A 72,089-nucleotide genomic window follows, 5' to 3' on the forward strand; every position below is an offset into this window, starting at 1 on the left:
GAAATATTTATTATTAGGTACACAAACTTTATCTAAATACGATGGATATTCATAGTGCTAATCTTAACACCAAGAAGATCAGATGGAGCAACAGAGGTAGATTATTAGCTCTTCCAGTCTGCTCCGTTTATTCAATGTAGCCATTGTTGATTCTCAACTGCATTATCTTGCCATTTTCCATTCCAATACTGATCGAAACGTCTGTCAATTTCAAATACCTTTCATCACAAGGTACATTACAAATTGAATTTCAACCTCTGTCTTCTCTTCTCCCTCTCCTCGGCTCCTGTAATGTGAACGCTTCATACCATGTTCAAAAATATTTCACCATATTCTTCCAATAATCTCCGATTTGTAAACCATATTTGAATGCCCGTACACTCCCGGTTGTATCCCACGTCACTTGTTGCGTATTTCCTTCATCGACTACGCGATTCTTGTCGAGATTAACTTCAACTTTGAAATGTTATTGATGGTGCTTAATCACCTTCAATGCTGCCCCATTATTGTTTTTCTATGGAAATTTCGCCAACTTCTTCTCGAAGATCACAAATCTGCATTCCTTGGATTTCAGACTATTGCATCTTTGATATCTTAGAACTGGTGACAGATGTGTCTGAAAATTTTGGCTTCACCCTCGAATTAATATTATCTGCGAGACTGTGATCTTATTTCCAAATAGTCCTGAAGGATTTAAAGACATTCCTTGCAATTATAAGTGGGTGAGCGAAACGTAATGAATGGAACAAAATGGAAATTCTTAATTTATGAATAAAATAAACTGTTCTTGAACTGGGCAAAGAAAAGTTACTTGAGAGTTCAGAAGCAGATTCTGTGTTGTTAAAATAGATTATCGAGGAGACACTACATTGTTGGCTGTATCCAAAACCAAGCAATTACCTTGGAGGAAAGAATGGAGCAAATTTGTTTTAACTTACAAAAGTAAGGCTCAGAAGTATATGGTTCCTATTCTTTCCATACTTTCTTTCTCGCGAGCTCTCTCTCTCTCTCCTTCTCGCCCACACTGTGTCTTTTGCACACCAGCGCCGTTTGTCATTCCGACGTCCAGTTTTCACTATTTCCCTCTGCCTCTCTCCACCTTTTTCTCATTGCTTGCCATCCTTTAAACCATACCTCGAGTTTTCACCCACCCACTCAGTACCCATCCACGATCAATCTCCTCTCGCTCTATCTCTCAGTCTATCGCTTTCTGCCTCATGCCCTTTCTGTATTAAACAATCACACTTTTTTGGAGGTGACAGTACATTCCGTCCAAATATCCATGTGTAGTATGTATTGCAATGTGGCAGCGGGAAGTGTTCGTGAATAGAATGTTTTTTCAGCTAATACAGGATTGCACACGCACACCAGCTCGCCACTTCTTTTAATTTGGAAGAAACACATTAAATGCAAAAGAGCTTACAGGCCTCCTCCGGAATATTCAGGACCCCCTCCCACCCCGCCCCACCATTGCCAAAAAAATTGTAAAGAATGAGGGCTCTTGTTGTGGAGGGCCAGTGTTCATGCCTTTGAATCGGGAGGCTCACAGGCCAAGTCCAATTTGCTCAAGGGGCATGTCATAATATCTGTGTACAGTTCAATGAGGAAATGCCGAAAACAATGTGAAGAGGTATCTCGAAACCAGCAGATCCTAGTTGAAGTTCAACCCGCTCCAGAGCAGCAGATTAGCATCTTTGAATAGCTTGAGTGAATAAGTTGAAAGGAATGTGTGAAGTGTCCTGCGGAACAAAAGCTGTGGGTTCAAATAGATTCAATACCTCGTTTCAAATTCTACCTGCTGGTGTTTAATCATATCTCTGTAGATTTAAATTAACGTAGGTACCTCTGAACCAGAAGGCTCGGGTGCAAAAAATAATTCTTTTGGATGTGGGCAATAGCATAACTGAACAGGTTGATTCGAAAACATAGAAAAAAGATAATCAGAGCCCTTGCAGTACAGTGATAGTGGGAGAAAGTGAGGACGGCAGATGCTGGAGATAAGAGCCGAAAAAGGTGTTGCTGGAAAAGCGCAGCAGTTCAGACAACATCCAAGGAACAGGAGAATCGACATTTCGGGCATAAGCCCGACAACGTTTTGGAAATGACCCCAGGATTCCTGAAGAAGGGCTTATGCCCGAAACGTCGATTATCCTTCTCCAAGGATGCTGCCTGACCTGATGCACTTTTCCAGCAACACATATTTTTGATACAATAACAGTGTCCCTATCTCTGGACTGTTGAGGTCTGAGTTCAGCCCTGTCTGCTCCAGAGTTGTGTGATATCATCTCTGAAACTAAGCAGATAAAACAATGCAAAGCGGGATTGCTCGTGGGGGGAAAAACTGTTCAGTTGTCTCAAAGAGCACTTTCAGTTGGGAATGGTACTGTTTGTGATGACTCTGCGGGCTGCAGTGTTCATTGACCGGCCTTAAGCATTGTCAATGACCTTTTTATTTACGTCAGTCTGTTTGAGGATCCTAGATTCATGCTGGGATCTTTACTGTTCGATATGCGTTAATGATTGAATGTGAACATAGAAGCACTAATTGGCATGTTTTTGGATGACTCGACAATTGGTGATGTCGTTGGTGGTGAGCAGAACTGTCTCGGAGCAGAGTCTAATATTGATAATCTGGGAAATTGGGTAGAACAGTGACAGATGAAATTTAATTCAGTGTAATGGGATGTGATGCATTTTGGGAGATTGCAAAATTAAAAAAAAATCACAAATCATGCAACCCGAGGTAACACTGAGGAACACAGGGAGCTTAGTATATACGTCTATAGATCACTGAAGTTGCATGGACATTTGCAGTGGTAAACAAGGCATATGGGACGCTTGCCTTCAAAGGCCAAGGCGTAGAACAATAGGAGAAAGTAAGTCTTGTTCCAGCTTTAGAAGAGAAATTAGTTAGATCAGAAATAGAAGATTGTGTTCAGTTCTGGTTGTCACATTGCAAAAAGGATCTCAAAACAGTTGACAGGAGGTAGACGAGATTAGCCAGGATGTTAGTTGGCAGGAAAGTCATGAGGAGAGACTGGACAGGCACGGCTTGTCTGCGGGAGAGCAATTTGATGGCACTGTGAGGCAGAAGTGCTAACCACTGAGCCACCGTGCCGCCCCAACATGTGAAATTGTGAGATTTTATTTTCTCGATGGTTCGCATACTTAACACCAAATTGCATTAATGCAAAATGACGAGTAAGCGCCTTGAAGTTGTTCTGAGATAATGTTTTTCTACCCAGACGGTATAGGAGTATGTAATATTTGCCTGAGAGAGAGGTGGATGCAGTCTCATAACATTTAAGAAGCATCTTGATGAGTAATTATTATTCCAGGGCATAGAAGACTGTGCAACAAGTGCAGTTCAAAGAGATTAGTGCAGTTTGGTGTTTGTCTAGTCTCAGCACTAATCATTTTATTATTTTAAAGGTAAATATAACGCGTTGCATTCCAGAGGCAATTCGGTAGGTAGACCTTCCAAAATTAAAATACAACACAAACTTTATTCATTCACTGTCGTTGAAATGCAACAAAATAAAGACGGAATTGCTTTATAACAGAACAATAGCAAACTTAACAAAATAATAAATACAGTAAGCATTGCCAATTGATTTTTCCATTTTACTAACATCTTTGGTGATTACACAGGAACATGACAAGCGATTAACTATGCATTGTTTTCTGAATGGCAATGCATCAGCCAATCACGGCTGAATTGCCAAGCAATCAGCACACCTTTCACACCAATACATGAGCAGTCTATGGCTGTTGGGATCAGACACTACATAAAAGATATTTATTGTGTCGGCATATTTAACTAACCTATCTTCTTGTTGGATAGTACAAGAATAAGCTAGCAGTAGTTTTAACTATACATCGGCCATTCTGGAGTGAAATTGGAAACAATTATGACACACTCTGTGCTATTAATTCTCGAAAGCTGATGGTTACTGGCAAGTTAAGCTTTCCACATGCGATAGATGGATATGTGTTAACAACGGTGTCAAGGTTTTTAAACTTTTCTGCCAGGCATTATTTGCGATCTAAATGTACAGAATTACTGTCAATGCAATCTGATATGCCTCCTCCTGTTCCTCAGACATGCAATAGCTCGCGTTATTTTGGATTAGTGGTTCTGGAACAGCACAGCAGTTCAGGCAGCATCCGAGAAGATTTAGCTGCTCCTCGGATGCTGCCTGAACTGCTGTGCTCTTCCAGCACCACTAATCCAAAATCTGGTTTCTAAAACCTGCAGTCATTGTTTTTACTTGATATCTAGCGTTAGTCTCTAGGTGGAGTGAAATGCAGTGACATAAACCCATTCTCCTTTACAGAAGTGCACCACGACAACAAAGTACAAACTGGCTTCTGATCATGTTGCACAGTGTAACTTTCTGTCAAAATTCCATTAAATGCGGCTAACTTTCGAAGTAAGGAAAGGTCGTGGCTTTGGGTTATCTCCTGAGATTAAAAAAAACTGAACAATTTCAATTGAGTTGCGCTTTTGTATTACTGAATTGAAATCGCTCGTTTGACTGTGATAAGTGGGGGAAGAAATCGTACATGGCAAATTTGCTGACAGATTTTCGTCTGTCATCTATAATTAATGAAGTGCAGTTTGGTGAAACTGGGCAAAGATTCTCGTAAACTAAGCATCACACCAATCAGGGATATAGTATGGAAGATTCAACGTCATTGTTTCTTGAATTTATTTGCATTGTTTTAAGGCTATTGAAATTAATCTTACCCATTTGGTTGTTTTGCACATGTGTTATTGGGCTCTGTAAGGTGTTAACATCACTTCCCTGTAGCCCAATGTTATGTCACTTATGCCAATTTTCCGCTGAAATATGGTAGGCAGTGAAGCCAATTCATGTGTAATGTTGACGATTTTATTTGCATGAAATATAATGGACGCTCACTTTGACCTATTCCAATAAAGTTGATGATGCTTGAAGGAATGCATCACCAATAACTATCGAAATATCGTCTCGGGAGCATTGCTATCACAGTCAGGCCAAACTTATTGATCAGAATCTTCAGCTTTGGGAAGGCAGGAATTACCCACTGCCGAATATAAAATCTTTGTGTTCTCCAATTGATAAACACAATTGCATCCCTACAATGTAAAATACATCATTAAACACGGTGCGTAATATTCAGTCGAGCGTGTGGTGTTGGAAAATGACTGTAGGTCAGGCAGCAGCTGAGAAGCAGGAGGATCAAGGTTTCGGGCAAACGCTCTTCAACAGTATTTGGGCTGTGAGTCGATGGGGTGGAGAGATAGATGGGAGGGAGGTGGGCTGGGCGAACTGTAGCTGAGAGTGTGATAGATAGACGAACATGGGGGTAATGGTGATAGGTCAGACTGGAGGGCAGACAGATCAGATCTGTTATGAGCGTACTGCTGATTTGGAAGTTTGCAACAGGGATAAGGTGGGGGAGGGGAAATGAGCAAACTGGTAAAATCGACATTGATGCCGTGTGGTTGTAGGGTCCCAAGACAGAAGATTAAGCGTTCTTCCTCCATGCATCGGGTGGTTAAGGAGTGGCGATGGACGAGGCCTTGGTGGAGTGGGAGGGGATTTGATGTGTTCGGCCGTGGGGTGGTGGTGTTGGTTGCTTTCAGTGTCCTGGAGATGTTATCTGAAGTGCTCTGCAAGTAGGCCTCCTGACTTTCCAATGTTGAGGAGACAAAATAGAACCCAACGGACAGAGTAAACAACATGTGTAGAAATGCAGGTAAAACTCTGATGAATGTGGAAGGCTCCATTGGAACGTTGGACGGAGGTGAGTTGGTAGGTGTGGGTGCAGGTTTTCAAATTCCTGCGTTGGCACGGGAAGGTGCTGGGAGAGGAAGGTGCGTTGAAGGGGGCATGGAATTGACAAGGGAGTTGCAGAGGGAATGGCCTTTCTGGACAGTGGATGGGGTGGGGAGAGATATTTATCTTTGTTGGTGGGGTTCATTTGTTCGTGATGGAAATGCAGGAGAATGATGAGATGTATACAGAGGTTGGTGGGGTTGTACGTGAGGACCGGGGGGTATCTGTCTTTGTTGCAGTTGGAGGGGTGGGGTAGTCGGGAGTTCCGAGAAATGGATAAGATGCGTTGGAGGGCATCCTCAACCACATGGAAGGGAAAGTTGTTGTCTTCAAAAACGGAGGCCATCTGGTTTGTTCTGTGGTGGAACTGGTTCTCCTGGGAGCAGATGCAGCAGAGGCGGAGCAAGTGGGAATAAGTGTTAGGGATTTTACAGCAGGCAAAGTGGGAGGTGGTTTAGTCCAGGGAGCAGTGGGACTCAATGGGTTTGTAGGGGATGTCAGTGTTGAGTCAGTCACCGTGAATGGAGATGCAGATATCCTGCAAGTGGGGTGGGGCGTCTGAGATGATCCAGGTGAAATTCAGGTCAGGGTGAAATGTGTCCGTGGAGTTGACAAACTGTTCAACCTTGTCGTGGGAGCTGGGGGTGGTGCTGATACACTCATCAATGTAGCGGAGGAAAAGTTGGCAAATGGAACCAGTGAAAGTGTAGAACATAACCGACAAAGAGACAAGCATTGCTGTGGCCCATGCGGGTGCCCCTTTGTCTGGAGAAAGTTGGAGGATTCAAAGAAGAAATTATTCATGGTGAGAGTCAGTTCAGCCAAATGAATGAGAGTGTTCGTGGAAGGCTACTAGTGGAGATACCTGTACAGGAAGAAACTGAGGGCTTGGAGGCCTTCATCATGGCAGATGGAGTTCTATTGTTCCTATCGACGACCATGGTGAAAATGAGGCTTCGGGGACCAGGGAAGTGAAAGTCTTGGAAGAGTTGGAGGGCATGGATGGTGTCCGAATGTATGTGGGGAGTTCCTGGACCAGAGGAACAGGACAGTAATTAGGTATGTGGAGATGAGTTCAGTTGGACAGGAGCAAACTGAGATGATCGGGCAGCCAGGGTAGTCATGTTTATGGATCTTGGGTAGTAATTTCCAGTGCCAAGGTATCAAGATCTGCTGATTAGTCTTCAATAATTGATTCATTCATTACTGAATAGCGTTTTTGAGTCATTACAGGTAGATGTAATTCTGACTGTCTTTCTGGAAGAATTTAGAACTGAAAACTAGATTCCGTTGATGACTAATATCTGTGGCAGTAATTCAATGACGTTTTATCCCTCATCTTTGTTGCATGATAATTATCAAACCTCGTTGCTCTACTCTGCATACATGCAAGGACATACATTGCAAGGGATCAAACAGTGCCTGCCAATACCCCTTCAATTCAGCTAACATCCTGACATACTCTGCAGTCGCCTATGTAACAGAGATTGTAGCAGATAAAAACGTCTGATCTCGCAAGAAGAGTTTGTAGATGGGCAATAAGGTTTGAGAGTGTCAATGCTTCCTACTTTACAGGACTGAGTTTCAATTCAATCTGACGATTGTTACGGCCAGCAAACTGAAAGTAAATGAATAAAGCTCTGCACAGCGGTTGCTAAATTAAAAACTGATTTTATTTGCAAAAGGAAAATCATTTATGAGGCGAAAATCTGTGAATACTGACGTAATCAGTGGAACGAACTGAATAACATTACATTTTGAAAACATGTTAGATTGAAGGTCAGGATTTCAACAACATAGAAATGATTGGCAATATGGAGTAGATAATAGCAAGTACATTTCACACCACTGCCTTGACAGAATAGGAAGGCAATAACTAAATTATATTACAACAGTGGAAAGGCAATAACTAAATTATATTACAACAGTGATATCTATTGTTGGCAGCATGACATTTCTGCACTTTGCATAAATGAGTGCAAGTTTCATCTGTTTCTGACACTTCATTTATTTTGAAAATTATAAGAATTGTAGGCTTGTTAATAAAAGTAACTCAAAGGCTTGAAAACACATGTGGGAATAGAGTGAAGGTACTGAGAAAGCAAAAGAGCTTACAAGGCTTTGAATGGCTCATTAATTTCAAGAATGAATCTCTGATCCACTCAAAACAAAATGTATTCTCTTACATTTAATCACTCTTCCATTGCAACTTGGAAGGTTTGCAGCAAAATAAACAGCACAGAAATCAGTTAATGTTTAACTGTGATGTTACACAGTATCTGGTGCCAATTAGACTTCTTTTGTTTTGTTAGCAGAGAGAGACAATGAATCATTTGAACTCTGTTTGAAAATAGCCCTTCATAAAATTGCTTTAGTGCACCTTTTGTCTCATAACAACAATGTTTCTGGGAATTCGTAACCATTGATTGAAATAGGCAATTATATTTGAACGCATTTCCACATATGTGGTATGACGGATAGTTATGGCAGTGTACAGCGTCCATTGACTTTCTACGAGAATGTGAAATCCTGCGACTTTTTCAAGGTCTAATCAAATTGTATGCTACACTCAAAAATTTTTATTAAGTGTTCGCTGGGCTCTGTATCTCGAAATATCCTGAAGATATTCTCAATCGTTCCAGCTTCTGATTTTAGCAAACGAAGCAATTGCTCAAACTCAGCATTGATAGCCTTATCACTTCGCAAATAAAAATGCTGAACAGAGGAAATCTCGGCTGTCACTGTCAGATAATTAATAACAACAGTGGGGAGAAAAATACTCATACTTTTAGATGCGTTTCCAATTCTTGGAAAATGCATTTTCTATGCCTTCTGTAGTAAGGACTCGACATTCTGTCAAATTAATAGGCTTTTATCTATCTCATGCTTTTGGGTAAGAATTCTATACATGATCGCGTGCCTGCTTGGAAGGTTTCTCTGGTTACCTTTCTCAAAGATGTACTGAACACATCTCTAGCAGGTGAGTAACATAGGATACACTTCATTTTTTTCAAATGTTGCCGACAATTGGCAACTTTCAACGATTCGTCTTCAGCTTATTTAAATGGGGAAGAGTGATTTCCTCAGCTTGTGGCAGTTTCATTAAATTTCTTTAACACCAACACTTCAAAAAGAAAGGGTGAAGGTAAACGTTATGGACCAAAAATATGCAAATAGTTCTCATTCCTTAGTTGAGATCACATTAGAATACACGTTGAAGTGAAACCGTGGAAGGGCCATTATGAGTGAGAGCAAAAATCAATTCAATGCCATTTCTAATCAGCATCTGATGGAGCTTCATACACAAGCTTTCAATGAAGTCAGAAGTAATTGTTTTCATCAGTGATGGTCAGTTCACCTGCAGAGAGCAAAAGTCCAATAATTACGAGAAGAAAATCGATAAAAACGTTTAATATTCTGAAGCATACACAAGAGGCAAATCGCAGACTATCATTATGAAATAGAGTGGTTTGTTTTCTGATCTGGAAAGGATTGACAAAACTCCATGAGCAGGTAACCTCAACTCTGGTTAGACGTTTCTTCATGTATGCAACGTACTAAGAGAAATTTGGACTTGGAAGAAAAATAAATGAAGCATAGAGTCATGTTTTGTAGAGGAGATTAAGTTCAGTAACATAGCGAATACAAGGAAATAAACGCAGATCACGGCCCGCGTGGGAAAACGTAAGAAAAAAGCAAGTTACTACGGATGCTGGAATCTGAAACCAAAAAAGAGAAAATGCTGGAAAATCCCAGCAAGTCTGGCAGCATCTGTAAGGTGAGAAAAGAGCTGACGTTTCGAGTCTAACTGTCCCCTTCTCAAAGCAAACAAAAGGGAGAAATAGAAAGGTATTCATACAATTTACACTGTCATTATCACCTATTTGTTGCTACCTTTGCTTCTGGAGCCATATCTGTACGCAATCAGGTCCCGGACCTTCCCGTGGCTTGCCATTTCAACACACAATCCTGCTCCCATACCCACATGTCTGTCCTTGGCCTGCTGCAATGTTCCAGTGAAGCTCAACGCAAACTGGAGGAACAAGCAGTGGTTAGCACTGCTGCCTCACAGCGCCAGAGACTCGGATTCAATTCCTGCCTCGGGCAACTGACTGTGTGGAGTTTGCACATTCTCCCCGTGTCTGCGTGGGTTTCCTCCGGGTGCTCCGGTTTCCTCCCACAGTCCAAATATGTGCAGGTTAGGTGAATTGGCCATGCTAAATTGCCCGTAGTGTTAGGTAAGGGGTAGATGTAGGGGTATGGGTGGGTTGCGCTCCGGCGGGGCGGTGTGGACTTGTTGGGCCGAAGGGCCTGTTTCCATACTGTAAGTAATCTAATCTAATCTAATCTAAACAGCTCATCTTCCAACTAGGCATGTTACAGCCTGCCGGTCTCAACATTGAATTCAACAACATTCAACATCTCGACCCCTCTGTTTTCATTTTGCTCCATAATTTCATTTCATTTATTTTATTTCCCTTTTTTCTATTTTTACACTGTTCTGAACCTCTTATTGCTTGATTGCCTCTTTTTCTCTCGCTCCCCACTCTCTCATCACCTTTTTCCTCTCCTCTTCCCCCTTTGCTACCCTTCCGCGCTGTTTTCCATTTTGCCTCTGCTTCTCCGATTCCCCCCCACGCCCCCTCCCCCCCCCTCCCCACCCCATCCCTCACATATTTTGCCACATAGCTCTGGCTTCAGCCTTGGTCATTCACAGCTCCTAATCTCCCTATAATCTCTCTCTGTACTGTCATTATCACCTCTTTATTGCTACCTTTGCTTCTGGAGCCATGACTCACCTTCTCTCAGAATAGTATAAATACCTCCCTATTTCTTCCCTTTTTTTAGCTTTGACAAAGGGTCATTTGGACCCGAAACGTCTGCTCTTTTCTCTCCTTACAGATGCTGCCAAATTTGCTGAGTTTTTCCAGCATTTTCTCTCTTTTGGGCAAATGTAAGGTTGTTTACAGTTGGCGAAGACAGTTCAAATTTGATTACAAAACATCAGCAAATTCTGAGTTCCTGTTTATAAATTAATTGAATTGATTTTCAATCGACGCCATCATCCTGCTTGCAACTTGGAATGGCATCACTGAAAACCGAGCTTGCAGTTGACAAAGCGATCGCTAGTGCAGTAATGCTGGGGCAATTATGTGTTTCAGAGGCCAGTTAAGGACAAAATGTAGAAGTGCACTCTGCAGCATATATCGGCAAACTGCTGAGAATCAAGTTCCTCAAGTTAGAGTGGGAAATTCCAGTATTCAATGCTCTCGCAAAGCTGAAAGAATGAACTGACGACACCATATGTCTGTGTGTATTATTTATTCACAACAGATTAAAACATAAAATTATAACCGGCCCTTGACTACTCCTTGAAAATCCCAAAACAAAATCTATGAATCTTCTTCTCTATTTCAATCGGGTGCCCCGTGAAATGAGGCTTTCACCTGTTTGCAAAGCAACCAATTGTCATGCAGGAATTTTTTTCTCTCAGACAAAGCATTTTCATTAATCAAACAGCTAAAGTTCTGTGGATACTGGAAATCCAAAACCAATTTTGAAATTGATGGAAAACCTCCGGCAGCATCTGTACAGTGAAACCAGATTTAATGCTGCAGGTCAGTGAACTTTCTTCAGAGCTTCTGTATTTCATTAATAGATTACAGATTAATAATTCAAGGCTAGTGTGGGACGCAATGAGCGGGACATCCTGTTATAGTTACACCGAATTCTTGAGTTTGTGTTTGGCTGCAGAGGGCACAAGGCAAGAAAGATATATTGGTGGTAGATTCTGCATAATGCAGAGTCACTTAAACGATGCCGTGCCTTTAAACATCAAATGGATTTTGGATGGTTGCAGTGATCATAGTGAATTTCTATTAAGGTGGATTATACAAGGTGGTTAAAATTAGTTCTGAGCGAAATGCAGTGAAACAGGATAACTCTTGAGCTCCATCAAATCTATGTATTGAACTGGTAACTCAATCATCATTATCTAATGGTGATATTGATGATGATGGTCACAGAGTACAGAAGTATGCTTGGTAACAGTACTAATTAGTGCTAACATAATAGGGAGAGATGTGATGAACCATTTCCTCTTATAAAAGATGCTGGAGATGTTGGAGTCGCCCACTCAAAATTGTGTGGATGACGAGTACCTTTTTTTAAAGAAGACATTCTGGACCCTTGCCTTTATCAGTGCGTATTTTAGAGATGTGAGATCAGGGCGGTTATGTTGGAGTTTTACAAAACTTTGGTTAGTCCACAGCTGGATTACTGTGTGTAGTTCTGTTTACAACACGACACCAAGGATCTTTTTTTTGAAGTGGAGGGAGTTTGTAGAAGATTAAGCAGCGCTGGAGAGCTCCAAATAGTAACAGATGCTTTGTTCATCCTGGTTGTTTTCTTTACAACAGAGAAAATAGATGGGGGAACGTGATTTAGATGTACATGACTACAAGTGGCATGGCCAGGGTAGATGGGAAACTATTGCTTCCTTTAAATAGGTGTTCAGTAAGGAAGGAACATAAAGGAAAATGATGGGTCGGTGTATCAGAATGAATTTTATGGAGTATTTGTTCAGCCAGACGGTACTGGGCATCTGCAAGGCAATGCCTCGGAGGGTAGTAGAAGTGAGAAAAAGAACTTCTTAATATTTAAATGTTTGCGTGAATGAGCACTTCAAGAATTCTAACATACAACTCAAATGCTGGAATGTGCGATTAGAATAGTTAGATCTGCACAACTCTGCAGAAATTGTGTTTGTGTGTTCTGTGACTGTATTAATCCACCACCAAGTCAAACAATCTTTCTGCATGATGTCGAGGATTTGGTATTGGACTGGGGTGGATAAAGCTAAAAATCACACTTCACAGGAGCAGTGCTCTGAAAACTCGTGGTTCCAAATGCAACTGGTGGACTAGAATCTAGTTTTATAATATATATTTTTAAAAATATTTCTGCATCTATCCTGTAAAGATCTGGAAGAATCCTGCATGTTACAAATAAAGTCAGCTCTCATGCTTTTCCTATAAATTAACTTTGATCTGTCACTAGTTAATCTGATTCATTAACTAATCGGAACTAAACTAATCTAAACTAAACTAATTAGTTAATCTGATTCATTAACTAATATTTTCCTCATTCATTCATGGAGATGCAGAATTATTTGAAACAATTTGTGCTGAACTTCTTTCGATCTTTTTGTTTACCTTTATGCTCTCGGGTCTCAATATATTTCACCGTGTCTAGCTTATTACCACCAAGTATGAACTGCCTTTTTTAAAAAAAAAACGTTTTCTACCCTTTTATGAACTGACACTACGAGTGAAGCATTATTTCAATGACTGACATATTTTGGTTCCTAAATCCCGCATTTTTTTAAAATGTGTACTTGCATTCCTCTGTGCTATCATCCCATGAGGACGTTTATTCAAGACGCCAGTTAATCACTCAAGATCAATTTGAAGAGGATTAATGATTTTTTTTAGTAATAGCTCTGCATTATTATGTGCAGATTAGCATGATTTCATCTTCGATAGCCGAATGTAACACAGCTATAAAAGTGTGTTGTTACCTTAAGCACAGTTACAAATGTGCTGTACAGCATACTGAGAATAAACAGGATGACAAACGTCACAATGGATAATGAACTGTTGGCATCTCCATTGAAATTTTCTTGTTCATTTTCTTCGATGTCATAGTCCACCGGGTCCTCTTTTATTTCAGGGATACCTGCAATTAGTGGAAAAGATTTTTTTGAAAAATTAGTCACGTCGACAAAAAAAATCCCGGTAAATTTTCTCTAATATCAAGGCACTGGCAATTGTGTGATATTTGATACATTCTTTGTAAGACTGAGTAAACTTCAGTAAAGGAATTAATGTTCTATCCCGGAACGTCCATGACATAGTAGACTATACAGTTGTGAGAACAGGCAATAGAGGGCAGAGAATAGTAAACATGACTTTCTCAGAGGGATGTCATGCCTAACAAATTTGTTAGCAATTTTTGAGAATGCAATAAAATGTGTGGACAACAGGAGATCAGATGATGTAGTTTATATATTGATTGCATCAAAGCTTTTGAAAGACCTCTTACTGTACATTATTAGAGACAGTTCAAGCACATGGACCTGAGCAAAAGCTTTCACGCCAGATCAGAAACTGGCTCTGTAATAGAACCCAAAGGCTGTTTGGATCACTGGAGCCTTGTGTGAAATGGTACACCACTCCGAGCAGTTTAATGACCCTTATTGTTCGTTAGATACACAAAAAATTCAGATAAAAATGTGGGGGGAGTAGGAATATGAAACAAACTTGCAGAAGATACCACATTTGGAAGTGTGGTAAATAGTGAAAATCCTATTGGGTGACTGGAGACCTAAGACAGATGATAATTATCCCTGATAAGTGCGAGATAATATGCTTTGGAAGAAGAAACAAGATGAGGTAGTGTTAGGGCACACCTGTTTTCATCTGTCGTGCCATGGGGCATAAAGAAGTAATTTTGGACTTGTACAAAGCGTCAGTCAGGTTAGGTTTGGAGTACGATGACCAGTTCTGGTCTTGTCATGGCAGGAAGGATGTGATAGGATCAGAGGGGAGAGAGGGAAGGTTCACCAGGATGTTGCCTGGGACGGAGAAATTGAGCTATGCTATGAGCCTAGATAGGTTTGGATCATTTTCTTCAAAACAGAGTAGACAGAAGGGGTAATGATTTCTGTGTATACGATTACGAGAGGTATGGAAAGTTTTAATAGAGAACACCTGCTCCCCTTGGTTGAGGAGTCAATCACGACAGGGTCATGAGGTTCAGAGTGTCATTCAACACGTCGAGAGAATTTGGAATGCACAGATTGGCGAGGTAACATAGAACATAGAACATCGAACATAGAACGTTAAAGCGCAGTGCAGACCCTTCGGGTTTCAATGCTTTATCGACCTGCGAAAATGCTCTGATGCCCTTCAAACCTACACCATTCCATTATTATCTATACGTATTTCCAATGCCCATTTAAATGCTCTTAACTTGGGCGAGTCTACTACTCCAGGCAGGCTATTTCACGCCCCTAGCAATCTCTGAGTGAAGAAAATACCCCGAATATCTGTTCTAAATCTGACAGCCCTCGGTTTAAGCTCAGTCCCCTCATGTTAGCGATCACCATCCGAGGAAAAAGGCTCTCACTGCTATCTAACCATGTTATGATCTGATATATTTTGAATAAGACACCTCTCAACTTTCTTCTCTCTCACGGAAACAGCCTCAGTTCCCTCAGCCTTTCTTTAAAAGACCTTATTTCCATACCAGGCAACATTCTAGTAAATGTCCTCTGAACCCTTTCCACAGCTTCAACGTCCTTCTGATAGTGCGGTGACCAGAACTGCATGCAATATTCCAGGTGTGGCCTTACCAGTATCTTGGACAACTGAAGCACGATCTTGTGGCATTGAAACTCAATTTCCCTACCAATAAATGCGAATACACCATATGCCTTCTTAACAACCCTATCAAACTGGGTGGCATTTTTCAGGGATTTATGCACCTGGACACCGAGATGGGTCTGTCCATCTACACTGCCAAACATTTTACCTCAAGCCCAGTACTCTGCGTACCCGTTACTTCTTTGAAGTGAACCACCTCACACTTTTTCCACATTAATCTCCGTTTCCCACTTCTCAGCCCAGCTCTGCATCTTAACTGTGTCCCTCTGTAGCCCACAGCATCCTTTGGCACTAACCCCAACTCTGCCTTCCTTAGTGTCATCCACAAATTTACTAACTCATCCTTTAACGCCCACATCCAGATCATTCATAAAAATGACAAACAGCAGTGCCCCCAGACCAGACCCTTGCGGCATGCCACTGATAACCAAGAACCAGGATGAACATTTCCCATCGAACACCATCCTCTATTTTCTTTAAGCTACCGATTTCTGATCCAAAACGTTAAATCACCTTCAATCCCGAAACTCCATATTTTGTACAGTAGACTACCACGTGGAATCCTATCAAATACCTTACTGAAGTCCAAATACGTCACGTCAACCTCTTGACCTTCATCCACCTGCTTTGTCACCTTCTCAAAAAACTCAATAAGGTTAGTGAGATACGACCGACACTTCGCAAAAACGTGTTGACTATCCCTAATCAAATCATTCCTTTCCAGATGATCATAAAGCTCTTATAACCCACTGTAAGGCTCACTGGCCTATACTTATCAGGGTTGTCCCGACTCTCCTTCTTAAACAAGGGAACAACATTTGTTATCATCCAGTTTTCTGGCACTACTCTTGTCAGGAATGGTGACATAATGATCGAGGCAAAGGGCTCTGCAACCTGTTCACTGGCTTCCCCGTGCATTCAAGGATAAACCCCACCTGGCCAAGGGGTCTTAACTATTTTCAGATCTTCCAAAATTGCTAAAACCTCCACTTTGTCAAGCGTAATCCCATCAATTCTTATAGTCTGCATCTCTGCATTCACACAAATATTTCCCTTTTCCAAAGTGAAAACTGACGAAAAGTATTCATTAAGCGCTTCACTTATGTCCTCAGATTCCACACACAACTTTCCAAAGCCATCTTTGATTGGCCTAATCTTACTCCAGTCATTCTTGCATTCCAGATGTACCTGTAGAAGATCTTCAACTTTCCCTTGTTCCTAACTGTCAACAACTTCTCACGTTGGCTGGAAACCTTGCAAACTTCAAAGAAATAGAAATATACTTCAAATATCACAATATTCAAGGATATGGGACAAGTGCAGTTATTTGCAATTAGTGCACGTTTAGTGCACGTTGGAGCAGAAACGATGGAGCAAAGGGTCTTTTCTGTGCTGGTATGAATCTGTGCATCTATGGATCTGTAAAATGTATTAATATCCCATACAATTTTACTTTTCCCGTTCGGAGAAAAAAGTGAAGATGACAACAGCATCTGGTGACCACCAACTAATGTCTTGCCTCTTGATACCAACAACAATGAAAGGAAATCCATCTAAAATAATTACACTTGACATCACTCGGTGCAGAACATTCGTAGGCATGAAGTGGAATCAGATGCTAAATAGGTATTAAAGATTACATGAAATAGGCAATGATTGGGGATGGGGAAGAGAACGCCAGTTCTCATAGAAAGATTTAACCGGTGGCCTATTTAGTACAGATCACTAGATATGTTTTCTCAATTCAGAAACACATTGGTGCTCCATCTCATTTGACAATTATATGACTTCTTGTCATCTTTTACAATTGTCTTTGTATTCTGTGACTTTACAATTGGAGAAAAGCATTGATTCTCTTACTCTTGCAATTTCAGGCCAGCATTTCAACTTTGTTACCTCGTCAAAATACCAATCAATTATTTGACCACCTTTTTTTCCTGTTTTGAATCATGGCTTCATTTCAGTAATTAATGCACATTTCTCCATCTCACTGATACCTTGATCCAAAATGATTCATTCTAAGTTCAAAACAGCTCCCACTAATAAAGTTCCATTGACAGGTTTGCAGAGATCTATTTAGTAATCACGTTATGAATGAAACTTCGCAGAACTATAGAACCATACAACATTACCTGAAGGACACACCACCCCAGTTTCACATCCAAACTGCTTCCAAATAACTTGAGGATTTCTGTCTCAACCATCAAACCAGGAAGCAAATCCCAGACAGCCCCCAACATCGGATGGAAATGCTTTTCTCTCCCTTACTTCCCATGTCGTCCTAAGATGTACCCTCTGGTTAAACGATGATCAGTTATTTTGTTCTAATTACAGAATGTGACTGTAAAAAAAAAATCATTTCTATAATACATTAATGTATTTCCCCACAATAATACCATGACTTCGCGGCCCATACTATATAAACCCCCTCATTGTTTTGTATTCTTCAATTTCGTTAGAACTCTTCCGCCTGTCTTGGGAGGAAAACAACAATGGTACATCCATTTAAAATTTCTCACAACATTCTTGTATAACTTGTTGTCCTCTATCCTGAACAATTTTGCCTTTCCACGAACGTGGTGACTTGGACTCGACACAAAACTGCTACATTTGATTCAATAAACAAACCACAGAGTTCGAGCATTGAATATATTTTGCGTTCAACTTTCCATCAAAAGCAGGAAAACATCTCAATGGTTCACACATGCCTTTTTTAAAAACCACTTCATCACCTCTTCTTCAGCAGTCACGGACCAGTGGACGTCTGCTGTAAAGTTTCTGACATCCTCTTCACTTCATAAATTCTCACTTACAGACTGAATTCAAATTATCATATTTCACCGGCAGAACTGAACCAGTCATATAAAGCTGCATTTGACAGCCATTATCATTAATGTAAATGACGCCATTACCTCTGTATCATCAACGAAATCCAAATTATTACTTTCACATTAAAATATAAATCATGAATGTACACCTTCAATTCCGAGCGATAAATCACTAAGTCGTGTCATACAACACTGGAGATGGTCAAAAACAAAGGAACACATTCTCCAGTGTTAAACATTGCTTCCTGTCGGTGACACAATTTTGTAATCAAACTTGACATTCTCTTGTATTTCATGGGCTTTATTTTTCTGACAAGTCTTCGACGTTGGAACTCGGCAAATGCCTCACTATATCAATTTAGACAAAACCGAAATGCTATCCCTAAGAGTCCCCTTGATGCTATTGCACCAAAAAAAATCGCTTAACTTCATGACACACGATGTTCACTTCACAAATTCATTCTGACTTTCCATGATTAGTCCATCTCTTTCTTCGTACTATTCCACCTGACCTTTAATGATTGGTTCTCGTAAACCAATGGAAGACAGACTAACTGGCCTTTAACTTTCTGGTCGACCATCAAGACATTTTCGAGGCTGGAATAGTTGTAGACTTACAAGTATAATTATCTGCTACCTCACATACATTTCGTGAGAATTGGCAAATGATCCTTTCAGCATCTATTATTTCTTCATTGGGTTCCTTTTACCACGAAATACATATGCACTTTCCAGGAGGTTTGACTCTACAATACTTTCATTCTCATTATTATTTAATGTAAAGTTTTACTGGTATCCTTTTTTAATTACATTCTTTGCATTAATTCCCTCCTTCGTGAAGACAAAGAATTCTGTCAGAAACAGTTACAATGGCCACTCCTGTTCGCCCCAATGCTTTCATTTTTCACCTTCTTCCCTGAAATAGCTCAATGAAAGCATACTTAGGAATGCCTTAACTGTTCCATTATTTTATTCATTCTCTCGTTGATTTGCTACTGTCCTTTTTGCTTTAATTATCTTCGATTCTGTATCTTGCTGCTGTTGAGATGACAGGAATGTGGAAGCATGGAGCAGACCGTTCCACCCCTTGATACTGATTCACCATTCTAGATAGTATTGGATCGCCTACCTCGGGTAATGTTTCCATCCACCCACATTGCCACTAATGTCATTAACATCAAACACTGTCATGCACATGCTCGGTCAATCTTTCATTATTCGATTAGCTCAAACTATTAGTGCAGTCTCTTCAAAGTCGTTTCATGGAATGGTCCGACAATCTCACAAATTTGTCATCTGGATGTTCATCATAATTCATTGGAAAGGAAATTGCATCCTAACTTAAGTGAAGGTAATAGATTTTGCACTATGTCTCTGTGCAATCTTAGCAATACTACAAATTTGAAGCAATACATGCATTCACGTTCAAATTTACTTGCGATTGAACTCCTTAAAACATAGTTGCTGTTCATTGCTTTCTAACAAATTTGATTTGATTGGAATTATTATTGACACATACCTAGGTGCAGTGCAGGCAGATCATAGCAAACAAAGTATATAGGGTCCTAGGACAAAGCGAATAGAAATTGTTATAGCTGCAGGTAAGGGGGACAGAGCGAGATCAACATGAAATATAATATTTGAGAGTTCCATTCAGGAATCTAATAGCAGCAGGGAAGAAGCTATTCTTGAATCTGTTTGCTCATGTGCACAAGCCTTTATGTCTTCTGTCTGAGAGAAGAGGCTGGAAGAAAACGTAGCAGGAGTGAAAGTGGTCTTTGATTCAATTAGTTGGTTTCCAAAGACAATGGAAAATCAACACGTCTTCTATGGCTGGAAGGCTGGGTTATGTTATGGACGGGGCTATATTCATGACTCTTGTAGTTTCTTGTGGTAATGGGAGAAGCTGTTGCCAAATCACACTATGATGTATGCACAGAGAAGGCTGTCTATGGTGCATTTGTGAAAATTGATGAGAGTGCTTGTGGACATATCAAATTTCCTTCAGCCTCCAGAGGAAGTAGAGATGCTCTTTTGTTCCCTTGAACATTGAGACGACATGGGTAGACCAGACAGGTTGTTGGTCGTAATCACTTCCAGAACCTTGACACTGTGGATGAACCCCATCTCAGCCCTATTGATGCAGACAAGGGCATGCCATCAGCTTCACTTCCACAAGGCAATGCTCGACTCCTTCATTTTATCGATTGCTGTCTTTACACCAATCCTCTTAGCATTCCATCTCTTTCTTGCATTTGTTAGATTTCAATAACTAATATAGTCAGACTCACAATTCCCTTTTAGCATTAACATTTCCCATTCTCCTGGCTTTTCAGAGATACTCCTCATTGAAGGCCGTTATGCCAAAGAGGATAAACTTGTAATTAATCGAAAAATAATCCATCTGATCTCTGTCCATATCAGTTTGGATCCTCCTTGCTTTCTTATCATGTCCCACGTAGTTAATTGCCACTGACAATGCTGGAAATCTTGCGTGGTGTCCTCATAATCATTGATGCAGCTTAGGAATAACGAGTGCACAAATGTTGTTCCTTACACTACTTCACTTGTAACAATCGTCCAACAATAGAATGATAGTTTATGTATCCCATTTCGACTGACGCAATGTTTTCTTCAAATTAATGAAACCTTAATTAATGCCAATATAATGTCTGTCGTCAAGAAATCTTGAATTCACACCAGTATAGTTGATGCGAAGAAATTAGTGCTCATAATGTATTCAGGCAGTTGGACATTTCATCCAAAATAATCACGATCGCAGAAGTCTCGTACTTGTCACAGAATACACTGTTTCACAGAATGCATTCAAAGCTCACGTCCGGGGTTTTAGCCTATCAATGCCATTTCGGTATGAACTGACCTGCTGTGTGCTCTCAGCAACAGCTGCAACTGGCATCGATCGCATCCCAAACCAAATCAGTTTAATTTACGCATATGCAATTGATAACAAGACTTCAGTGGAGTGGGTGAGTTGGTATCGAGTTACTGAGGAGAGAACAATGAAAATGACGAGTTAAGATGGCAAGCAGATATTTTGGCACAGTGAATCTCGACTGCGAAATTGAGAAGTGGATAGAAGGCAGTTCGAAAACTTTATTTCAGTTCTGTCTATCCAAAACGTATGCTTCAAATAGCTGATATAGAATGATGGCTGACACGTTTCAACAACTAACCAGCACGTAATGTCATGGAATCCTCAGTAAATGAGCTTTTTTTTTATCATGAACAGATACCCCATAAAAAGCTTCGCTGTTTGTATTGTCATCATGTTACGCAAGATTGTACATGTACAGCTTCTATGTTAGTAGCAGCATCATTCTTCAATTGAAACGAAATTTCTGGCATGGATAGATACTCCATGACATGACCTGAGGAACCTGCTCGAGTTACTGACACCCCCACCAGTACAGAATAACTGGACAGTATACATCACGGTATTTCTAATATACAACAAAACAGCTACTGAGAACCAGACACCACAAAGAACACAGAACATCGAAGATTATGGTGCAGTACAGGCCCATCGTTGTAACACCGACCTGTGAAATCAATCTGAAGTATATTTAACCTACATTATTCAATTCTTGTCCATATGCTTGGCCAATGACCATTTAAGTGTCATTAAGTTGGCGAGTCTGCTATTCTTGCAGGCAGTGCGTTCAATCCCCTATTACTTTCTGAGTAAAGCAACTATCTCAGACATCTGTCCTATAACTATCATCCCGCAATTTACAGCTATGTCCTCTCGAGTGAGTCATGGCGACCCGAGATAAAACGATCTCACTGTCCACCTTATCGAACTCTCTGATTATCTTGTATGTCTCAATTAAGTCACCTCCAACCTTCTTCTCTCTCATGAAAACAGCCTCAAGTCAGTCAGACTTTGCTCATAAGGTCTTATTTCCATACCGGGCAAAGTCATCGTAAATATCGTTTGAATCCTTTCCAAAGCTTCCACATCCTTCCTATAATGCAGTGACTAGAACTGTACAAAATACTCCAAGTGCGGCCACACCAGAGTTTTGCACAGCTACAGCATGACCGTGTGACTCCGAAACTCAATCCCTCTAACAAATAAAGCTAACACACTGTATGCCTTATAACCACCCTATCAACATGGGTGGCAACTTTCAAGCATCTATGTACATGGACACTGAGAACTCTCTGTTCCTCTCAACAACCAAGAATCTTACTATTAGCCCAGTGCTCCTTATTCCTGCTATTCTTTCCAAAGTCAATCACGTCACACCTTTCTGCATTAAACTCCATATATTGCATCTGAGCACAGCTGGATAGTTTATCTATGTCTCTCTGTAATCCACAGGATCCTTCGGCACCATCCACAAGTCTACCGACCTTCGTGTCAGCCACAAATTTACTAAGCCATCCTTCTATGCCGCATCTAAGTTATTTATAAGAATGACAAACAGTAGTGGATCCCAAACCTATCCTTGCAGTACACCACTAGTAACTTAACTCCACGAAGAATATTTCCCATCAAACACCACCTTCTTCTTTCAGCGAGCCAATCTTTGATCCAAACCGGGAAAGCACACTCAATCCCATGCCTCAGTATTTTGTGCAATTGCCTACCACGAGGAAACTCATCAAAAGCAAAACTTGTTTCGAAATTTTCCCACTCAGAGACAGCCTCATGTAATGATACACAGAACATACAATTGAAAATGAACGCTCCAATCACCAATCCAGCACGGACAGTTGTCACATCACGTTGAACAGATCTATCCACGCACAGATATGCCTTTCAACATGGAATTATGTCACAACGAAAAGCAAAGCAGAGTGTCACATGCGGAGATGCAATCTACTGAGAATAAACATCTCATGTCATGAAACTGTGAAAACTACTGAATGTCAAAAAGTTTCATCACATTCATGAACAGCTGTTCAGACATGTATGTTTATCAAAGCAGGTTACCTGAGCGTACTATCTTACACCTGATCAATGGTGTAGGTTTTCGTGGTCATGTATACATTTCAGAACCACAATCATTTGCATTCCTCCCTCATAAACTAATCAGAACACATAACTTCACGAAAAACTTGGAATCAGAATAGCCAATGTGAAATTTGTGCCTTGCAGATTCGGAATGTTGCAAATGCTTTGCTAAAGATTGTTTCCTCCCATGTTAAAATGTAGGGCTTTTTGGGGAAAAGAGGCATCGTAGATGCAGTTGAAACCAGACACAAATCTACCAACCAACTCCCCAGATTGCTGCATTGGTTTCAGCTTACTGTGTGCGATATTTCAGCCATGACACTTTAAATTAAAAAAGGAAAAGAAATCTGTTGATCTTGTAAATCAGAAACTAAAGCAAAAATTGCTTGAAAGACTCAGAACATACAGTCATAGAGTCATAGAGATGTACAGCACGGAATCAGACCCTTCGGTCCAACCCGCCCCTGCCAACCAGATATCCCAACCCAATCTCGTCCCACCTGCCAGCACTTGACACATATCTTCTAAATCCTTCCTATTTATATACCAATGCAACTGTCAGCATCGGTGGAGAAAACTCAGAGTTAAGGTTTCGTTTCAAGTGACCCTTCCTCGTTGGTTTTAATGAAGGTCACTTGAACAAAATGATAATGCTTTCTCTCCGCAGATGCTGGGAGACCTGTTTGGTGCACAGGTTGGAAATGACATAATGCTATTACACCAACGATAGGATGAGCTAATTGATAATGGATTTGCATCCGCATATAATACTTCAAATGGATGCTTTAATTGTCCAGGTGAATTCTGATTTCGCCTGCTAATAGTCAGGGTCAGTGTGGAGATTCTACATGGGTGACGTTCGAAGCAGCGATTCTTGCACTGATGCAGGAATGACGCTGTACGAGTGCAATTCGTCATAATGTATCAGAATTATAACCGTATTATAACTACAAATTAATGAGTGACAGATTTAAGATTGATGTCAGAGGCAATTTCTTTACACAGAGAGTGGTAAGGGCCTGGAATTCCCTACCTGCTAAAATAGTCAACTCATCCACATTAGGGAGATTTAAACAATCCTTAGATAAGCTCATGGATGATTTTGGGATAGTGTAGGGGGGGCGAGCTGAGAAAAGTCCATAGGTCGGTGCAACATCAAGGACCGAAAGGCCTGTTCTGTAATATTGTTCTAAGTTCTATGGAATATATGGAAAGACTGGATAAGTGAATGTAACGGTATCCAAACACGAATTTGACTCACTGAATGTCATTTCGATAAGTGAGGAAGCGTTTTGCAAGGGAAGCATTAATAGACATGGTTGAAAAGTTCAGTAGTGATGGGTAAATGGGAAATTCTGCGAATTCATATGCCTGGTAATTAAGTTTTGTGTAAATGTAAGACTATAGAGAGTGAAAGATATATAGCAGACAACGAATGCTTGAAGCAGTCAGTTTGAATCAGATGATTTTGGTGAAAGCAGACAAACCAGAAATATGGCAGTCTTCTGTTGGGTTGATTGATGGGCTTAGATATTCCATTTATGTCGAATTTCTAGTCAGAAAAGAAAACAACTGTCACCACAGGATATGGACAAAAGCTGAATGATGAAAATGAGTGACGAACCTGAGTTGCCGACGGAACAGAGGACAATGGTTTTGGATTCTGCATTATGTGATGTTATGTCATGCCTTAGGATGTATTGGAAATACACAGAGGAAACATAGACGGTTGTGAGAGAGAATTATGTGATATCAGTGTCGAAGTTGAGTCTGAGCTTGCTCGCATGATATCTATGATGGAATGTGTGTAGCCTGCTCTGGATGAGGGCTCAAGCATGGATCCTTGTGAAAATGCAGCACAAATACGACAGACTATGACTGGACGTCACGACTGGACGTAGAGTACTTGGCAAGACTGGCTACATGAAGGTAAGGCCAATTTGGAGAAGTGACTCGCACACTAAACAAGTTGACACCACGATATCTTCAATCATTTTATTTAACCACGTGATACCCCATGGGCTCTGCATGGTGGAGGGGTGCAGCCAAAAATGGTGAGGATAAGTGTGGTTTACTCAGAGTGAAGCCGAGTGGCTCTAAAGGTCTGCACGTGTAAACAAGCTGCAGTGCTGGTGTCTCACAAGTGGGTATCACACATATTTCAATCAAGGTCAAAATCATCTTTCTGGAAGTACTATACATGCAAACCAAGAACGAGTAAGTCAAAGTATTTCCATTCTGCATTTATTACAACCATCGGAGCCACATACAGACTTAAACACGGTTTATTTTTTCCTGCAGTAGCGCGGTGGAACGTTTCAAGCGATCTTCAGAACGATCAGACTTACAAGACAAGGCTTTCCTTGCATTTCAGAGTCTAAGCTTAATTGTATTTTACCTACAGATGCAATTTGGAATAGTGGCTACTTTCTTTTTTACAAAAGTGATCACTGATCTTAAATGTGACTGATGCGTGCAATGAATTGAAAGTGCTTAAACGGTTACTTAAACAGTTATTACCAAAGTAACATTCAACTCTCTATGGAAAACAGTTAGTCAATCACTGCAAGTTATGTGCAGGTTTTAACAATATCGCTTAGTACAACCGAAACATTGACTGCTGTCGGTTTACCATGAGATTTATTTGTACTTCTGATTAGCTCCCGGCTGAGGGTTGGGTGTCCCACTAAGCAGGAGTAAGTGGTGTCATTGTTCCATTCGGCCGCTGTGACTCTCAACCTGCTGGTCACGAAGTTGGAACCATTCCCCGCCTGGCTATCCACTTGGGTTCGGTACCCGATATCCAAAAGGGTGTCATTGGCCATCCAGCCAATGTAGATCTCAGCTGGGTAAAAGCTGGTGACGAGACACATCAGAGTCGCTGAATTCTCAGCGTCAATCTCGTCTGTCGATGGCTGCAGGAGGTAAACCTGAGGAGGACGCATTTGGTCGTCTGCAAAGAGAGTGATGCTTAGCTGAGACCATATTACATCTGCATTAGAATTTCATTGCAAGTAATGCATATAGTTTATAAAATATTTCCTATCTCTCAGACTATGCAAATATTTCTGAATGCTACAGCATTTCATGTCCCTTCCTTTGCTGGTTTAAATCTTGGAGCCAATCATACATTTTGCAAAGATTGCTGTTCGTGTGCTGCAAATCCACTTACAGTTCTTCACGCTCATTTTCAGAAAAGAAGAAGCCACGGCTATTGGCTTTCCATGATTTTCTCATAGCGTTTTAACAAGCCATTCGGCCCAACAAGTCCATACCCATACGCCAAAGAGCACCCCTCCAAGCCCCACTCCCGACAAAAGCACATTCCCCATTGCCATTCCATCTAACATGCACGTTTTTGGACTGTCGACGAGGACTGGAGCCCGCTTTGGAAGCCCACGTGAACATGGGAACCCTCTACACCGAGTTGGAATTGAAACTGTTCCCTGAGGCAGCAGTGCAAACCAGTGAGCCACTTGCTGCTGCTGACTTGGGGCCATTTACTGTAATGCATTAATGGTTTGACAGGATTTCTTTTTTACATTGAACTAGTGTATGAGTCAGGCTTAGATCAAAGTATCATAAATTACTATTTTTAGGAAGATACATACTGGACTGGAAACGTTCACCCTATATTTCTCTCCACAGATTTTGCCATTCCTGTTCTGTTTCTTCGAAACATTTTTTTTTCATTTCAGACTTCCGAAATCAATTCAATTTTGTTGTTATTGCAGTACTCTCCCGACTTACCAATTTTCTTCTTGAGAGAAACTTTCTCTGGTGTAGGTAATTCACTGTCTCCCACCAAGCAAACATATTCGGCACCGCTGTCCCACTCTGACGCAATGACTTTAAGTTTGCTCACAATGGTGAATTTACTTCCGTTCCAATCAGGATTTTCTGTCTTGACTCCTTTTGTTCTTTCAGCCCCATTTACCTGCCAGAAAACGTTGATGTTTTCTAAGTTGCTATAAACGATTTCACACACAATGGTCGCTGTCTTTTGTGTCCAAATCTCTTCGAACGGAGGTTTCAGTAGATTGACAGAAATATCTGTCTGACGGCAATCACCTGGAATCAGAAAAGAATGCATGTTTTCAGGTTGCGATCTCGAAATCAATTCCAAAACACGACTAGAGTTGGAAATAGTTTTGCTTACTGCGATCTGTTATCTGTTTTATGAGATCGATTGGGCTTAATTAATCAGATGCTGTGTCCTCCTTTTCGTATTGGTTGCATTCACTCTGAATATTATGGATAAGCCTGCAGTCATATTTCCGATATAAACTTGAACAATTTGGAAACTGCTCTGCCTTGGGTAGACTGAGGCCTAATGTCTCCATTCGAGTGCTGCACATTTTCACCTATTGCATTTACCAGTGTCAGAAGTCAGTTGCTGCCACATGAACTGCATTTATCGGAATTCAATCCCAGACGAGCAAACACATGTCATATGTGTCCCCTGTACATGAGCTAACATTATTTGCTCTGTGTCAGAAAAACTCATGGAGAAATTGACGTGGCATCAAACTGCATTTTTATTGATTGCATCCTTTCAACTGATTTTGCTACCTATTTCCTCGGTAGCTTTTATTTGAAAATAAAAGATACTTGATGAACGATTCAGTTCCAGTCAAGGGCCCATTCAACAGATGTTTTTCATATTACTCTTCTTTGGAGAGTGTTAAGTGAGGAAATCTAAAATATTGCGAGCACATGTCTTTCAGTTGTCAAATCTGGTGTTGGGAATAGCCGAAACTAAGTTATTCAGAATCGTGATAGCTGTAAAGGAATACATAATGGAGGGGAAAGCATGCTTTTAGATTGCTAAAGGAAAAATGGTTGCTTTTAGTACAATAACAGTTACTTTCTTTGTGCATAACGTAAAGTACAAATGAAAAGAAGGTTCTTGAATGTTCTGCTTGTATTGTTACCTTAAATTTTCGTACAATTCCAAAATTCACAGAACGGGTTATCTCTGAAAGTTTCAATAATACTTGTGAGGAACGATGCTCCATGTCTATTCTGTAGTTCAAATGGCACAATTTTATTTTGTGCGCATATTGTAAAGCTTATACAGTTCCTCAGTTATGTTCTTGCCTCTGTCAGGTTGTCCGGGCGGGAGAATATTGCAAAAACTACTCCCTTGTTGATTAATATTACTGTCTCGCTTTCCAGACTCTTAAGTATAAATACTTGCTTTTCCTCTGGCTGTCCTGAGTTCGTCTCTTCCACTGAGTCTCTGTTTAACTGAGCAGACTGTTAACATGAATTTGTCGATTCGCAACCTGAGTTCAGTCGCGCTCCATTACCATTTCTTCCTCAATAGGTGGTTCATATTTTACATTCCATGATCAGTCCCATTCAAATAGTCTTGCTTTTTCAAAACCTTTCAGCTAATACAATTAAGTGACAGAGGCGGGAATGGAATTGTGAAAAAAAACTGATCAGAATGAAATTAATCATCTAGAACATGGAACATGTAACATTACAATGCAGTACGAGCCCTTCGGCCCTCGATGCTTCCCCGACCTGTGAAACTACTCTGAAGCCAATCTAACCTCCCCTCTCCGATTCTCGTCCATATCCATATCCAATGACCATGTCGATGCCCTTCAAGTTTGCGAGTCAAGTACTGCAGCAGGCAGTGCGTTCCATGCCCCTACTACTCTGTGAGTGAAGGAACTATCTCAGACCTCTGTCCATATCTATCACATTTAATTTAAAGCTACATCCCTGCGTGCTATCCATTGCCATTCAAAGATAAAGGCTCTCATTGTCCACCCTATCTAAGCCTCTGGTTATCTTATATAAATCTATGATGTCACATCCCAAACTCCTTCACTCTGACAAAAACATTCTCAAGTCCACCAGCATTTCCTCGTAAGAACTTGCCTCTGGATCAGGCAGCGTCCTAGTAAATCTCCTTTGAACCCTTTCCAAAACTTCCAAATCCTTCCTATCATGTGGTGACGAGAACTGGACGCAATACTCCAAGTGTGGCCGCACCAGAGTTTTTCACAGAGGCAATATGAACTCATGGTTCCGAAACTCAATCCCTCTACCAATCAAAACTAAAACAGTGCATGCCTTCTTAAAAACTCCATCAACATGGGTGGCAACTTCCAAGGATCTCTGCACATGGACATTGAGATCCCTCTGCTCATCTGCACCACCAAAAATCTTATCATTAGCCCCTGTACTCTTGACTCATTTAACTCTTTCCATAGTGAACCACCTCACACCTTTCCGCATTAAACTCCACTCGGCACCCTCAATCCAGGTCTGCATCTTACCTCTGTCCCTTGGTAACCAACAACATCCTTTGTCACTATCCTCCATGGGACCTCCATGGTCGGAGGGCTGAATAATATAATCCTTCAAATGCACAAGGTAATTCATGTGCATTAGTTCTACTCGTCGAGAAATGTTTGCATTTCTAAGTACCTTTGTGTTGACTGTCAGCAACCGCTCGAGCTGATATCAAAGGAGGAGCATGAAGCAGTGACTGAAGCAAGCAAAACACAAAATCATTTCGACACAATCATCCTCTCAGCAAATTTCATTGTTCTCGAAAGACAACACGCCTTTAAGTATTAATCTTGTGGTTAAGCCCTTTCTCTTAATATAAGTCTTGAGTTAACCTATTTTTGTCGTCAACCTGTTCAGATAACTCAACACACAACTCTGGAGGAGGTGGCAAGTAAACACGGGCATCTTGTTCCAGGATGCCACAAGAGGGCAATGCACCACAAGATGTTCCTTCCATTTTTTATATCAGCAGTCTTCACACTACTTGAGACCATGTGCCTGTTGGATGTTATTGCTTCTCCTGTTCACCTCATAGCCCCTTGCAGTGTGCTAAAGTTGTTTCATTACAAGAGATCTTGTGCATTTTAAAATTGCTGGAACCTTAGAAAGCTTGGTTGAGATTTCATGTTCTGTCGATATTCAGCACAAAGTGTTAATGTTGAAAATGTTTGCTCGAACACTGTCCTTACCTTTCGTGCTCCTTATGACCCTTTTCACAGTGGACTGTGAATGTGGATGCGAGGCAGTACAGGTGTATTTTGCGCCGCTCTTCCATTCCTCTGCAGGTAAAATGAGGAGGCTCCGTGTGCTGTAGGTCAGGTCCTGTTCCAGAGCAGTGGGGAAATTGGTGATGTTCACGTTGACAGAAGCTCCGTCTTTCTCCCAGAAAACGCGTATTTTGTCAGGATAGAACCCTCTTAGCAAACATGTGAGTGTAGCAGTGCTGCTGTTCTTAATTTCTTCTGGTGATGGAGGCAGGAGGCGGATATATGGCTTCATTGATTTGACTGTAATAGAAGTACATACAATTTTAGTATTTCCTCGTTAATAAAATGACATGCACAAATGCATATTTCTTGTCACAAACCTCTTGCCATTCTTGTTCGTTTTGATATTGCTGGTGATGATTTATCCTGTTTTGCGGAACATGTGTATTCCACCCCACTCTGCCACTCGTCCACGGTGCTAGTCAAGCGGCTGATTGTCACATATTGGTTTATGTTCGCTGCTTCAATTTGAACGTCTTCATTCCGCACCTTTCCATCCACCATCCAAGAGATAACTACCCCACTGGAAACTGTAGAAAGCACTTCGCAAACCAGAATGGCGCTTTTATTGATCCAGATTTCTTCAACCAATGGATCCCTCAATAATACAGTTATCTCTGTGAGAGAGAAATCAGAGATTCAGATTCTGGTCCCTTTTTCCAATAATGTAATCAGGAGTGCAACAAGAATGTCAAAATCAATGAACAAGGAAGGGATGAAGAATGCAACCGTCTCTCTCCCTCTTTCCCTCTCTCTCGTGTGTCCTGTGTTGTTTGTGTGTGAGGGAAAAAAACTGACAGGAATAAAAGAGAGTTCTCGAGCAAGGTAGACAGGTAGAGACACAGAAAGTTTACCACATCGTGACAGTCGATGCATTTTAAGCACAGAAGGTCATTGAGATCGTTACCACCAATGGGGATTTTAACGTCCTGTCTAAAAGCTGATCTATATAATGAATGTTCCAAATAAACATATTGGCGCATGCCTGTTGTTTCTGTCGAACCCCTTCCAATAACAAATTTCAACCTCTGTTCCACCAGACACCTTATCTCTCCCCTTAGCTACTTTGAACATTGTCCCCCCAATAAATCCTTTCTACGATTGCATGGCAACAATCAGCAACAGACAATACTAAATCCTCACTAGCGACAGCTTCAGAAATACGCATTGTTGAAAATGATTCCTTTGTGATGAAGTGTGTGCATTGTCAACGCTTTATTTTGCTACTCTGACTTGACTCGGAAAATAAGAAAAAGCGGGGGACTACCACGTTGTATAAATATTTTTTAATACCGAGCATATCCAGAAACTCTGCCTAAACTTGTCAGTTAAGAGGTTTGCTCACTAATCTCTCTCATTCAGTTGCTTTCTTCATAATGTCTCTATATCTGTCTCCTTTCCTCTGTCTTCTTCCAAGAACTTTGGTTATTTCAGTCAGACCTATACAGAGCAAAGTGAAATAATTTCAGATGTTATTCTCCACTTTTCTTTTGAAAGAGCGGGTTTAGGTACCTGGTTCATTTCGACTCATTTTTGCTGTAACATTTCTCTGGACTACAAATTCCCATTGATATTACTTACTGCAACTAATTCAAGAATGCTTCATCCGCAGTAATAAACCAACAAAATAATTTTCCATCTTGTCTAATATTTATTACAAAACTGACTATGGTAATGAATGTGAGCTTGTGAGGTTGTCTAGTTCTCTTACCCGATGTTGAACTAATTTCTTTTTTCTGGTTACTGTTGGTAGCAGAATGAGAAACTTGACAACTGTACACAGAGCCGCTGTTCCATTCCTGCAGGGACACTTTAAGCAAACTTGTAGAGCTAAAATCATTGGTCACTGTTTTCGTTGGAGATGTAGTTGTAAAGCCAGAACTTATGGTATTGCCGTTCTTCTGCCAGGTCAATGCAATTCTTTCAGGATAGTATCCGCTAATTAGACAAATCAGCTGCAGAAATCCCTTTGCCCTCTGTTCTTCAGTTGCAGAGTAGTGCAGACTGATGACTGGTGGAGAAGGCTGTATGCCTAAAATTACAAATTAAGACTTACTCTCTTGCGTATAGATGGCTACATTGTTTCAGTGATATCATGAACAATCGATTACTCTCAAATAATACCCAAAAAATAATATTATTGTATCAGATATCATGTTGCTATAAGAGGTTCCTCGTAACGTTAGCAACATATTTAACCTTGAGGTGAGCTCCACACTTGTTTGACTGATGGAGTCCAAGGAGCAGAAAGAAACATTTCAGTCAAATTCGTCCACGCTGACCAGTTTTTTCTAAATTGAACATGTGCCATTTGGGTCATAGAATCATTGATAACAAAGAAACAAACGCTTTGGTCAAACTTGTCCATGCCGACCAGATATCTGAAATTTTGTCTTGTCCCATTTGCCAGCACATGGCCTATATCCTTCTAAATCCTTCTTATTCATGTACCCATTAAAATGCGATTTAAATGTTGGAATTGTGCAAACCTCCAACTGGTAGCTCAATCCATCAACCACCATCCTCAGTGAGAAAAAAATATCATTTAGAATTCTTTCATATCTTCCGCTCTCACCTTAATCCTTCACCATCCATCTTTGTACTCCCTCACACAGGGGAAAATACATTGTCTATTTAAGTTCACATTACCATTCATAATGTTATAAACTTCGATAAGGTCACAAATCAGCTTCTGACGCACCAAGGGAAATAGTCCCAGACAATTCAGCATCTCCTGTAGCTCAAACCCTTCAACCCTAGAAACATCCTTGTAAATCGTTTGTGAAGTCTCTCAAGTTTAAGAACGTCCTTCCCAAAGCAGGGAGACCAGCACTACAGACAATATTCTAAAATCGGCCGAAGCAATATCCTGTACAGCTGTCACATGACCTACCAACTCATACTCAGTGTACTGACCAATAATGGAAAGCATTCCAAGGGCCTTCTTCATGTGCTGATACTTGGTCCATATTCTACAAACATTTCCTCTTCATTTACCTTCCGAAAATCATTTAAATTTTGTTACAGTGCCACTTCTACCACTTTCTCTGGAAGTCCATTTCATATACACACCACACTCTGTGCAAAAAAAACCTGAACCGCAGATTCCTTTAAATCTTTTCCGTCTCACCTTAAACCTTTCCATTCTAGATTTGGACTCCTATCCCTTCGGGAATATACTTTGATATTTAGCTTATACATTGTCCTCATGATTTTATAAACCTCTAAATGGTCGCCACTCAACTTCCTCGTTAAGACTACGTATTTGTATATCTAACTTCACTGTCTGGTTTGACGGTGAGCTAATCTACTGCTCAAACATTAAGACAAATTTGTACAATCTAGAAAATGCATCCCTGGCCAAACTCCCACTTTCTAACTTTGGGTCTTCTAATCGCCTTCTGCCAATGTCTTAATCTCAGGCCAAGTAGGACCGGCTCTCTGCTTTGTGATATAATTTTGCCATGTCATGCAATCCCTCGATTTCAGCATTCTCCTCCTTGTCCTCAACCTCTCAATGGTTTCACTCAACTCTAACTCTAAACTTTCCTCGAGCTGAAATCGTGTGAGACATTTGTGTTGATGCACTAGCCTCTGAAGAATTCCTCATTTCAACTGTCCCAAAACTAATCAATGTACTTTCAGCCTCCGAGACTCGACGTTCTGTATACAGCTCCCTAAACCTTGTCCCATCTACTTATTAAAGCATTTCTTTCTATGTTAAAAACTAAAACCAAGTCTTGAAATATTGATGATTTATTTCCAATAATCTGTTTTACATTTCTTGCTAACGAGGCAATTTGATCTCATGTAATAATCAGGAAATAATTTTGAGCAAGCTTTTAATTTTGATATCATTGTGGTTTTGATAATTCAACCGAAGTGCGTTTAAACACCAGAGACAAAAGGAATCTGGAGGCCTTGTTCAAGTACTTGAGTGAGCAAAATTGTTCCTTACTCAAGTAGAATCCCTACTATATCGAAAAATAGAAACATAGAAGATAGGAACAGGAGCAGGCCATTCAGACCTTCGAGCCTGCTCTGACATTCTTCATGATCCTACTCATCGTCGTAATCAATAGCCTAATCCTGCTTTCTCCCCACAACATTTTACCCTGTTCCCTCCAAGTGCTACGTCTCGCCGCCTGTTGTACACATTCAATATATTATTGTCAACTACTTCTTGTGGTAATAAAATCCACACTCTCACCACTCTTTAGGTGAACAAATGTCTTCTCAAATTTCTCCGAAATGGTCCAGCTCGAATCCTCAGACTGTTTCCCCGGATCTCACCAACACGTTGTACAGGTTGGCAGCACATAGAGATCAATTCCCCATCGTCGAACTGTGATTTCTATCACAGTTGTCAGAATTTCACCAGGGAGTAGAAATGAACAGTTAACGCTTATTTTACAGCCAAAATCTTATTCTTAATTCCCATAACCTCATTTTTTCCTAAAATTAGCTTTCAAAATGTTTCGCGCCTTGCTGTTGTATAATGTACACACTGTTTCTGTGAACCTCCCTCCTTCTGGAGCCAAATTCCTTGAACCTTACATTTATCTCAATCATAAAAGACATCGCTTAATATTTCCCTTAATTTAGACGTTTTTTATAATTTCAAAAACAATTCCCCGTGTTCTCAGTACAGACAAATGCATTTCTTTCCATTAAATTTTTGATTGGACCTCGTAAATTTAAAGCATTCATGTCAGGAAACGAGACCACATTTTCTTTTTATAGAACATAGAATATGGAACATTACAGTGCAATACAGGCCCTTCGTCCCTCGATGCTGCACCGACCTGTGAAAGTGTTCTGAAGCCCATCTAACCTACATTATTACATTTTCATTCGTATGTCTATCCAATGGCCATTTAAATGCCCTTAACATTGACGAATCTATTACTGTTGCACGCAGGCCGTTTCATGCCCCTACTATTCACTGAATAATGAAAATATCTCTGAAATCTGTCCTTTACCTATCACTCCTCAATGTAAAGTTATGTCCCCTTGTGCTCGCGGTCACCATCCGAGGAAAAAGGCTCTCACTATTCGCCCTATTTAACCCTCTGATTATCATATATGACTTAATTAAGTCACCTCTCAACGTACGTCTCTCGAACAAAAACAGCCTCAAGTCCCTCAGCCTTCCCACGTAGGATCTTCCCTCCATACCAGGCAACATTCTAATAAATCTCCTCTGAACCCTTTCCATCCTTCCTAGAATGTCGAGACCATAACTCTGCACAGTACTCCAAGTGCGGCCGCACCAGAGTTTTACACAGCTGCAGCATAATTTCATGGCTCCGAAACTCAATCCCTCCACTAATAAAAGTTAATACACCGTATGCCTTCTTACCAAACCTCTCAATCTGGTTGATAACTTTCAGAGATGTACGGACATGGACACCGAGATCTCTCTGTGCATCCACACGACCAAGAATATTATTGTTAACACAGTGCTCTGCATTCCTGTCACTCCTTCCAAAGTGAATCACCTCACGCTTTTCCGCATTATATTCCATTTTCCATCTCTCAGCCCAGCTCGGCAGCTTATCTATGTCTCTATGTAATCCACAACATCCTTAATCACTATCCACAACTCTACCAACTTTAGTTTCATTCGCAAACTTACTAACCCATACTTCTGCACCCTCGTCCAGGTCATTTATAAAAATGATAAACAGCACTGCCTCCAAAACAGATCCTCGTGATACACGACTATTAACTGAACTCCAACATGAACATTTCTCATAACCACCAACCTCTATCTGTTTTCATCTGGTCAATTTCTTATGGAAACCACGAGATCACCATCAATCCCATGCTTCTGCATTTTCTGAAATAGCCTCCCGTGGGAAACTTATCAAGTACCTTACTGAAATCCAAAAACACCACATCAAACCCTTTCCCCTCATCCACTTGCTTGGTCACATTCTCAAAGAACTCAGTAAGGTTTGGGAGACGTGTCCTACCCTTCACAAAACCGTATCTATTGTCCCTAATGAACTTCATCCTCTCCAGATGATTATACATTCTATCTCTTATCATCTTTCCAACACTTCACCCATAAACGAAGTAATGCTCACTGCTCTACAATTACCAGAGTTGACTGTACTCACCTTCTTGAACAAGGGAACAACATTTGTTATTTTCCAGTCTTCTGGCACTATTCCTGTAGATAATTAAGACACCAGGATCAAAGCCAAAGGCTTTTCAATCCCCTCTCCGGCTTCCTAGGGAATCCGAGGATAAATCCCACCCGGCGCAGTGGACTTATCTATTTTCAAACTTTCTCGAATTGCATTACCTCCTCTTTGAGAACCTCAATCCCATCTAGGCCAGTGGCCTGTATCTCTGCATTCTTCTCAACAACATAGTATTTTCCCTGTGTGAATACTGACAAAAAAGATTCATTAAGCCATTCCTCTATTTCCTCTGAATTCCACACGCAACTTCTCACGACTACCTTTGATTGCCCTTAATCTTACTCTAGTCACTCTTTTAGTACTGATATACTGAATGATAGCCTCAGGGTTTTCCTTGATTCCATCCACTAATGATCTCTCATGTACCCTCCTGGTTCTTCTTAGCTCCCTCTTTATGTCTTTCCTGGCTAACTTGTAACTCGCAAGTGTTCTAACTGAGACTTCAGGTCTCATCCCAACATAAGCCTTCTTCTTTGTCTTGACAAGAGACTCAAATTCGTTACTAAACCACGGCTGCCTCGCCCGACAACTTCCATCCTGCCTGACATGTATATAATTAACAAGGACACACAGAAGCTGTTCCTTGAATAAGCTCCACATTTCAAGTGTGCTGGTCCTCTGCAGTTTCCTTCCCCATCCTATGCGTCCTAAATCTTACTGAATCGCATCAAAGTTGCTTCTCCCCCAGTTATGACTCCTAGCCTATATACCTATCCCTTTCCATCGCTAACCTGAACAAATAGGTTCTACACAAAAGCTGTTATCACCAATGCAAACAGCTGACCACACTGTTCGCAAGTTGGTGTTTACTCGTGACCTTGTTATAGTCACCAGACTACTTAATACAGCCATCAGCAGGACCACCTGCTTGTTCCATCAAATCAACTACTCTCTCGAAAATACCTCAGCTGACCTGTGACCAAAAAATTCCAAGCTCGACAAAGGTATTCCAGATTATTTTGCAATTCTCAACGCTGGGATGCCATCTTCAAAATCTTTCAAGCAAATCTGATCTGAACTCTGCTACCCAGATCCTAAATTGCACTTCTTGTTCACCCATCAACGTTTTACCTCAAAGTCAGACAATACTTTTGAATTTATTTTCTCTTCCATTTGTTCAAATTCAATGACAGCCATGGTTTTGCTATTACAAAGCCCGACATAAATAATCTCTTAGCTTTATGAACTGGGCTGTTGCTGACTTCTTATCAATCCCCAATGTCTATCACTACTCAGCAATCATGTCATCAACAACACGAGAAAATAGCGCATGTGAAATTTTATATGAAATAATACACGAATGCCGCAACTATCAACCCGCGATTGAAATATTGACTTGATTACATTCTTTGGACCTTTTACACATGACCACTGTTCCGTGCTCTCCAGCAAGCACACTGTCAACAAACTGCAGCATTTTGCTGTAAATTAAGATATCAAATGCTATAAATAACATCCATGGCAATGACTATGTATATTAGTCTTGGGAACAACATACCTTACATAATAACTGATTCCACCTGCACACTGATATTCTCACGCATATGCGTATGTCTTCTCCGTCATGCGGTGTGAAAGCATCAATTTGTGACACTTTCCAGCAAGTATCAGAGTAACATTAGTTCGAATTGACATTAGTGAGGTCCATGCTGATATTCAGCACATACCGAGGCCAAAAGGTAATGAAACTACTCTAGGCCTTCAACATTATCCTTCCCGCAAGATGATATGGATTGGATTCTTCCAGATGATGTGGAAAAGACGGGGAGGGGTGGGGTAGGAAACCTATACAAGTGCTACAGTTCATTCATAGAGTCATATCAGACTGGAGGCATATTCTGTCTCTTTCTCTCCACCAATGCTTCCAGGAAGGCTGAATTTCTTCAGAGTTTGCTGTTCTAGTTTTATGAAAGGGAGAGGGGTGACCCCATTTCAGAAAAGCAGCCCGTGGAATGGGTTTGAGTAAAGCTGAGAAATTACCATTTCAAGAAGTCATTTGTGGGAGTATTGTTTGGGTCACCATGTGTAATAATACAATAGGGAGAGCATAACGGAAGACATTGCAACAGCTTGTCAGAAAATCACGAAAGTCAGTATGCGAGATATTATCTGCAAAATAACTGTGAAAGTTAGATGTGAAAAGACAGCCCACGTACAGCTCATAAAAATAGATCTTGCAATCATTCATTCGAATCGCAAGTTTTCAACCTGTGTTGAACATTGTGCAATGGTGGAATGAGATCGGATTAACTCATTATCTCATTGCAAAGGCGCCCTTCGGGATCAGCAACATTAACTCCATTGCATAATACAATCAATTTGAGAGATAGACAACTGTTCTTTTTTGAAATAAAAATGATATTCTGTGGGCACGAAATCAGAGCTGGTTGAAGTGAACTGGAAAATCAGATGGATGAGAATTCGATCATGATAAAGTGGCAAACATGTAAGGAGACATTTCAGGTCACTTAAATAGGTACATTCCAAAGAGTCAGGAATATTCCAAGGTTCAGAACTGCTTTTTGTGTTATAGGATAATATCTACATTAAGGAAAACATATGTGATTGTGGATAAACAGATGGTAAGTGAGAAAATTAGACAGAATATTAAAATGTTCGGAAACGAAATGTCTGAAAATTAAGAAAAAAAGATTGGATAATCAGAATATGATAGGAAGCTAACCAGTGAGTTAAAAAAGAAAGAGATAAGAAGAGGTCCTGTAACTATTTCGAAAATAAAATAATTTACAAAGTGATAGTTAGTCATGCAAGAAATGCATGCTTGACAAATCATGCTGTCAAACGCAGCAGAGAAGAAATAAATAGAACACTTATTTTCCAACAGTTTTCATGACAGAGAACACAAGCAGCATTCTTGAAACTGCAATTAATCGGCAAATCAAAGGAAGGGCAAAAGCAGGGAAATGACATGCAACAGAGAAACGGTCCTGCCTAAATAATTGCAGCTGCGGGCCGAGACCTGCCTGTCCCCTCGTGACATTATTCCTGCGTCCAAAGTGAAAATGTCATTCAAATAACTGACCTTTTGTGTTGACTGTTGCAGATTATCTCCAATGCTGGGAAGGCCTTTTAGATTGCAACGCATCACATTTAACAAGTTTATCAAAACATTTTGAGACAGCGAGTAAGAAATGGCACAAGTCAGTTTGCAATATTACAAGCTGTTTAAAATAAGGTGCAACTGGACAAGTTCAAAACAATCACGGCTTTATGAACGGGAAATCATGTTTAAGAAATCTACTGGATAAAAGGGGAATCGTCGGTTCCAGTGTGTGTTGATTTCCCGTAAATATTCAATAAAATTCCAAATCAAAGTTGATAGTGGATATTGAAAGACAGAGGACTGTACAATTCAGAAATGGACAGGAGAACAGCTGAAAGTGACAGTAGGTGTGCAGGAGTAATCCTAAGGTTGGCAAGTGATGTGCCAGAGGGACTGTTGGAGGAATTGCAACTGTTCGTAATTTATGTGTTGGATTAAGTGGGACATGCTCCATTTGCCAAACATAAGGAACTCTAAACAATACAAAGAAGAATTAAGTCATCAGAGGGTCCAATTAAACTACAAGAATATCTTGACACGTGTGAATAAGAACACGGAAAATGACGTGCAATGTAGTAATTTGGTGAAAGGGGTGAATATCTAGCAAGAGGAATAGAAAAGAACAATCAAAATGATGACATTTTGTGCAACTCTGATTGCAGAAAGACGATGGTGTCCAAAAGGATGGATCACTTGACGTTAGCACATCTGGCCAGCAAATAATTAAGGAAACTAAAGCAATGATATCATTTATCAAATGGGAAACTGGACGGGAATGTGCAGAAGCTTTTTTTTTCAAATAAACCAGGTACATAAAAGATTCCTCCTGGACTGTGTGGTGCGTCTGAGTGGTCATCTCAGTCACATGAGATGTAAACACATCAGAGGCCGTTCAGGAAAGGGTTACCTGACAATTCCATGGAATGAAAAATTGCCTTTGTCGGAACGGCTTTACAGCCCTCCTGACGGAATTGATACTTGAATGCTGCATATGTACGCGGATATGCCATGATTAGGTCTATTAAAAAAAATGCAAATCAGATGAAGTGAGTATACAATTTCCCAGTAATATGAAAGACATTCAAGGAAAGGCAGAATTAATGAACCCTGTGGAGCAGCAGGAGGTTGTAACTTTTTTTTATGAAACTGCATGTCGGACTGAACGATGTGTTTGGTACAACTTGCCAATAACTACAATAACATTGCGAAATCATAATGAAGAACGTAGTCAGCTTGACGCCATATTTTATAGGGTAAAGTGCATTGTACCCTGACTTTGTTGAAACGAAAAGAAAGCTGCCTCAGTTGGCGAAGCCCACATCCCTTTTTTTTAAACAAAAATCTATTAAACAGACATGCTTTAGACATGCAAGATTCATAATAAAAGCAGAATTCCCAGAATTAATGGAAAGGAAAGGAATTTCCACGAAATAATGGATACTTCCCAGAAAACCTGGTGCAGTGCAGTGATTAATATTTGGCAGAACTATAAAAATGACAGAACTCTGTAAATACTGACAGACGTAGCAATGAAATAACAAGTTCGAACCAGTGACACTAATTAGCTAGAAGATAGCCATTAATGTTGATATTAACTTTATACTGCTGGGAAACTTGGAACAGTAAATATATTTTTTTCAAGTTAAAGCAACTGGCATAGAAGTATCCAATTGTTTTTTTTTCAATGTTTACAGTTAGAGAAAACAAATGTCAAAGTAAACCAGAAAATCTCTATCGTCTATTTCAGTTAAATACATTTGAACCTCGGTTTTCATCATCTCAGCATTCCATCGAATGCCCCCCAAAAAATACTAACTGAAAGAAATAAAGTTATTGGCTGAGACAGCATACTCTTACCAGACCGCAGTGGCTGCTCTCTCATGAGAGGGAAATGAATGTTGGTGATTTAACCTGAGGGCCATCACATCTCAGGGGATGGACGTCGCTGAGAAGGAGAGTCCATCACGATAACCTCAAACCAAAAATTGGAATTGAACCCATGCTGCTGGTATCACATTGCTCGACAAACCAACAATTGAGCCAACTGGGGTAATCCAGTCCCGGAGGTAAAATAGCATGCATACAAAATTAAAAACAGTCTTAGTGTTGTTCAAGCAGGAAGGAAAATAATTGTTTTTGGAGGGTTTCAGGTGGGAACAAGTTACCCAAGCCAAAGAATTGTCTCACTGAGCCTTTCTCTGTCCTACGAGAACGTGTCCTATCTTCAATTGACTTTTCTGTATTGATGATGAAATTCTTGAAACTCTGAAACATTTTTTCATAACCATATGCGTGCATTATTTTCCTTTATGCACAGAGTTCATTTGACCATACTGAGTACCAAACTAATTCTTGGGTCAACAGGACTGATCTGTTCACAGAGACTAAATTCAGTCGGACCATATTCACTGGAGAGCAAAAGCATGAGGGGACGCTCATAGATAGTCACAAAATTCTCATAAGACCATGAGAAATTTGTTCACCAAGAGACGGGTGAACTGATGAGATTCGCTGTCAGAGAAAACTGTTGAGGTCAAACCATTGCTGGTTTTTGAGACCAATTCAAAAATAGATTTAGGGTAAATGGATTAAACAGCTTCGGAGAAACCGGATACAAGATTGAGTTAACTGATTCATCATGGATGGACGGACACACGGTCGGACGTCATAATGGCTCAGTAGTTAGCAAAGTTGCCTCGCCATACCCAGGATAAACATTTCGTTCCAGTCTTTGGCGACTGTCCGTGTGGCGTTTGTAAATTCGCCCCGTGTCTGCATGGGATTGCTCTGGGTGCTTGACTTTACTCCCACGGTCTGATGATCTACGGGTTAGGTCAATCAGCTGCAGTAAATTGCCCATAGAGTTCAGGGGTGTGTAGGTCAGGTGGAAATGTAGAGTGTTAGGAGGGTTACTCGTGAAGGTGTCAGTGTCAACTTTTTGGGCCGGATCGCCTGCTTACACACTGTAGTCATTCTATCTTAATTATGTTGGAGTAATTTCAAAAGGTCTGGTCTTCTGTGACGCCGATTTTCTGAATTTCCGTGTTTCATACGGATGGTTATTCTTCAGATTAATATAATTTGGCAGTCTTCCCACCTGATCTGTTATTCCCCAAAATTCACTGCATAATTTCCCTTACGGGAAGGTGGAGAACAGTTGATTTCTCAGATCGTCTCGTTCCGATTTGATTTTGGATTTAAAAAATTCGCAATTTTGCTTTAATACATATTTTAGCATTTTGCAGTCAAAATAACAGAGTCTGGTAGTTTTGGCCTAGAAGAAATTTCCGAAGTAGAACAAGTGATCACTCAACTGGCAAACATAGTCCTATTAATGCATGAGTCAAAATAAATTTACACAGACTTGTATAATAGAAAACAAAAGAATAAAATGTGTGAAGTTTTTAACTATTGCAGGGAAACGTGACATGGCATAAAAAAAACTTTTCATTGGCGTGAAAAATATCAGGTAAAATAATTAAATTTGCATGGCGTAAACACACCCAATTCCACTTCATTCAAAGAGACAGAGCTATTTTCTGGAAACTTACCATGACACGAACAATATCACAGTGGAAAATATTAATTCTTTTCAGTTAAAATGACAGTACCTTCTGCCTGGGCAAACTATTCTACGCACTTTCTAGATGCACTAAAATCATTTTCTATGTTCGGACATTAGTCTAAGAATGCCCAAATTGCAGAAGTTGTTTAGTGCAGTGAATGCTTCCTGTTGTGGGATTGACACCACGGCAAAGCTGCATTTTTTTTTAAATTTGAGGGTGTCTGTGTTGAACTGGGTGGACAAGGTCAAAAGTCACACCACATCAGGTTATATTCAAACAGGTCTTCTTTTTAAATCACAAACTTTCTGATCTCTGCTCCTTTGTCAGGTGAAGCCTGATTTCTGAACTTTTTTTGTTAGTTGTTGCCAATTATGAACTACTGATTTGGGGTTCCCCTATTATCACCTGCAATCGTAAATATCTGTCCAGGAATACGACAGCAAGGTGACTGCATCACAAAAGCAATGCTGTAGTGCACACATCGACTTATTGATCCTATTTCGTTAGGTCTGATGTCCTGAGGATCCATGAGGGCAAGGCAAAGACTATTTAGACAGATTGCTTGATGTGGTTAAAAGAATTGAATCGGATAGCAATGAATATTATCAGTAAGGCAAAGAATATTCCACTCTAGGAATTAATATCGTTCAGATGGGCTACATGATTTCCACTTTAATGTCAAGTAAACATTTTACACTAAAGCTATATTGGGTTCAAAGTTCTCAAATATTTGACTCCCTCTTAAACACAACAAACTTCTATCCACAGATGGACATGCATCTGGGAGAGCATGTTTCAGTTAATCTGGATTCGTGCTAAATTACAGTGAAATTACTCTCCGCTAGTTGTATGAAATAGGACACTGGTAAAATCAGTGCACAATTATTCACCATTTTGTGGAACTGGAGCAGACGAACTTCAGCTCCAATCAACCTTTACCAAGCCCATGTTCGGTGAGCTACAATTGTTCCAGTTTCAAAATTGGACGGTCCATTTGCTGATTTTGTGATAATGTTAATGTAAGCGAAATTATGTTAAATAATGAGGCTTGTCTTTTGAAACATTGATTTTGGACACAATCCAAAACATTAATGTTAGCAGAAAGTTTTCCTCAATCTAGACTTGCATTAGTTGATCAGATTAGAAGTTTTGAATACCATTGACACACTGGCATGCCTTAGTACAGCCTCACATCGTGGGCAGATTCCTGCTTAAACAGCTAAAGCCATCATCTGCACAAATAAAATCTTATATACTCTATGCCAAGCAAGTTAAACATTTAGATACTGTATTGGCTTGTTCTCAGCCAAATTTACGTCTGTATTTGGATATTAGCATAAATTTGCTCAAACAAAATCTGCAAATGAGTTTGAAATGGAAGACACATAAATTATAGCACGCAAAATATATCGATTAGTGAACGTTCTGAATCTCACGGTGTGCAGATGAGCCTGTTTTAACGAGAAAACCTTTTAAAACAATAACTAAACTGCAAAATCGTAGCGATAAGTAGCAAGAGGGTCACTTACTAGGTTTCACAGTCAGAATGGTGACGCCTCCTCAGTAACAGTCACAGTCCATCAGCTCCCATTCAACGCCATGCAAAAGGTGTCAGTGAAGCAGAAGTCCTATAATCAATATACCAAAACAAATCCTCTCCGCTATTTTCCATATATATTCACAACATTAACAAATCTTCATTTGTGAACAATTTAAATCCGTTCATTTACCCCCTATCTCCAATGCCAGTTTGGGTGACATTGGAAACGTTCGCATGCTGATCTATAATCAACGTGAAAATTGTATACAATTCCAGACTGGAACGAATTAGAACTGATGTTAACTCTATGAAGCAGCATTCATGACAGAAAGTTGATTATAGAATCATGTTCATCAGAAGCAGAAAAAGGAATAACTGTCCGAGAGGTTTGTGATCTGGCTTGTGTCACAGTGTGATTGATCCCAGCCACACATTGATTCACACCAGCACAAGAAATCCATTGTTGCAAACATAAGTGAAGATTCTTCAAATGCTCCAGGATATTGATTGATTGATCCAGCAAGTGTGACGTAAATCACTCCCTTTATATATTGTATTCCCAGGCATATTATAATTCTCAGCCATTCTTCAAATACTGAATACTTATCTATATTGCTTTGTGAATATGATTTTAACAGTCGCATAATAATCAGCTAAAGAAGTATGAAAATCGGTGTATAGCAGTTGTCAGGCACTAAAAGTTGCAAGAAATATTTCAGTATGAATACTTAAGCATGCAGATAATAATTTATATGAGCAGTGGATTCACATGTGGCAGGACGTTTCTGTATTGCGGGAATCACAGATTAGTCACTGTGGTAGCACAGTCACACACAGCAATGCAAAAACTTCCCATTGTCATTCATACAAAAACACCAAGTCGATGCACAAACTGCAATCTGGATTCCTACCAATGTGCATCTTCTCACATTTATTTCAGAAAACCAAATTTGATATCCATCCAAACTCCGAAATAGCTGGCCATCCTGATAACCAATAAATCAAAGTGTTTGCGGTTCTGGTAACAATGTTTGCTGGTAGTTTCTGTATTACAGTGTCGAGTTCTCGATTGTTGTGGTAGTGACAGCTGTCACAGTGATACATCCCAGTGCAAAAACAAATGCTTGCACATTACTGTAAGTTCAACAACTGCACTGAATATCCAAGTGCACCTTCTCTGCATTTCCCTGCTGAATTGTGTTAACTATCTTTTAGAACTTGACTCCTGTTATTCTGTATCAGGAACAGTGGCCTCAAAGTGCATGTTGAGCGTTGACAAGACAAAACAAGGCAAATTTGCTTCACGGAAGATCTGAAGGTGTTTTTGTATTGCTGGAAGATCAGGTTTATTACTGTGATCGCTTTACACTGATATGTACCACTGTCTTCAACTCTTAGGTCACTAATTCGCAAAGAAAAGGACTTTGATCCCTTGTTCACTGTTTCCGAGTATCGTCCATCAATTGATAAGCTCTCCTTTGATGCGCCCTTTTTTGTGAAATACCAGACTGCGCTGTCCAATGCATAGCTGGAATCTTTTAGGACGCAATTGATGGTCAGTGATTCGCCTGCCTCCTTTGTTACCGTTCTCGGTGTTTGTTCAACCCGTTCAGTAAAGACATCTGTGCGGAGAAAAATATATTTAATACATGACATTTATTTCTCATCGGGAGAGTTTCAGACAAGGACATTTCAATATTAAAAACACGGTCTCCATGCGAGTAACATCTATAAGAAACCGTTCTTACTTGGTAACCAGGCTAAAAGGCACAAAAACAAGAAAATATTCATTGTTTCTGTACCAACAAACAGAACTTCATACGCAGCCAATGCTGGAATTAAAACCTGTTCTGTGTAACAGTGTGTGTCGGAGCACCGACCTTATAAACCACGGGAGACTCTGCTCATTTGCATCATGTGGAGCGAGAAACCAATCACGTTGATGCTAACTCACGAATTGTGATGGGCTGAGCTTTATGCAGACGAACCAACATCACATCATGAAATCTGCATCAATTGAGAATTGAGAAATTAGCAGCATGTGCTTAATTCCTTGTGTTTAACTTGGTGACATTTTGATTTCCTATCCGTGAACATTTGTCAAGTTCAGGCAGCGAATTCATGAACAAAGGAGGCACTTAAATAATTAAGACTGAAACCCACACATGGTGACCTCTGACAACCGAGTGGCCACGCGTCTTCTGTCTGCATGCAATGCTCGCTAGAACCATAACATTAGAAACATCAGGTTTAATTGGCGTCTCTCGTTCCTTGAAAATTTCGCATGAAATGTGTGTCAATATTTGAAAGTCTTTGACTGTTAGTAGCTATGAAAGTAAGTACAGATTTTGCAGAATTCAAAATTTGAAACTGGTCAGTGAAGTCAATTCAAGAATTCAGAACAGAGAAAACACGAAAAAAGAGACGAAATTCAGCCTGTTTAAAAATGGATAGAAGCTTCTCGTCACGTTGACATCATCCATTTGGGTATAATCTTCGAGATGGTGCTGCTGAAACTTGAATCTTCTGTTCAACTGCAAATATAGCTCGCAATTCAGAAGATCAAAGCGATGTTGATAGATTGGTGTGATTTAGTTTAAAAGCAGCAGACAAAACTCAGGAGCAAGTGCAAAATGCTTTTGGCATTTGTTCATCAAAAGAAGATTCGATATGCGTTGAATTGTTAAAAGTGTCTTGTTTCATTGAGGAAGACTTCTTTTTGAGCATAACGTTAGAGCTTGGTAGGATTTCACAAAGAGTCAAATGAAATTCCAGGTCATGCTTGTTAAATCAATTCAAAATGGTGCAAATGATAAATCCCAACACTATATCACAGATCAGCGTTTGACCCCACCAAAGAGTTTGTATGCTGTGATTTCAAAGCTTGCACCAACGGTTATCCAGAATGTTGACTGAGGTGGAAATATAATATGATGATTACATGGAAAACGAGCTTTCTTTGTTCAAAGAACTGCAATTGTTGGCCCACATAATATGCGGAACAGGCGGAAAATGTTTGCATCGAGAAAGAGAACTTCGAGAGATTGCATAAGCTGGAAACAGGAGCCGTGCATATACGTTTAAATGTAAAACCTTTGTCGGGGGAATCAGGCACACCCTCGCAGACAGCGTTATGATGCTGTGAAAACTTTTACCAGGGTTGCAGTTTCATATCATGATATTTCATCAGATGGGCTCCGATTAAAACACATGGCGTGAAGTCTTAACTTTGTTCTGCTCTTCTCAGAGACAGCTAACGTTGGTTAGCATTTTCAGTGTATTCTATTTGCCCGGTTTTAATGCAAAACTTTCAGTATCATCGCATGCTGTTTGCCATGTGGAGGTGGAGTGGAGGGAATCGGAGTTCTTGTGGCTGCTTGGCTGAAACTGAGTAATATCAAATTTCTTCCTGATTATTATCCGTTTATTTCTTCAGAAGAGGCAACAAGAATGCCCCCCACCCCAACCCCCGCATTTCTAGCCCTGCTACAGCATTCAAGAAGATGATGGCTGATCTGAAATTAACCTCAACTCCACATTCCTGCATACTGAATAATGTTTCATCCCCTTGAAATCAAGAATTCATTTACCTATCCTAATAAATATTTAATACCATTCTGATTTCTCTATCTTTGTGGAAGACCATTCCAAAGACTCACAAATATATAAGCAATTATTTCCCTTTCATGTCTGTCTGAAGTGGGCAAGTCTTTGTGTTAAAACTATGATTTTTTTTCTCTATTCCCCCAAAAAAGGAAACAATCTTTCATCATCGACCCCACCCACTTTCCTCAGCACTCCATATGTTTCAATCAAGTGACCTCTGTCTCTGCTTAACTCCAGAATGTACAGACCTCGCCTCTCTCCCCTATTTTCTCTTCTTTCTCATTAACATTTCCATAAGCACAGTGACCAACACTGTCCAAAATATATCTGATTTTTATCTTACCAATGCCCTGTATAACAGAAGCTGTAATAATGTTGCAGTGCACTGCTGTCACAAAAACACATAAGTTTCATTTAACTTTCTTGATTAATGTCCATTCTGAAAGCCAGATTTCTCTGCATGTGAGAACGTTGCACTTTATTAACATCATGATAATAGGTTTTATTATTGATTAGTGTGTCTTATCTTTTATCCTGGATCGCAATGATTCATTTTATGTTTTCACTCATTATTTGCTGAGTTTTGCTCAATAATAGCGTCTTAATTAAACCAGGGCTGAAACTCAGCCTTCTATCGAATTTAGTCTGATCCGTTGTTTCCAATGATTCAGGAGAATATTCTGAAACTACACAAGGCACTTCATAGCCAGCGTAGAAATAAAAAATAGGCAGGATGAACACGTGGCTTGAGGGTTGGTGTAGGAGGGAGGAGGTTCAGATTTGTTGGACATTGGGACCGGTTCTGGGGATGGTGGGACGATTACAAAATGGACGGTCTACATCTGAAACAGACTGGAATCAATGTCCTTGGGGGAGTTTTTGCTTCTACTGTTGGGGAAGTGTTAAACTCATGTGGCAGGGGTTGTGGGAACCAGAAGAGAAGAGAATTCGACAGTGATGTGTATATTAGAGATGTAAGAATCATAAAGATAGCATTTATAAGTGGAAGAGTAGGCAGATAGCAGATGAATGCAAAAGAATTGGTGACCTGAAGTGTATCTACATTAATGCAAGGAGTATAGTGTGTAAGGTAGATAAACTTAGGACTTGGATTGGTGCCTGTGAGTATGACGTATTGCAATCATAAAGACTTGGTTGAAAGAAAGTCATGATTGGCAATTAGATGTTCCAGGGTATAGAATACTTTAGAGAGGGTGCAGGGAAGTTTTACGAGGATGTTGCCTGGTATGGTTCTAGCTCTGAAGAAAGGTTTAAAACGCTAGGATTGTTTTCATTAGCAAAACGGAGATTGAGGGGGTACCTGATTGAGGTGTACAAAGTCATGAAGGGTATAGACAGGGTGGATGGAGGCACGCTTTTTCCCAGGGTGAAGGATTCAATAACGAGAGGTCATGCTTTCAAGGTGAGAGGTGAAATGTTTCAGATGGATACACGCGGCAAGTACTTTATACAGAGGGCAGTGTGTGTCTGGAACGTGTTGCCGGCAGAGGTAATAGAGGCAGGCATGGTAGCTTCATTTAAGCTGTGTCTGGACAGATGCGTGAGTAGGTGGGGAGCAGGGGGATACAGATGCTTAGGAATTGGCCAACAGGTTTAGACAATAGATTTGGATCAGCTCAGGATTGGAGAGCTGAAGGGCCTGTTCCTGGACTGTAAGTTTTCTTTGTTCTTTGTTCAAATTAAAGCCATAATGGCTTTGTCATTTTATATTGCTTCTCTAAGAAAGCTTATCTAAGAAAGAGAGAAATGGTATTCTATTAATGTCCAGTCTCTTGTAACGAATTAGTTAACTCAAAAGCTGTGACATTTAGGCTGGTTAGCCTAACCTCGGTCGTTGGTAAGATTTTCGTGTCCATTATTCAACGTGAGATTGCAGAACACTTGCGTGTGATTGGTAAAATAGGGTTGTTTCAGCTTCGTCAATGGAAAGCCATGCCTCACTAATCTGAAAGAATTATTTGAGGAGGCAACCAGCAAGTAAGACAAAGGAGAACCAATAAACACGATGTATTTTGATTTTGACAAGCACAGAGCCCTATAAATAAGATAAGAGCCATAGTGTTTGGCATAACTCACTGACATAACTGGAGAATTGGATGACTGGCAGAAGATAAAACGTGGGGATAAAGAGGTCATTTTCAGGATGGTAGCCAGTGACTACTGGATTTCTGCAGGGTCAGTGTTGGGACCACAACTGTTCACTTTATTCATAAATGATCTAAATGAAGAAACTAAGGGCATTATTGCCAGCGTCACAGATTATACAATGATAGTTTGAGGGACAAGAAATGCTGAGGAAACGGATTGTGCTGAAGGATTTCGACTGTCGGGGGGATTAGCAAAGAAGTGGTAGATGGAACATCATGTGGGGAAGTGTAAGGTTACGAATTTTGGTTGGAAGGATAAAGATGAGAAATATTTCCTAAATGGGGAAGGACTTCTGAAATCTGAAGCATGACGGGAGTTGGAATTCCAACTGTATAAGGGTCCATTAGGAGCACATTTGGAATATTGTGAGCAGTTTTGGACTCCTGTCTAACGAAGGACGTGTGGCATTGGAGGGAGTCCTCTGAGGCTTAGCATCAATGATCCACTGGATACCAGGCTTATTTGTTGAAGATCAGTTGAAGATTCTGCCTTTGAGCGCAATGCTGTTTAGAAGAATAAGGCTGGAGTGTCAGTGAATCTTACCGAATACTGAGAAACCTGTACACAGCTGATGAGCAGAAGATAATTTCCCTCGCACTACAGACTTAGAGCCGAGGGCATAGCCTCAGAGTGAAGGGACGATCCTTCAAAATTGAGATGGAGAGGAATTTATTCAACAAAAGGGTATAACTCCATGTCACAGAGGTCTGTGGACTCTAAATCATTGAGTGCATTTAATACAGATTTAGTTTCTTGATTAGGAAGGGAATCAAGGGTTATGGAGAGAAGGCAGAAGAATGGGGTTGAGAGGCATGTCAGCAATGCTCGAATGACGGAGCAGATCGAGTATTCTAAATGAACGTATTAATACCCCACATATGAAGGTTTTACAGTTTAATATTGACACATTTTGCAGAGTCTTTTACAGTATTGTGAATGCAGTCAGTTGGGGGTTCTCAACTCTCTCTAAATTTCCTCGATCTTCTACGAGAACTTATTCATACTGTTACAAAGCACACACATAACTCTAAAGTTACATTAGTCCACAAAACATGTTGAAGCAGAAGAAGTGTCACATTTTCGCCAGAATGCACATAAATTGGTCTCTACTCAGAATCCACACCAGGTTGTTTTGATGGTTGTATACTAACGCTTAGAATTCCTAATAATGCTAGAGCAATTTTGACTGCAATATGAATTCTGGGTGGTGCTGGAAGAATATTAAACATGGAATGCATAAACAAATGTATCAGGAAATAATATTTAGAATTAGTTGTCGAGACTAAAACAATGTAACTACTATATATCTTTCACTGCAGTGCCTACGAGAATACACGTTGTTTGTGAAGCTGTGTAGTCGGCACGAGACAGGGAAACACTTATATAAATGTAAGCTCTGTTGCATATTTAATGACCATCATTACTTCATGCACACAACTTGATATATTTTATGTGAGACCGCAATTAAATAAACCAAACAACTGCAGTCCACCAGATGCATGAACACAGTTTCAAATGTTTAACTTTTCTAAACATAAATAATAACTGCAGTTCAGCCAATCAATAAATGCAGTGTTCACCGCAACATACAGTCGGGTTCGCCCCGATGCCACAAATGGCCCAATATTTCTGTATCATAAGGGAACTAAAAGAAGGAACTAGCTCGTTTCTTGTCTCTTATTGCCTCCACCTTCCTGCTCCCGTAAAATCAATAACTAATGTTCCTCACATCAGTTACCCTCCAGAACAATATTTTCAATTTATAACAACTGAGAATTTGCCACAAATCAATACCTAATGGGAAGAATGCACCTCAGTTATCACGAGCTGTACATGGGCTATGTAACGTCTTTTAGATCGAGTAATAAGCGTTTTCCTTTCATTGATAATGCAACTCGACATTTATAAAAGAGTGAGAACTGTCCGTCCTGTTTTGGCTACAGTTCCAAATTACTCCTGAGAAGATAATGGACTGACAGCTTCTTGAATCACTTCATACTATCAGGAGAAGCTCCCACATTTCTGTCAGAAAGTTCCAATGCAGCTTCTTAAAATTCGTGAGAGAACATAATATTAATCAAATCTCGGAAGGAAACTTGCAGCTGATTGTCATCCGAAGCATACCTTGTCTATTTCCGTCAAAGTAAATATGTGCATTGAAAATTGAAGCACTGCCCTATCATAACTGATTAATTCATGGAATATGTATAACAGGGTTGGGTAAGCACTTATTGTTCATTCCTACTTGCCCTTCAGAAGGTGGTCAGTTATCTTCTTAAATTTCTGTTCTGGCAGAAATAGAACATGCCAGTCTTCAGTTTCGATTCATTCTTGATCATAGCATCAAATATCTGGAGACTCCGGATCGTTCAATGAGGACTTACAACGCTCCTCCAAATGTACTCAATGTTTATTGTGCAAAACCTGTTGTCCCACGAACCAAGTTGTTCTGGTAAAGCTGCAATAATGCTATCTAAACAACAATGATGAACATTGCCTCGTTATTTCCTTATCCATTCCGAACAGTTATTACCCAATCAGTAAACTCTTGATCACTGGAAATGTGATGGTACAGCTCTTCAGCAGAGTTAAAAAGAACCAATGGCCTTGTAGTAAGTATGACTTCTGCCAAGGCTGCTTAGATACTGACGTTAGTGCAGTCTTGGTTCAACTATGGACAAATGAGCCGAATTCAAGAGGTGAAGCAGATGAGTGAATTCTTCATATCAAAGCCACCTTTGATTGCGTGCAGAATGAAGAAGCCCTCGCAAAACTGAAATCGATCAGAATCAAAACTCTCCACGAGTTCCAATCATTCCTATTGCAAAGGAGGGATCGCTGTGGCTATTAGATGTCAGATATTTCGTCTCCAGAACATCTCTGTTGGAAATACTCAAAGTAATGTCATATATTCAACCATTTTCAGCTACTTCATTTATCGTCTTCAGATCAGAAGTGTGATGTTTTCTGAAGAAGACACAATGTTCAATACAATTCACAACTCCTCAGAAACGAAAGGCATACGTGGCCAAATGCAGTAAGACCTGGAAAATGCCCAGGGTTCGGCTCAGAAATGACAAATATTAGCTCCTCACATGGTCAGCCAGTAGCCATCTGCAACAAGAAAGGATCTTGCCATCACCACTTGATACCATTACACTCACTGAATTCCCCCGTATCACTGAGATTGCCCTCCTTTTGTTTATAATGACTAACAGCAGTCAAATGCTGTGCTATTTTCTGTTTTTGTTATTGCCCTATATTCCTGGGCAGGATGCATGTGGGAAGGGTTCTGTGTTGCTGGAAGTTGACAGCAATGTAGTTGTACTGGAAGCGCTTGTACTGGAAAGATATGGAGCATTTAAATTTGTAACTATTGCATGGACTTTGGCAGCAAAAATAGCCTTTGCTGTGTCCAGTACTTTCAAATATTTCTTGATGCCACGAAGTTGTTGTGTGTTATGTCCCTCGCAACTGAGTTCACTTTAAGTCAATTGCAATCTGATTGACAGTTATTTGTTGCAGATACAGCTGAGAAATCAAGTTGCACGAGACTCCACTGATTCAGATTGCACCTCAGTGTCTCAGCCAGAATTTGGTCTCAAAGCAATTAATTGTTGAATCAAGAAAATTAGGAAATGCATTCGAAATCTGCCTAATAGGCATCTCAGTTCTGCCATACCTTCCTGTAAAACAGATGTTTAAAACAAAAAAATCAGTGATGTGTTTCGGAGTTCAACCAAAATCAACATCATTCAGTCATTGTGTAAGTGTACAAGCATCATCTTTAGTAGAATTATGGCAATGAATATTATTCTTGACAAATTCCTAAAAGTATTACAAATAAAAGGCACAGCAGAACAATGAATTTAAATATGAAATATTAATCAACACAATAACGTGCATTATGCAAATACATGTTACAATTTATTGAAACCTCACAGATGGCTGACCCGAGCTCATCGTGTCAGAAATTGATCAGTATTTTGCAGTCCCGAAGCTTGACGATGTTTTGCAACAACCAGGTTTCTATGATAAAATACAGGTTCTCCATAGTTGCCTGTCTTTAGAGATACAAATATTATTGACAGATTAACAACTGTTCCTCCCTGTTGAACAAAGAATGACAATTCAACCGCACAAATGGAAGTACTCATCTGCATCAGGCAATCGAACGTTTGAGGCGTCTATACTTATTGACTATGATTTATTTAAAATCCAAAAAGTCAAACGCATTGAAAATTAGGAGTGAACCCCCTTTCAGCATAAAGCAGGTTCCAGACTCGATTAAAATAGATGTCCCTGGTCAAGGTTGTGCCCAACCATGTAAAATTGGAATGTGTGGACTGAGGTAAACAACGTACAGGAAATAACGAAAGGTGCAAAGTATCGATATCACGGTTGATATCTCCAGATGGTCTGAAATGGCTGATCAGACCAACACCTCTATGTAACATGAAGGAAGTTTTCTTTTCCTGGAATGTTATGTGTCAAATTGACAATGTCAGGGGATTTTTTTTTCTGACGGCTCAAAGAAAATGAAACCAAGGATTTCACAGACATAAAAATTAAAATATTCAGAAAAGGTCAAAAGAATATTAATCACGCACACAAAATATTTGATCTGGTTCTTGGAGGCATGAAGTAAAATCGCCCGCGAACTTATGGTAATTCATGTCAAAACAATGATCAGGTAACAGCAGATTGAAAATATCCTGGGAAAATGAGAGATTACCCACTCTTATGGAAAGAAACAATGTGCTTACTATTTGTCAAACTATGAAAGGTTGTAAAAGAAGAGGAACAGAAGGCTTTGGGTGCCCTTCCCAATTATGCACTGAAGGCTACCATCCGCTTGCAGCAAGCAATTAGAAATTTTGATCGAATTTCAGTTTTCATCCCAAGAGGATTTGATTGCAGGAGTAGTGAAGTGTGGCCTCATTTGTAAAGCAGCTTTGTTAGACCTCACCTGGAGCTTTGTGTGATTTTTTGAGTCCTTATTGCTGAAAATATTTTATCGCCATTGAGGGAGAGCAACGATGGATAAACCACACTTCAGCCCAAGATGGGGGGCTGGACTTTTACTATTTTGTAGGCTTCGATGTCTCTATTTCAGCATAAGTCAATGGATCTAAGGTAACGACCAAACAGGGTCTGAAGTAGACAGAAGTGAGGAGAATCGTCAGGGACAGGATGTACAGGTATTCGGAAAGGCAAGGACCGATTAGGGATAGTCAACATGGCTTTGTGCGTGGGAAATCATGTCTCATAAAACTTGATTGAGTCTTTTGAAGAAGTAACAAAGAAGATTGATGAGGGCTGAGCAGAAGATGTTCTGTATGGACTTCAGTAAGGCATTCGACAAGGTTCCCCACAGGAGACTGATTAGCAAGGTTAGATCTCATGGAATACAGGGAGAACTAGCCATTTGGAGACAGAACTGGCTCAAAGGTAGAAGACAGAGGGTGGTGGTGGAGGGTTGTTTTTCAGACTGGAGGCCTGTGACCAGTGGAGTGCCAAAAGGATCGGTGCTGGGCCCTCTACTTTTTGTAATTTACATAAATAATTTGGATGCGAGAACAAGAGGTACAATTATTAAGTTTGTAGATGACACCAAAATTGGAGGTGTAGTGGACAGCGAAGACGGTTACATCAGATTACAACAGGATCTTGACCAGATGGACCAATGGGCTGAGAAGTGGCAGATGGAGTTTAATTCAGATAAATGCAAGGTGCTGCATCTTGGGAAAGCAAATCTTAGCAGGACTTATACACTTAATGGTAAGTTCTGAGGGAGTGTTGCTGAACAAAGAGACCTTGGAGTGCAGGTTCATAGCTCCTTGAAAGTGGAGTCGCAGGTAGATAGGATAGTGAAGAAGGCGTTTGGTATGCTTTCCTTTATTGGTCAGAGTATTGAGTACAGGAGTTAGGAGGTCATGTTGTGGCTGTACAGGACTTTGGCTAGGCCACTGTTGGAATATTGCGTGCAATTCTGGTCTCCTTACTATCGGAAAGATGTTGTGAAACTTGAAAAGGTTCAGAAAATATTTACAAGGATGTTGCCAGGGTTGGAAGATCTGAGCTACAAGGAGCGGCTGAACAGGCTGGGGCTATTTTCCCTGGAGCGTCGGAGGCTGAGAGGTGACCTTGTAGAGGTTTACAACATTATGAGGGGCATGGAAAGAATAAATAGTCAAATTCATTTCCCTGGTGTCGGGGAGTCCAGAACTAGAGGGCTTAGGTTTAAGGTAAGAGGGGAAATCTATAAAAGAGACCTAAGGGGCAACTTTTTCAAACAGAGGGTGGTACGTGTATGGAATTAGCTGCCAGAGGATGTGGTGGGTGCTGGTACAACTGCAACACTTAAGAGGCGTTTGGATGTGTATATGAATAGGATGGGTTTGGAGGGATATGGGCCGAGTGGTGGCAGGTGGAAGTAGATTGGGTTGGGATGGACAGGTTGGACCGAAGGGTCTGTTTCTGTGCTGTACATCTCTATGACCCTATATACACACATGCAGAGAGAAATGTACATACATATACATCAAATACTTGTATAAACGTATTCGTGTCTAAATTGCACCTCTGCCTCATTCAACACTGAATCAACTATCACATGATATTTTCACCGAATTTGCTGGTACTTTTGGTGGATTTCAAATGCTCTGAGATCCATCCAATGATCATCGACACAACAAGACATCTAGCTATTACCACTTCGTACCCAATGGTTTTTCAGTCACTGAATTATTCATCTGCCAACACCCTGTGAGTTACAATTAAACAGAAACTGAAATAGTCCGAAAGTGTGGTGCGGTAAAAGCGTAGCCGGTCAGGCAGAATTCGAGGAACAGGAGAGTCGACGTTTTGAGCATAAGCTCTTCATCTGATTAAGTGCTCGTGTTCGAAAAATTTACTCTCTTGCTTTTCTGATGCTGCTGGACTGGCTGTGCTTTTCCAGCACCACACTTCTCGACCCTGAATCTCCAGCATCTGAGAAGACTAACCAGTGAAGATGTAGCAGGTTCAGATACCACCGACCCAACCTGCTGCAGAATCCATTCTAATTCCTCAGAAATCCAAAGCGCTTTTTCCTACACCTGCTCTTCAAAACGTTTTGAACCAATCACTCCTTCTGTTCTTTTACCCATTGATACGTGGCAGAGAGAAATCCTTAGATTACTGCCTTTGAGAATCTGTCTCTCAATTTCATTTTTAACTCGCTGAAATCTGTCTTCAGGACTTCAGTCTTCTTCATGCCTATGTTGTTAGCACCAATACGGGCAGTGACATCTGAAAGTGCCATCTTCCCGAGAAGGAATTCCGCACCCACATCATAATATCATTCCCTTCCAAGGAGGCAACGCACCATCCTATAGTTAGTGAATCAAACTTCTGATCACTGACCAGTTCTTGTTGTCACTGAACTTATATGACGAGAGAAGTTCAGGTTCTGGTCAATGGTGACAATCAGGTTGTCGATATTGGGTGACCCTGTAAAGTTAACATCACTGAATGTCACCGGGTAATTTTATTGGTAATGATTAATGCCTGGTATTAGAGTGGCAGAAACTTTCACTCACAATTGTCAGGCCAAAACGTGCAATGGATCCAGATCGTGGTACATTTAGACATGGACTGCATCAGTATTTGAGAGTTATGAATGGTGCTGAACATTGTGCGATCACCAGTAAACATCCCTGCTCCTGATCTTATGGTATAGGGGAGGTCATTGATGAAACGGATGAAAATAGTTCAGCCAGGATCATTCCCCTGAAGAACTTCAGCAGAGATGTTCTGGCGCTGAGATTACTGATCTCCGACAACTCCAAACATTTTCCATTTGCTAGGAATGTTGCAAAGCATTGATTTTTCACCTGATTCTCAGTGGCTCCAATTTTGGTCGAGATCATTGACTCTCTATTTGGTCAATTGCGATCTTAGTATAAAGACCAATCGCTCTCGCATTATCTGGAATCCAGCTGAAATGATGACGACATACATTATAATTAGCTTGTCGTTATTTTTAAGTAAGGTGTGGTGAATGCCTAACTTCTCAATATTTCTTTCCATAAGTAGGTCATTATGCAAATTGGGGACAAAACCTGTCTCACTTTAAAAGTATTGGCACCTGCAAATTAACTCATATTTGGTCATCTTCCTTATGAGCTGTGGAAAGAGGCCTTCTGAAACTATAGAAGGCAATAATCAAAAACGGTTGGAAAACCGTGAACAACTTTTGGTCCCGTTATCTATCGAAATATATTTTGACATTGGATGGAGTCGAGAAAAATTTCATTCAGCTAATCGCGGATATGAAGGGTTTTTTTAAATAAACATAATTATATGATTGGGCCTTTTAGTTGAGAAGAATGAAAAGCGATCTTATCAAACCAATTGTAATCAGAAAGAGATTTGGAGAAACTGTTTCCCCTTGTGGGACTGTCTAGGACCACGGGACACAATCAGTGTAAGGATTCACCTATTTAACGTAGATGTGGTGAGGTACTTGTTCTATGAAAAGATTGCGAATCTGTTGAATTTCTTCTCATAGAGGGCGGTCGATGCTGGGGTATTTAAAATATTCAAGGCAGTGACGGATAGATGTTTATTCAGTAAAGGAATCAATTGGTAATAGGAAAAGTCAGGAAATTGAAGCCGAGATTTATCAGACCTGCCATGATCTCATTGAATAGCGGGACAGATTCGATAGACTGGATGGTCTTTTTCTGCTCCAGGTTTCACATTCTAAACGAGAAGGTTGCTGAAGGAGGTGAACAGTGGAGAGCAGATGTCAATATGTGGTCCGTAACAAAATCATGGCTGATACATTCGAAAACATGTGTGGTTTTCGAGACGAAGCTCAAGAAAACATACAAACATTGCTCTGCGACATGAAGGAAAGTGTTTTTTTTTCTTTTTCGAATAATTTGCAAAGGAATTTCAAAGATATGAACCTTGAGGTTTCAGAACAAATCTGAGAAGTGACAGGAGACTTTTCAATGCTATAGCTAAAACTCTTGGTCTGGTTATAAGGGGAAGTGAGAAAGTACATCATGAAGCCATGGTCATTCTTCACAAATCACTGAATCAGTCAGAGATCTGTGTTGTGCCATTGCACAGCCTTTGCCATTATAAATCGTGCCCTTGATAGTGTCACTTTTATTGAAATTACCACGATTATGAAGAATTGTAAATATTGAAAATGGTAGAAAATACATTACTGCAATGAACAATCCGACAGCAAGAGTTATAGATTCGTGGAGAAGTACAGCACAGGAACAGACCCTTCAGCCCAACTTGTCAATGCTGACCAGATAACCTAAATGAATCTAGTGCTATGTGCCAACTTTAAGCTCATATCTTTCTAAACGGTTCCTATTCATATACCCATCCAGATGCTCTTTAAATGTTGCAATTGTGCCAGCCTCCACCACTTCCTCTGGAGCTCAGTCCATAGAGGCACCACCTGTCTGAGTGAAACTGTTGCCCCATTTGTTCCTTTCAAATCTTTCCCATCTGAACTTAAAAGTATGCCCACCGTTTTTGGACTCATCCAACTCATGGAATTACCTTGAGTGTTCACATTGTCCATGCCCCTCATGATTTTATAAACCTCTATACGTTCAGCCCTCAGCTTCCAATGTTCCAAGGAAAATAGCCCTAGTTTATTCAGACTCTCCCGATAGCTCAAACCCTCCAGTCATGGCAAAATCCTTGTAAATCTTTGGTGAACACTTTCAGGTTGCACGACATCCTTCCTACAGCAGGGAGACCAAAATTGTGGATAGTTCTCCAGAACTAGATTAGCCAATGTTCTGTACAGCCGTAACATGACCTCTCAACTCAATACTCAATGGCCAATAAAGGCATGCATAGCAAACACCTTCTTCACTGACCTATCGACCTGCAACTCTAATTCCTCTTGTCGTATTTCTGTAGTTGCAGAGACTATTTAATTGATGGATTAAAGATTATAGGTTGGTTATGGGAATAAAGAATTTTCTCTGTCAGTGCTGTCAATAGCTAAGCATGAATGTAAGATAATTGCTTTAAAACAAGGGAGAACAGAAAACACATTGAAAAAACAAGAGAATGGGTAGTTTACAAAGAAAATAATCAGTGTGCAAGTGATTTAAAGTGCTACAAATTCGATGTCTCTTTCAAGGTAGCCAGCACGCATTTACAACTGACAGATTAGTCTATCGATGTGTTGTATGGTGCTATGATTCTATTCAACTGTCAATGGAGTGATTCGTATGGATTATTATTCATCCTCTCATGTCACTGATACGGGTGCAACATCGCTAACTTTAAAAGGGAGAATGTTTTCTTAATCAATATGTAGATGGATGTACAGAGAAGTTGCATAAGTCGACTACTTCTTGGGAAATAAGTCAGGCAAGTGGATGAGAACGTTTGGACCAGTGACTATAATTTTATTCTCCTAAAATAGTAATGGAAAATGATACAACTAATACACAAGTTTAATTCTAAATCAGGGTAAGGCAAATTTTGGTGCTATTGCATAGAAACTGTCAACAGTTGACTGGGTAGGGCTTTTCGCAAGCAAAAGGACATCTGGCAAATTGGAAGCGTTCAAAAAGGCCATAACAAGAGTTCAGAGACAACATGTTCCTGTGAGAGTGAAGGGCACAGCTGACAGGAGTAGGGAACGCTGACTGAGGAGAGCTGTTAACGCTCTGGTCAAGAAAAAGCAAGAGGCATATTTCAGTTATGAACATCTGAGATCAGTGAATCCTTTGAGAGTAAAGGGGGTTTAGGGGCATACTTAGGAGGAAAATGAGTACAGCATAAAGGAGACAGGAGATCGTATTGGCAGTTTAGATTAAGGAGAATCCAAAATGATTTTACGTGCATGTTAAGAGCGAAAAGGTAACTAGGGAGAGAATAGGGCCCCTTAAAGAAAGGGTCACATATATGTGTGAAACGACAGGGGATGGGCGACGTTCCAAATGAATATTTTGTGTCAGAACGCTGGAAGACATGGAAGCGAGCAACTCGGCGAAATCAATATTCATCTCTTGAGAAGAGTCCACATCACTGACAAGGAGATACTGAAGGCCTTAAAATGCATGAAAGTAGACGAATCACTGGGACATGCTTAGGTGTATCCTAGTGTACTGTGGGACACTAGAAATGTAATTGCGGCCTCTGGCAGAAATATCTGTGATATGGACAACCACGGGTAAACTGCTAAAAGGCTGAAGTGTTCAAGTATTTTGTAATTAAAAAGACTGTAAGGGAAAGCCTGGGAACGATATAACAGTAAGCCTGACGTCAGTGGGGGACAATTTATTAGAGGGGAATCTGAGAGAAAAGATCCACGTGCATTTGGAACGGCAAGGATTAATGAGGGACACTCAGCATGACTTTGTGGGAGATCGTGTCTCACTAATTTGACTGAGATCATTGGAAGGGTGACCAAGACGGTAGATTAAGACAGAATGGCAGACATTGTGCACATGGACATTGGCAAGGCCGTTAACAAGGTTCCGCGTGGCAGACTGGATTATACCATGAGAACAAATGGGAAGAGCTAACGAATTGGAAAATTTGGCTTTATGCTCATAGACAGAGGGTGGTGATAGAGGTTGTGGTTCAGACTGGAGGTTATGACCAGTGGTGTGCCTCAAGAACTGGTGTTTGTTTCACTGTTATTCATCAGTTAAGTAAACGTTTTAGTTAAGAAAATCTGAGGCATCGTTCATGAGTGTGTGAACAACTCCAAATTAAATACAAAGTCAAGAAGGTTCCATACAAGGAGAACTGGGCCAATGATGTGAAGAATGGCAGATGGAGTTTAAATTACTTAAATGCAAAGTGTTGAATTTTCTTAAGACAAACCAGAGCAGGACTTAATGGAAGAACCCAAGGACATGTTGACATGCCTCAGGGCGCAGATACACAGTTCATTGAAAGTGGTGTCACAGGTAGACTGGTTGGTGAAGAAGGCCGTTTGTCACACTTGCCTTCATCTGTCAGAGCATTGATTACAGGAGTTTGGGATTTCATGTTATGGCTGTTAACATAATTGTTGAGAACACATTTGCAGTACTGCGTACAATTCCGGTCAGCCGACAGGAAAGATGGCATTAAAATGGTAGGGTGCAAAGAAGATTTATGAGGATGCTCCCAAGGCAGGAGGGATTGAGTTATGAGGAGACACTCGATAAACTCGGACTGTTATTCCCTGGAGCATACGCAGCTGAAGGGTGACCTCATAAATGTTTATAAAGTCATAGTCAAAAGTCACATGACTTCCAGTTGTAGTTAAACAGGTCTATTTGTCATCACAACCTTCAAGAGCGCTACCTCTTCATCATTTCACATGATGAAAGGGCAGCACTTTGAAAGCTTTTGATTTCAAATAATCCCGTTGGACTATAACTTTGTATTGTGTGACTTCTGAACATGTCCACCCTAGTCCAACACCAGTACCTCCACATCATAAAATCATGAGTGGCATTTAAAGGGTGAGCCGCCAGGGTCTTTTTTCCCCCACTGTACAGCAGTCCAAGAGGGCAGAAGTTTAGGGTGGGAGGAAAAAAAATGTAAAAGTGACCTGAGGGGCAACTTTTCCACACAGAGGGTGATGCTTAGATAGAATGAGCTAACAGAAGAAGTGGTAGATGCAGGTATAGTTCTAATATGTAAACGGAATTTGGACGGGTACATAGATTGCAAAGAGGTTCGGGCCTCTGGCACGGAGCCTGTCCACGTTGCTTAGAAGGGAAGGGTGGAGAAAGGTAGAGCGATAGTTATTGGGGACTCAATAGTGAGGGGCACAGATAGGCAGTTTTGCTGGGGTGACAGAGACTCACGATTGGTATGTTGCCTCCTAGGTGCAAGGGTACGTGATGTCTCTGATTGTGTTTTCCGGGTCCTTAAGGGGGAGGGGGAGCAGCCCCAGATCGTGGTCCACGTTGGCACCAACGACATAGGTAGGAAGAGGGGTGAGGATGTTTGGCAGGCTTTCAGGGAGCTAGGTTGGAAGCTCAGAGTTAGAACGAACAGAGTTGTAGTCTCTGGTTTGTTACCCGTGCCACGTGATAGAGAGTCGAGGAATAGGGAGAGAGAAGAGTTAAATGCGTGGCTACACGGATGGTGCAGGAGGGAGGGATTCCGATTTCTGGACAACTGGGGTTCTTTCTGGAGAAGGTGGGACCTCTATAAACAGGATGGTCTACACCTGAACCTGAGGGGCACCAGCATCCTTGGGGGGAGGTTTGCTAGTGCTCTTTGGGAGGATTTAAACTAACTCTGCAGGAGCATGGGAATCTGGACTGTAGCTTTAGGGAATAGGACCTTGAGTGTCGGGAGGTTAGGAACATGGCATCGATCTCGAAGGAGGGTGCCGGTAAACAGGAAGGTGGCTTGAAGTGTGTATACTTCAATGCCAGAAGTATAAGAAATAAGGTAGGTGAGCTTGCAGCATGGGTTGGTACCTGGGACTTCGATGTTGTGGCCATTACAGAGCCGAGGGTAGAACAGGGACAGGAATGGATGTCGCAGGTTCCAGGGTTTAAATGTGTTAGTAGGGTCAGAGATGGGGGTAAAAGAGGGGGAGGTGTGGCTTTGCTTGTCAAGGATAGTATTACAGCAGTAGAAAGGGTGATGGAGGAATACTTGACATCTGAGGTAGTTTGGGCGGAGGTTGGAAATAGGAAAGGCGAGGTCACCCTGTTAGGGGTTTTCTACAGGCCTCCTAATAGTCCGAGAGAAGTAGAGGAAAGTATTGCGAGGATGATTCAGGAGAAGAGTGAAAGTAGCAGGGTGGTTGTTATGGGGGACTTTAACTTCCCAGATATTGACTGGGAAAGCTATAGCTCGAGTTCGTTAGATGGGTCGGTGTTTGTCCAATGTGTGCAGGAGGGTTTCCTGACACAATATGTAGACAGGCCAACAAGAGGTGAGGCTATACTGGATTTGGTTCTAGGTAATGAACCAGGCCAGGTGTTAGACTTGGAGGTAGGTGAGCACTTCGGGGGCAGTGACCACACCTCGGTGACGTTTACTCTAGTGATGGAGAGGGATAAGTGTGCACTGCAGGGCAACAGTTATAGCTGGGGGCAGGGAAATTATGATGCGGTGAGGCATGACTTAGGATGCGTGGATTGGAAAAATAGGCTTCAAGGGAAGAACACAAATGATATGTGGAGATTGTTCAAGGAACAGCTAATGGGTTTCCTTGATAAGTATGTACCAGTCAGGCAGGGAGTAAAGGGTCTTGTGAGGGAGCCGTGGTTTAACAAGGAATTGGAATCCCTTGTGAAAGGGAAGAGGGCGGCCTATGTAAAGATGAGGCGTGAAGGTTCAGTTGGGGCGATTGAGAGTTATAAGGTAGCCAGGAAGGATCTAAATAGAGAGCTAAGAGCAGCGAGAAGGCGACATGAAAAGTCCTTAGTTTGTAGAATTAGGGAAAACCCAAAGGCTTTCTATAGGTATGTCAGAAATAAAAGGATGACGAGAGTAGGTATCGGTCCAGTCAAGGATATTAGTGGGAAGTTGTGTGTGGAGGCGGAGGAGATTGGTGAGACACTAAATCAATACTTTTCGTCAGTATTCACTCAGGAACAGGACGTTGTTGCCGATGTGAATATTGAGTCACAAGTGATTAGAATGGATGGCCTTGAGGTACGTAGGGAAGAGGGCTGGGGAATACCGGAAAGGATGAAAATAGATAAGTCCCCTGGGCCTGATGGCATTTATCCTAGGATCCTCTGGGAAGCTATGGAGGAGATAGCGGAGCCATTGGCCTTGATTTTTATGTCGTCATTGTCTACGGGAATAGTGCCAGAAGACTGGAGGATTGCGAATGTGGTCCCCTTGTACAAGAAGGGGAGCAGGGATAGCCCGAGTAACTATCGGCCAGTGAGTCTCACTTCTGTTGTGGGCGCAGTCTTAGAGAGAATTGTAAGGGATAGGATTTATGAACATCTGGATAGGAAAAATGTGATCAAGGATAGTCAGCATGGTTTTGTGAAGGGCAGGTCGTGCCTCACTAACCTTATTGAGTTCTTTGAGAAGGTGACCAAGGAAATGGACGAGGGTAAAGCAGTAGAAGTGGTGTATATGGATTTTAGCAATGCGTTCGATAAGGTACCCCATGGCAGGCGAATGCAAAAACTACGGAGGTATGGCATTGAGGGTGCATTAGAGGTTTGGATTAGGAATTGGCTGGCTAGAAGGAGTCAGAGGGTAGGAGTTGATGGTATAGGTTCATCTTGGAGTGCAGTTACTAGCGGTGTTCCACAAGGATCTGTTTTGGGACCATTGCTGTTTGTCATTTTTATAAATGACCTGGAGGAGGGGCTTGAAGGCTGGGTGAGCAAGTGTGCGGATGACACAAAAGTCGGTGGAGTTGTGGACAGCGAAGAAGTATGTGGCAGGTTACAGCGGGATACAGATAAGTTGCAGAGATGGGCAGAAAGGTGGCAAATGGAATTCAATGTAGCGAAGTGTGAAGTCATTCACTTTGGTAGGAGTAACACGAAGATGGATTACTGGGCTAATGGTAGACTACTTGGTAGTGTGGATGAGCAGAGGGATCCTGGTGTCCATGTGCACAGATCTTTGAAAGTTGCTACCCAGGTAAATAGTGCTGTGAAGAAGGCATATTGTGTACTGGGCTTTATTGGTAGAGGAATTGAGTTCCGGAGTCCTGAGGTCATGTTGCAGTTGGAAAGGACTCTGGTGCCGTCTCATCTGGAGTATTGTGTGCAGTTTTGGTCGCCATACTATAGGAAGGATGTGGAGGCATTGGAACGAGTGCAGAGGAGGTTTACCAGGATGTTGCCTGGCATGGTAGGAAGATCGTACGAGGAAAGGCTGAGGCACTTGGGGCTTTTAAGGTTTCGTGGAGATTTGATAGAGTTGTACAAGATGATTAGGGGTTTAGATAGGGTTGACAGTGAGAACCTTTTTCCGCTAATGAAGTCAGCTGTTACTAGGGGACACAGCTTTAAATTAAGAGGTGGTAGGTATAGGACAGATGTTAGGGGTAGATTTTTTACTCAGCGGGTTGTGAGTTCATGGAATGCCCTGCCAATAGCAGTGGTGGACTCTCCCTCTTTATTGTCATTTAAGCGGGCATTGGACAAGCATATGGAGGTTATTGGGCTAGTGTAGGTTAGGTAGGCTTCGGTCGGCGCAACATCGAGGGCCGAAGGGCCTGTACTGCGCTGTATTTTTCTATGTTCTATTCTATGTTCTATGTTCTATTTATAGACATATGGACAAATCGCAGGAAAATGGGAAAGTTCAGTTTAGGAACCCTTGATGGCATGTAACAGTTGGGCTGAAGGGGCAGTTTCCATGTTGCATGACTCTATGACTGCTTGTCTCTAAATGATTGATGTCCTCCGTGTTTTTAACAGGACAAAATAAATCTTGTATTAATAAAGCAATAGGGTTATGTTTAGAGTTATGAAGCCATAATACGGTTTACTGCTGATGGTCTATTCCAACCCATTTTGCGAGGTTTCAGCCCTTGCAAAATGTCAAATGTCATTGGAAATTCACATCCCGGTCGGTACCAAGTCAACAACAAATGTTGGTTTTTATCCATATTCTTTTCAAGTATTCTTTACTTTGCCTGTGACCATGCTTCCAATTGATGTTACTGGCATTTGGGTGCTTGCTGCACGCCCCTTCCATGATCCTAAATAAAAGGCTCACATTTACAATCCTCCATTCCTGCTGTAAGGTCCTTCAAAACATTACATTTGGAACACTGTGGTCAGAACTTCCATCAACCTCACCTCACGTCCTTTCTTCTCAAATAGCATACATCCTGTCTTGGTCGTTTAACTTCGATATGTCAAATGTCTTTCCTTTCAGTCCTCTTTTTTTTCTTCGTTCAGACCACCAGATTCTCGATTGTATCCTCCCTGACAGTAAATACAAATTTACCAAGGGAATTCAACCAATGCTATTGCCCTCTGCATCAGAAACTAAACACTCAGCCAACCGAGGTAACCAAATCCCGTAACTTACTGTAATATGTTGTGTCCTTTGTTCTCATTAAGATATGTTACAATATATGGTTTAAAAATGACCTCTACAATTAAGAAGGATGGGGCAGCAGATGCATGGGAACACACATAAATGCAATGTATTTCCAAGCACCTCACAGTCTTGACTTGGAGTTATATCGCAGCTCCAGCAGTGTTGCTCATTCCTGAGGGTACAGTCTTTGACCGACTTTCTCAACACCACTGTCAGTGTCTCTGCAAGACCAGAGACTGCTGTGTATCATTGACACCATCTCAGCTCCGGATGGGCGATAAAATGCTTGCATACTTACTGACTCTCACTGTCTCTTGAATGAATGAAAATAATACTTGCTCGTTTTAGTCCTTCCAGCTGACAGTCGAAAACTAGACGACAGCTGGGCCTGTCTATAAACTGCGCCCTCTACTGATACAGCCAAATCAGCACATTTGTATCAAATTGAGCAAGAACCCCGGAAACTGAGTGAAAAAGAATCTTTTCTCCACCATCACTTTTAATGAACCAATTAATCAGCGCAACCTTCTCCTTCGTATGTTCTTAGGGAGTTTGCAACCATTTCGAGCTGCATATTTAATTTTGTGATCTTTAATTATGTGTAGACACCTTGGCAGTGATTCTTCCTGTTTTGCCTTGTACACATATTCAACAGTATTACCTTCACCCGCCATGCCTGTAACATTACTGTAAAACTGACTGGATTTGTGTAATCCCAAGTAAGGCAATAAGAAGTAGGAGCAGCGGTAGGCTATTTGCTCCTTTGAACCTGTTCTGGAATGTGATAAGATGATGGCTCATTTGATTCCAGCCTAACTCCAATTGCAGACTGCTCTCCCAAATCATGATTTCCTTTTTAATGCAAAAAATATGCAATTGGCCAGCCTTCACTGCTCACTCGGGAAGACAATGAGTTAACACATTCAGTGGTTGAGCACCAGTTTGCAAATCTTAACTGAGAAAATTAATTGTCTTTATGGCCTGCTCCTCATTCCTTGCACTCAAAAACCTATCTACAAGTTGCACCGTTCATGGAAAATGGAACTCTTGTCTTCACAGTAGATTTCACTGGAAGCAAGTTCCAGGCTTTTCTTTTCAATTGTTCACAGGATAGGGGTACTGGCAGAAAGGCATGCGTTAATTTGCAAGTCTTTTTTTTCGGAAAGGAAGAAGTTGGAGAGTGCAGTACTCAGTGTTTACCTCAAATGTTATTGCTGATTTTGACAGTGCTCATGTGTTTACAATACTTGGGGGAGCACTTCACGATATGGGAATTTGACATCGCTATCTGGATCCAGTGCTTAGTGCCCATCCTCGTTGCTCCTTGAGAAGGTGGAGGTGTGACAATGATGTCTCTTTAAAAAGATTATTTTGTCCTTGTTTTCTTTTGAAAGATTTTGTAAAGACAGACGTACCAAAATGCTTCGGAAAAGCTTAGTTTAACAATCGCAAGGGAGTTAACAGTTCTCCATGTTCAAGCTTTTTGAACTTCGGTTTCACAGTAACAGACAGAAGCAGATGGAGTGTAACAGGGTTCCAAACTTCAGAAGATGATTTCAAGTTGACGTACCTCTCTGAAATCTCTGGAGGTTGTTCTCTCCAACTGGTAAGAACCTGTGTTTGAATTCCCCTTTTGCCAACGGGTGTGTTTATGGGCTGTTGCTTGATTGGAGAACTTTCTTACTTAAGTTGCTGTGTTGGATTGGTTTTGTTTTCCAACAAGTTATTCTAAATTCTGCTTTCTTTTGTTTGTGTTTCAACTATAGTTTTAAAGAAAATATTGATTTACTTAAAGTGAAGTTGTTATGACCAGCTGAATCACACCTGGAATAGTCACTTCACATCTGCCTTTAACATAAACTGTTAAGGTCCAGGTTACCTTCTTGAACTCTTTTGAGGTGGTCATTTCCAGTCCATAAAGGAGAGGGGGGATGATGAACTATCATCTTGAATCATGCAGTCAATGTGTTAACGGTAGATATATAATGCCGTTAGGGAGAGAACACTAGGATATTGACTCTGCAATATTGAAGAAATAGCAACACATTTCCAAGTCAGAATAGTGAGTGGTTTGAATTAGAATTTCCAATTGGTAATGTTCCCAGTTGCAGATAGTCAGTTGCAGTCTCGTTCATGTAGTATCAGCTCGCAGCATTAAAACCACCACATTTCTCTTTAATAAACGATTACTAGATTGTAAATGTTAACTGACAGCATCTGAGGAGACAGAAGCAGAGGTAACATTTCAAATCCAGTATGACCCTTCTTCAGAACTCGAGGATGTGTCAGACTTGTTGATTTTCTGCATTATTTCAGTGTTTGTTCCTTGACAACTGGACAATGGGAAATTCTGGAATTGGGATTCCAATCCGAGATTCGTGTAAAACTGTGATCTATTCCTAACTGACAGTGAAGTTTCACGGTTTTGGAATCTGCACAAAACGGGTAGTGGTGTCAAACTTTTGAGTTAATATAAATAAATGACATTTGAAAATGCTTGAATAAGATTGTGTGAAAGACCCCTACTGCCGTTTTGTGTCATGTTAATTTTAACAAACCATGAAAGCCTTCAACCTGAGCTCATTTACTCGCAACAGAAGCTGCCAAGCATTCCCAACATTGTTAGATTCAGGGGAAAATAGTTGAATCAACAGGCACTATCCAAACAACGTAAAGTGGTAATTTGTATTTGAACAAATAATGCAGTGAAGGCTTTTAATTCTAATCTTGACATTCCTAATGAAGGGATTATGCCCAAAATTTGAAATCTCCTGCTCTTTGGATGCTGCCTGACCGGCTGTGCTTTTCCAGTGGCACACTTATCGATCTGACTCTCCAGCGTCTCTATTCCTCACGATCTCCTGTGCAGCTTTAATAGAAACGCCGTCATTCATCCCCGGACAGTCTTCGATGGAAGAATTCAGGGAGATCATCATCTTCTTGGACGGCATCTGGTGGAGGTACCTCGACAATTTCATTCAGCAACATCCTACGTTCAAGGACTGTGGCTCAGCAAAAGAAGGACCAGAGATTATTTATTGCAAGGCACAATGCTCAGTAACTTGAAAGCAAAATTGGAAATGATTGCACTCATGCGTGTTTGCTGCCTTTCATTTCCAGTGCATAGACACTGGAGAGATTTTACAGAAGCTCTGATTGAATTCCAAATTTATGAAACCCATCTTCTTCGCTCTCATCTCATTTCACTGTTTATTTCTCTCTCTTTCTCTCTCTCTCTTTCTTTCTCTCTCTCTCTCGCTCTCTCTCTCTCTCACTTCCACGCTTACAGACTCTCATTTCTTTCTGTTTCTCTCTGTGCATGGCTCAAGCTCATCCCTTCTCCCCTTCTCCCATTTCTCACTGCTTCCTTTCTCCCTTTCGCTCTCATTCTACCACCTTCTCTCTCTGTCTCATGCCCCTCATTCTGCCCGTCTCCCACATTCTTTCTCCCTCTCTCACACTTATTCCCTTTCTCTTTCTTCTGCACATCTAACATTCAAGTGGAAGATCAGACCAATTACCTTCCCTCATGGATATTATTGAATAACTGTGGCTTTCTGGAAATGCATCCGCTTTTGCGCTTGCTTTTTTCCGACTTAGCATATACATATTAATCAATTTCACAAGCTGCCTTTGTGTTTTCTCAGCCCGCTCTCATTTCTGATTTAAATTCGTTTTCCAGAATGTTGCAAAGGAAGATTTCGTGGATGAAATGTCACACAGTGAGCAACTGGAGTCACATAATTCGTCAGCCGCTAAATGTCACCAGCTTTTCACCGTGGAAAGAAAAGGTACATTCCGCACTGTTGAGGAATCCTGTGTGTATGCATGGCGTTCATGACACGTAAGGCATTCAGCTGACGTGCAAGCCTAAAGAACAATAACACTGAGAAGACAAATTGAGGACAGAAAGCGAGAATCACGACTGCAAACAGTGAAGCTGACAAATGGTATGTTGGTCCGCCTAACAAGAGAATTCTAGTACAGGAGCAGAGATGTTTCCCTGCAGTTGGAGGGCCTTTATGGCTGTACTCCAGCAGTATTGAGGGCGTTTTCGTCTCCTTACCTGAGGAAGGGCACTCTGGCTATGAATAGAATGCACTGACTCTTTACCAGACCAATTCCTGGAATGGATAACTCATGCATGAAGAGACACTGCATTGCCTAGGACGAAATTTGAGGGAGAAAAATCAGAGGGGTTCATGCTGAAATCAATGCAATTACAATAGGACTAGATGGGGAAATGCAAGAAGGATCTTCCCAGTGACTGGGGTGTCCAGAATGGGAACTCACAGTCGAAATACGCGGGGAAGGCCACTTGAGGCTGAGATGAGGAGAAATTTATTTCTCTCGCGACTGGTGAGCCGGCAGAATTCTCTGTCACAGTAAACAATTTAAGCTAAAATATTTAATGTTTTCGAGGAGCTAGATATGGCTCTTAAGGTTAAATGGATCAAAAGGTATGAAGAAAATGGGGTAAAGTTGTTGTGCTGAATGATCAGCCATGATCAACTGGAATGGTGGAGCAACCTAGGAGATCTGAAGGGCTCACTCAACGATAGTTGTGTGAGTTAAGGAAAAGGGTTTCGCACTTCACAGGATGAGAACCGGAAAAAGACTGTTTAATTCAACCCACAGAATTGATAGGGAAGGGATTTTGTTCTGTACCTGTATTTGGATTAATTGTACAGTGTTTGGAGGCAGATAGAAATTTACGATGCTATGTTTTGGATAGCTTAGCT

General features: G+C 40.8%; 1 gene segment (V, D, J or C); it reads right to left on the reverse strand.

Moving 5' to 3' along the window:
• Nucleotides 1-7,480: 7,480 nt before the first annotated feature.
• LOC140460456 (Ig heavy chain C region-like) lies at nucleotides 7,481-41,719 on the reverse strand. The segment is given in 9 exon segments: nucleotides 7,481-9,183; nucleotides 13,405-13,562; nucleotides 16,460-16,532; nucleotides 25,713-26,033; nucleotides 26,831-27,151; nucleotides 30,082-30,399; nucleotides 30,480-30,776; nucleotides 31,871-32,191; nucleotides 41,293-41,719. Coding segments are annotated over 8 exon segments (1,686 nt in total).
• Nucleotides 41,720-72,089: the final 30,370 nt, after the last annotated feature.

This window comes from Chiloscyllium punctatum, chromosome 36, assembly GCF_047496795.1.
Source record: "Chiloscyllium punctatum isolate Juve2018m chromosome 36, sChiPun1.3, whole genome shotgun sequence".
Taxonomy (NCBI): domain Eukaryota; kingdom Metazoa; phylum Chordata; class Chondrichthyes; order Orectolobiformes; family Hemiscylliidae; genus Chiloscyllium; species Chiloscyllium punctatum.